Source organism: Misgurnus anguillicaudatus, chromosome 2 (assembly GCF_027580225.2).
Source record: "Misgurnus anguillicaudatus chromosome 2, ASM2758022v2, whole genome shotgun sequence".
In the NCBI taxonomy this organism is placed as follows: Eukaryota; Metazoa; Chordata; class Actinopteri; order Cypriniformes; family Cobitidae; genus Misgurnus; species Misgurnus anguillicaudatus.
This window is the reverse complement of record NC_073338.2, coordinates 12,347,445-12,419,533: the sequence shown is the minus strand read 5'-3', so window position 1 is coordinate 12,419,533 and position 72,089 is coordinate 12,347,445. Positions and strand designations below refer to the sequence as shown.

The 72,089-nt window shown below is 37.2% G+C and overlaps 1 protein-coding gene and 4 long non-coding RNA genes across 7 annotated transcripts; 2 read left to right on the top strand and 3 right to left on the bottom strand.

Annotated features, from left to right (window-relative positions):
- The first annotated feature begins 17,457 nt into the window (after positions 1-17,457).
- Positions 17,458-20,002, top strand: LOC129441735 (uncharacterized). Its single transcript, XM_055201418.2, has 4 exons — positions 17,458-17,942; positions 18,088-18,357; positions 18,525-18,632; positions 18,913-20,002. Exons 1-4 carry the CDS (start codon positions 17,813-17,815, stop codon positions 19,170-19,172), a joined length of 768 nt encoding a protein of 255 aa, XP_055057393.2. The 5' UTR covers positions 17,458-17,812; the 3' UTR covers positions 19,173-20,002.
- Positions 20,003-25,637: 5,635 nt separating this feature from the next.
- On the bottom strand, positions 25,638-29,732 carry LOC129452276 (uncharacterized). 3 transcript variants are annotated; one of them, XR_012371946.1, is made up of 8 exons: positions 29,369-29,732; positions 29,159-29,218; positions 28,942-29,022; positions 28,722-28,775; positions 28,434-28,520; positions 28,233-28,271; positions 26,311-26,398; positions 25,638-26,153 (listed from the first exon to the last, which is right to left on the bottom strand). It is a non-coding gene; the product is annotated as an uncharacterized lncRNA (long non-coding RNA). The 3 variants fall into 3 exon arrangements; XR_008647060.2 differs by lacking the exon at positions 28,233-28,271 and having other exon boundaries at positions 29,369-29,708; XR_012371947.1 differs by lacking the exons at positions 25,638-26,153; positions 26,311-26,398 and having other exon boundaries at positions 28,008-28,271; positions 29,369-29,707.
- Positions 29,733-31,885: 2,153 nt separating this feature from the next.
- LOC141368447 (uncharacterized) lies at positions 31,886-33,632 on the bottom strand. The gene is made up of 3 exons (XR_012371948.1): positions 33,383-33,632; positions 32,164-32,706; positions 31,886-32,060 (listed from the first exon to the last, which is right to left on the bottom strand). It is a non-coding gene; the product is annotated as an uncharacterized lncRNA (long non-coding RNA).
- A 2,593-nt stretch (positions 33,633-36,225) lies between these two features.
- On the bottom strand, positions 36,226-37,983 carry LOC129433750 (uncharacterized). Its single transcript, XR_012371945.1, has 2 exons — positions 37,605-37,983; positions 36,226-37,099 (listed from the first exon to the last, which is right to left on the bottom strand). It is a non-coding gene; the product is annotated as an uncharacterized lncRNA (long non-coding RNA).
- Positions 37,984-38,831: 848 nt separating this feature from the next.
- Positions 38,832-39,489, top strand: LOC141368406 (uncharacterized). Its single transcript, XR_012371944.1, has 3 exons — positions 38,832-38,936; positions 39,050-39,108; positions 39,213-39,489. It is a non-coding gene; the product is annotated as an uncharacterized lncRNA (long non-coding RNA).
- Positions 39,490-72,089: the final 32,600 nt, after the last annotated feature.

The following is a 72,089-nucleotide window of genomic DNA, read 5'->3' as shown; positions in this document are numbered from 1 at the left end:
TAAGTGTATGATTATTAATGATGGAGTATTTTAAGTTGATTCTGCCATGATAAGGAGAAAACACGTCAAAAGGCGGCTTCGTGTTTTTGGACCCCAGGGGGTTAAAGGAGGTTATGATAATAAAATTGGCAAAATATTTCTTTAAATCAGTTTAACTCATCTGTTACAGATGTGTATGTGAAGATGTTGTAATAAAGGTGTTGTGACATTTCTTCACATTTAACAGGTAAATAGATAATGTTTCATTTATTTGTCATGTTATGGATTTTACAAGAACAAACTGTATAACAATCACAAACGACACATTTTCAAGATTGTTACATATCTGAAATTAGGAGGGCTTAGAAAACTAATTGCAAAATTTAAACCAAATATGCTTTAAGGAGAACACAAAACAATGAATTAAAGTAAAGGCATAAATTATAGGAAATACAGGTTATTATTATATAATTATTATTTGGTAATATCTGCATTAACTAAGTTTGTTGAAGTTATCTCATTTTAGATTACTAAGAATAACTCAATTCAACCAACCCGAAATACCAAGGTTATACTAAGTCATAACTGTCATTGGCTGTAACTTAGTTTGTCCTGCAAGTTTAAAGAGTAACTAAACCCCTGGTCAGAGCCTGACTCCACCCACTGGCAATATTTGAAAGTTTATCATTGGTCATAGGTGCTCGGTTTACATGTACTTACAGTTAAATAGAACAACATGCCATCGTATATCATAGTTGTATTACAACTAAATGGTAGGAATTACTATGTTTTTCTAGCAGGATGACAAACTAAAGCAATTTTTTTAATTTACAAAAAACTGTGCAACTGTGTGAGACATCTGTACCCTTTAAATAATAAATGTAATTCGCAGATTGTAAATGACATTGCTGAAAAAAAACAGCATACCTGCAAGACCAGCATATGTTGTGTTTTGGTGCTGGTAATAACTCAGCCATCTGAAAGTAAAGGATTTGAAAATTTAGTCCATCACAAGATGGTGTTTTAGTATGTACTTCTGATGTTCCTTCTGTAAAGTTTATCACTTTATCCAAGATGGGTTGACAATTTAACACCTGCTGTAAAGATTTAAGATTCTTTAAATATATAAACATACAATATATCAAATGAAAGAACAGACCCTCTGCTTTCAAACAAAAAAACCCCGTTTCATCCTACTGTGACAGGTGGGAAAGTGATAAATTGTAATGCACTGGGCTTTAGTGCGAACAGCTTTAGCAAGTCATATGATCATGTTTAGCGAGTTACATGACGTTTCAGTAGCTCTCAGCTGACTGGATGTAAAGTATATTAGGCCACCCCGCATTTACTCTTTGAAATCTGATGGTGTGACTAATTTATCACGTTGAACTTGGCTGGTGGTGATTCGATACAAAGCAGGGTTTCACTTGTCTGCCGCTTGATCTGCATCTTTGGCTGTACATGGTGCATTGATATTCAGGTATTTTGTCCGTCTGTTTGGTGCAGCGTTTTCATAATGTGTTTAATATTGTAGTTTCCTTGTTTGCGCTGTGTCCACCCAAGATGGAATGCTAGCTTCATGAGTTTTGTTGAAGATTGTGTTAAAAGTAAGTGTTATATTTACTAAAGTGTTAATCATTAATTTTAAGATAAATAAGGGATATGCTGATTGTGTGTTGAATATGCATTTATTGTTTTTATAGTTGCTTATATATATTAAAGTGTAAACCATTAATTTTAAGATAAATAAGGTACATGCTGATGATGTGTTGAATATGCCTTTGTTGTATTTATAGTTGTCTATGTGGTAACGTTGATTTCCGTCAATATGGTATGAGATCAGTACAGACGTTATCAGGTATTAATTTATTAAAATTCTTAACCAGATATTATGTATTTCAAGTAATTGAATGGGTATGGGATTAATATGATATGGCTGTTCTTTTCTTTTGTTTCTTTGTCAGCTGGGGCTGGGAGAACACAGAGAGTAAAATATTCTGCTCGGGCTGGAACCTAGTCCGTGCTGTTGCCGTGAGGCTTGTACTAAGTGTGTGTGTGTATCGTGACATTACTAATAGTATTGCAGTTTGTAGTGGATTCATGGTTGATGTGCGGTGTAACTTTGAACTAATTACAGCACTTCTAATTATTGTATATAGCTTACTGCTGTGTGTATGTGGCTGGGTGATTCTCACGAAACCATTGGAACACCACGGCACTAATGATTTTAGCTATAAAATGTGTAATATAGTAATATTAAAAAGCATCAGAATTAACACAATACTGTGTTCTACCTTGCACAATGTGTGATTTTAACATAAGAATTTATAATTTGTCAATTGTATCTCATTTTCTGCTGAAATTCTCATTACCGCAATGCGTCCGGCTGTGTTTGAACATGTGTTATGTTGTAATTTAAACAAATTAAAACAAAAATACTTAGAAAAAAATAAAGTGATTTTTTGCTAGACTACTTTAGATGACAGAAAATAATTTACTGAATATTTATGTATAATAATAATAAAGAAATATTAGGAAAACGATGTGTCCATGCCTGATGTTCTCATCCTCTGCAACACTTTTTGAGAACAGTTTAAGCACACATACAGAATTTAAATAAAGTTTGATTTTGAGTGATCAAGCACATGGACCAGGTACTTCAAGATGCCTACCAGGTAAGATCATCTCTTTATATCTCTCCAGTTAAATTTGAAATATTCTCTTGTCAGAATGTTAACACGACATTTCGATTCTCATTACCGAAACAGGTAGTTTTATACATTTCAAAAATTCACAATTTTTTTATAAAAATGTTCTTTATTAAAGTCTAATTATATGCACTGAGTAAAAAATTAGCAAAGCCTTCATGGCTTCTCTATTATTAGCAAAACATACTTTGGTACCTCATCCTCCGCAACACCATTCTCATATTGTCACGACTGGTATAAATCACACAGAGGCAAGGATCCAATTGCGGATAACTTAAAGTTTAATAAAGACAAAATAATAGACAGAGAAAACCACTGGGCAAGCCAGGGAGCAAAAAATACGGGAAAACACTCGGGGACTCAATCCACTGCTCTGCCGGTCACAATAGTCCAAGAAACAGTCCAAAGCTCTCTGCCACTGAGAGGAGTAGATGATAGAAGTCACAGACGTGCACCGGAGATCGCGTGCCAGCTCAATGTAGGGGAACCACCGATTCGAATCGGGGAGATGGGTGATGACAACCCCGCAATACAGCCGGCTGAAGGCTGGACACCAAACGAGCCGACACAGTACAACTGGACAGCAGGAAATACCAGTACTCTGGACACCGCAGTAAAGATAGCTTACCAGTTTCACAATCAGACTTCTTTTAGGCTGTGAATCTGCGGCGCGCTGTTTTTTTCATGTGAAAAACATCCTATTCTATTCATTCTGATTTGTGAATTTATGGGATACCGGTCCCAACGACAAATATACGCGTTTTGTTTTATTTTTTTCCCTCTTTTACGTATAACCGCGTATAACTCCCGAAAACGAACACCCACGAAACTGAAAGTACCGTCATTTTGTCCAGCTTGATTTGTGAATTTTTTCACAGTATAGTTTTTTACTGTCATGTCACGTTAAGCCGTTTCAATGCGGAAGATAGAAAATAGACGTTTTTTTACAATTAATGGCTATTTTCAAAGAAAACGCAGGCAGAAATTATATCAATTTACTTGTTGTAGGCTGAGCCTGATTTGTGAAAACCTTCACAAACTAATTTACTCGCTATCTAACAGCTGAATTATTAGTTTGTTCTATAATGTGCTTAATTCCGCCAGTCAAATTGCGCTTTAAATATTATATTGGATCTGTGAAACATTTCACAGATCTAAAACACTCCAGTACTATTTGTGAAAACTGTATACTACAGAACAATGTTGATCTTTGCCTTTAAATGAACACGAGAGGCCTGCGATTCATAAAAATGAACTCCCACACCATCAAAATGGACTTAAAATATTATATTGGATCTGTGAAACTTTTCACAGATCTAAAACACTTCAGTACTATTTGTGAAAACTTTATACTACAGAACAATGTTGATCTTTGCCTTTAAATGTACACGAGAGGCCTGCGATTCATAAAAATGAACTCTCACACCATCAAAATGGACTTAAAATATTATTTTGGATCTGTGAAACATTTCACAGATCTAAAACACTTCAGTACTATTTGTGAAAACTTTATACTCCACAAAAATGAAGATACTTGCCTTTAAATGAACACAATAGGCCATGGCAAGATGCCATGGCAACTCTGGCCTGTTTGGCCGCCTTATTGCTGCCTGTATAAATGCACACATAAATTAGCCTCTACTCTCTATAACAACTATTTTTTTTCATTTGACTGCTAGAATTGTCTATGACCTTGTAACAATCAGCCCTATCGGTTGTGTCACAAAATATATATAAGGGGTCAGATTTTACTGTGTGAGATTAAAAGAGTTAAAATGATGAGACAAACAAGTGTAATCAACTTAAATAAGTGTATTTACAAACACAAGACTTAAAACAACACACTAAAAACTCAAGACTGTTAAAAGAAAGGAATATAAAAAAACCAAACGTAAAACAATCTAAAAGTCCAAGTGTGCTAAAAGTCCAAGTGTTCAAAGTGTCCTCTGGTGTATGTACAATAGAAGTGTAATCCACAAAACGTGTTTGGAAGGGTAAGTCCACAATGATAGGTAACTCCACAATCCTACAGAGGTTTAGCTTTAGCATATGCTAACAATGTGCTTCTGCTGCTTCCTTTTATACTGGCATTGTTTCCTGTCATGTGATTACTCACATGACAGGCAACCCAAACAAAATAAAAGACATAAACACATAAAATAGCAAAAGGAATAAAATTGAATAAAATGGCTAAGAAAACATGTAAAACCTATTTAAAACTCAAATATACATAAAACCACAATATAATGTATAAAATGAGCGGTACAACATGTTTCTTGTGTGACGGTGTCACAACCTGCATTTTGCTCCTTAGGAACTGAAGTTGAAAACACACACAGTTACTCAAATGTTGTATGTATGAATTCAAGGTCTCTTTGATACTTACTTAAACCAAGGGTTGTGCAACTCTGAACTAGTGATGGGAGAAACGAAGCTTTTCGAAGCTTCGAATAAATTGAACCAATTGCTTCGAAAATTGATTCAGTTTTTCGAAGCAGTTCGAAACAGCACACACGCTGGCGACGCCTGCTGGTCAAAATAGTGTAAAGCAGATATGGCCAAACATTTTAGACTTTTTTTTTTTACAAAATAATAGCAGATTTTTATTAAAATATGTTTAAAAAAATTATTTAACTTAATTAAGACATAGTTAAAAGTGTATTATGTGTTTTTAGTTTTATTTAGGGCAAACAAATCATTAAAACTAACTACCCTTTTAATTATGCACATTTTTGTCATTAAATCTGTCTATAAACAATAAATAGACAAAATGGCAGCGTTATTAGTCAGAAGGATAAATGTTTTATGAACTTTTATAATAAAACTGACCCGAGTTCACCGAAACATATTAGACACCGGTCATGTGATCAACTCCCCCTAGTGGTGAATCGTCGGATTTTTGAAACGTTTCGAAACAGTTATGACGTAATGAAGCCTCGTTTGCTAAAATCACGTGACTTGGGCCAGTTTGAAACACGCTCCGAACCACTGATTCGAAACAAAAGATTCGTAAATGTTTCGAAGCCTCATGAAGCAGTGCTTCGAAAACGACCATCACTACTCTGAACTGTATATCCTAATTATAAGAAAGGATGGGTTGTTGTCCCTATTTACAAAACTAAACATTCTCCAAACACTATATGATACATTTGTCAGAACAGATGTATGATGTTTGAGGTAAAGTTCAATCTCAAATGAAAAGTAACTTCCACTTATTTACAAATATAAGAACAACTTGAGAGAATAACAGTGTATTTTTTTCAAGTTCAATCTCAACAGAAAAGTAATTTCCACAAATTTACAAACATAAGAACAATTTAAGAGAATAACAGTGTTTTTTTCAAGTTCAATCTCAACAGAAAAGTAATTTCCACTCATTTACAAACATAAGAACAATTTAAGAAAATAACAGTGGGTTTTTTAAAATGTTCAATCTTAACAGAAAAGCAACTTCCACTTATTTACAACTATAAGAACAACTTGAGAAAACAATACGTCATGGTAATTACTTCCAGTAGATGTCTTTAATTTTGTACTGGCCAAAGGCTATGTGACTAAGCAGAATCCATGCTTTCATCCAGCTTTTGTTCTTATTGAATAGCTCTTTTATGCGTATGCCCAGACCACTATTGCGTCCAGCAGCATTGTAGAGCTTCATGATACTAATTGTGGAGTCATCCTCTTTGTCCAATTCCAAACTCTCTGCAAGTTCGTCTCTTATGTGTATTTTGGGCTGGAATGGTGTAGCCAATTCACGGAATAGGAGTGAGACTCGATTGAATGTCCCCAACATTGACATGTCTTGTTTGAGAGAGAACTTAATAATTTTTAATAGGATCTCTGATGGGATATATTGAACTCCAGTCTCATCCCCATACTGGATCTCAGGGTTTTCTAGAAGCCCAGGTCTAGGCTGAGCAAGAGGGCCAGGTCCAGGCTGAGTATTGGAGCCAGGTTCAGCTTCACAAAGAGAGCCAGCTTCAACATCAAACAAGGGGTCAGGTTCAACATCGAACGTTGAGACAGTTTAGCAAATCTAATTGTAGCAATTGCCATATTGTTATTGAGAAAACAACATAATTTGGGATGTGTATTAACCCTTTTGCCGCCATTGACGAGTTATATCGTCAATTATAAGTTAATATTTACCTGATAAAGATGCTTTTATATGGTAAGCTGTAATACCGCTGTTATCCACTAGATGGATAAAACCCAATTCATAAAAAACTGAATTATTTAATTAATTATAAACTGCATGTATGTTTTGGTAATCGTTCTGAATCTGATCTCTAACAAAATTCCTTTACAAAAATGAAAATTTTCAGCTTTTTGCTCAAAATGTTGTATTTTTTAATAAAAATATATAATAGGTTATATATTAAAAAATATAGGATAAAACATTTTTCCCGTTTTGTTTGTTTGTTGTTTGTTTGAAAGCAGAGGGTCGGTTCTTTCATTTGATATATTTGTATGTATATTTTTATAGAAGAGAATATTTCCTGAAAGGCATTTGTGAAACTTTTATGTAAATCACAAAAATGCTGCACTGTAAAACCTAACAGTTAACTTAACTCAAACCATTTAAGGAAACCGGTTGCCTTAAAGGTGCAGTGTGTAGATTTTAGTGGCATCTAGTGGTGAGGTTGCGAATTGCACCCCTCACTTTTGAAGCACATAAGCGTCACAGGACAAACATGTCATCGTCTAAGACAAAGTAGTGACAAACGTGCTCTATAGAACAGTTTGTCCATTTAGGGCTACTGTACGAACATGATGGCACAAAATGGCGGCTTCCATGTAAGGGGGACCCCTTACATGGAAGCCGCCATTTTGTTCCATCAGATAAAAATGGCTCATTATAAGGTAATGAAAACAATACAGTTCATTTTTTAAGATCTTTATACACCACTGATAATATAGTTGTGTATATTATATTGCATTGCTATCAAAGGTCCTTCTAAAATTTTACACACTGCACCTTTAAACCGTTTAAGTTTTAAAACACATACATTTGAGTACTGTGAACTTGAGTCATGTGCAATTATGCACTTATATTTCAGTAGTGTGAACTATATAAGTGCATGCATAACTGCTTATGACTCAGTTTGTTTAAGTTTACAGTACTCAGATGTACGTGTTTTAAAACTTTAACGGTTTAATGCAACCGGTGTCCTTAAATAGTTTGAGTTGAGTTAACTGTAGGTTTTACAGTGTGGTGGGCAACTTTTTTTACAACGCTGGCAGCCAAAGAGTTAATTGGTTGGTGAGAACTAAGTCCAGGGTAACTGTTGAACATCATATAGGATTGCATATAGGATTATTTAGCTTAGGCTACTGCTAATGTAACAACTTGAATAAAGCAATTCATACTTAAGGGGTTTAAGAAACATTGCTCATGTACTTGACTGATTAAAGTAACTATTTCTCTGTGACAATACACTCTGACATACAAAAGACTAATTATATCTAATTTTGACCAGGCTATACCTGGCTAAGTAGGATAAATAATGCTAATTAAGTAATTGGTTAGCGTATCGCTAGCAATAGTCAGTTAACATAGCTTACACAGTAAAATATTTGTAGGCCTATATCCTTTTCCTTACTCACTAAATAGCATTCAGGAACTTAATGAGCTGTGTTTACTAAAGACTATTAGCGAGCAATTTACCTTTCAACATGTTTGCCAAGTAAGTTTGCACTGCAGACAACTGAAGAGAGTCAAATGTCAGTCAAAATTTGTCAAACAAATTTGTCTATCCATGTCCACCTAGTGGTCAATTGCATTGTCTGCAAAATAAATGACTCTTCTGGAGAGGGAGAGCGTTATTTCCTATAATACAATATATTTGTAATTATGTCAAAGGTAGAGTTTTTACAGATGCTTTTTATATTTTTTCAGTAATTTTGTGTCAATTCCCAAGACGCTGAAAGACCTAGTTGCACAAATAACACACTGACACATAAGCACACACAACGAACACACACACACACACACACACACACACACACGCCTACAGGTATACACTCCCTCCACACACATCCTGGGAATTAGCCACATTGTTTATAAACCACAGTATTATATGCAAGTAAAAAAACACAACCATGTATTTACTGTATCCATGTATTTATTGCAGTTAATGAAACATTAATTTGTAATAAATCAGTAATTTAATAAGACAGAAGAATGAGGAAAATACATACAGCCCGGCCCTGTGTATTAACCTTGCTGAATAAATTGTGCAATATTAATATAAACTTTGAATAGAGCCAATAAATAAAGACAACGAGGGTGTTTATGGTAATGCTTTTAAGCTATTTGGAAGAGCGAAGTACTGTGCCATGGAAGTGTGACACTTTATATCCAGTAAATAAACATTAGATGAAGTGATATCAGCATGTTATATCCTTATTGGCTGCAGTTAATACATATTTATAGTATTTCCCAACCAAGCCGATAACATAATGAGCAGCCAATAATGTAATAACTTATTAAATTATTGACAAAACTTTATTAAATTATTGGCGCATAAATGTTATTACATTACTGACAAATTCTTACATTATTGGCTTTATTACAATAAAATTATTACGTTATTGGTTGTTATTACGTTATTGGACGTCTACATTATCGGCTGCTACACGCGCAGCCAGAAATTATGTCAATTTTATTTGTTGTAGAAAGAGCCTTATTTCTGAAAACCTTCACAAATTAATTTTCTCCCAATTGACGCTATTTTACAGCTGAATTGTTAGTTTGTTCTATAATGCGCTAAATCACGCCAGTCACATTGCGCTTTAAATGTTATTAAGGATCTGTGAAACATTTCACAGATCAAAAACACTACAAGATAAACTATAACACTTCGCTTTTACAGATTTGTTTTCCTCTTTTAGATGGCTTCATATCTAGGCCGGCTGTATAACCGTTTAATAATAGACTTTATACATAACTAAGTAATAGTAAATAAATGCGTTTTTGGATAACTGCTATAATAGGCCTAATTGTACTTTGATATGGTAAGTTAACTGGTCACGTTTGCAATTGTTATAGTGACTGCTAAGGAGAAAATAATCAATGTTTATTAGGTGTACATCTGTTGGAAGTTCGGTGTAACAAGAAAACGAGCGCCTGTACCCTGCGCCTCAAAGGACGATGAATGGACAATACATTCGGAAGACGTGAGAGTATCTAAGATGTAGCCTAGTGGGTAAAATAACATATTTGTTGTGCTTCTTTTTCTTCTCACTTCTTTCAGCTTTGTCACTTCTTGGTTTTGAATGACGTAAACACATAGAATATAATTTCTTTTTTATTTAAACATTCAAAATTACTTTTAGATTCACAGAAATGTTTCAAAAGAAACCAACGTCGGCTATCTCTTTTAGTCTTTTGTGGAGAAAATATTTCTATTTTTATGTTTAATTTAAAAAATGATATTTTGATGCTTATCGTGTAGTTTTCATTAAAATCACCAGTTAAAGCGCATCATTGTTCAAAGTACACACATAAATTATAACGATTAATGGTAACTTGTATTTGTTAAAATTTGAGCTACATTAGCCGACATTAACTAAAAATAAGTAATAGGCATTTATTCTGTAATTTTTTATTGCCGATACATTTAATCGTGCCAGTTTATTATGTGTTAAATGTTAAAAAAAAAATTCTTTGAAAAATCAAATAAAAATGTATTAGTAAATACAGAGAAAAACATGAACAAAGATTAATAAGTGCTGTTTTTAACATTAGCATTTTTAACATTAACAAAGATTAATACGTGCGGTAAAGTGATATACTTTGTTAATTATTATTAGCTAATGCATTTACCAATATTAACAAATACAACCTTATTGTAAAATCTTACCCGATTAACTAATATATATTGTTAGTAAGTTATAAAGTTACTATAAAGTTAATGAGTAATAAGTAGGGCTGTCAAAAGATTAATCATGATTAATCACGTCCAAAATAAAAAATGTTTGCATAATATATTTGTGTGTACTACTGTGTCTAATTATTATAAAAACTTACACAATCTTGTATTTATTTAAGAAAAATTGGTTATATATTTATATTTATATATAATATAACTTATATAAATGTATATACAGTATATAAATGCAAATATTTCTTAAATATATACATGAATGTGTGTGTTTTTATATATAAATAATAATTATACACAGTACACACAAATAGATTATGCAAAAAAAAACTTTTATTTTGGACGTGATTAATCATGATTAATCTTTTGACAGCCCTAGTAATAAATTATGCTTTAGATGGTAGTTCATTGTTTTGGTGTTTGTAAATACAATAAATTAGGATTGACAGGTGGTAAATTGCCGTGGTGCAAACGTCTATTTTCATTACACGGTCATATAGCAAATGACCACAACGCTCTTTACACTAATAGACAGAACAAAACCTTAAAACGCCAATATGAATATGCTTTCAGGAGAAGTAGGAATGTAATAAATGTAAATTAATCCAAAGCTGTATTACAATCGTCCAAAGCGGAGGGGGCGCTGCAGAACCCCGGTACCCTTGTCCCCATCACTATGGATAAAAGATATAATCATACCGCATGTCTGCACGTTAAATGTGGGCGACATTGTTCGAGCATCTTGAAAAATCAGAGGAACACCTGTGACGGTAAACCTTCAGATTGTTGTAAGCAAATTAAGTGTTATGATTGCATTAAACTGAGACACATGACCAAACCAAGGAAAAAAATTGGTATAAAGTATGGGGCTCCTGACCTTTGGAGTGAATGTGGAGGGGTCAAAAGACTTGTGGAGCAGTTTTTAAAAACTAAAAATACAGTGGAGAAAAAGATACCATGGAATTCCACCATATGGAGTGATGTAGCCAAAAATGTTTTTGGAAGTGATACACTTAAATACAGAAAATGGCTCTCAGTTGTATGGCACAGTAATCGAAAAAATCTGCAGTCAACAGTTCTTAAACATTTCCAACAAAAAGAGAAGGTCAATGATCTGGATAACAATTCAAACAATTCAAATACACTTACATTAGATCATGATCATATTTGCAATGACAAGGCTGAGGAAAGCAATGGGATGGAAAACTGCTTTGAAGAATTTGTTTCACCTGAAGAACAAGCACTGCAAAGTGTTGGCTGCTGTGGTGGGCCAGAGGATACAGTAAAAAAAAAAAGTAAATGGAGGCCAGTAACACCTGTAAAAAAAAAATTCAAAATTCACATCAGTAGTAAAGAATGGATAAAAATAGCCCCTAAAGAAGGAGAAATGAAACTCAAAAAACCTTGGACTCACATAGTTTACAAACAGTTCAAGAAGAAAAACACATCATGCCCTATAGCTTTCAAGTTCCAGAGAGTTTGCTCTCCTTGCAGTACAAAAAGTGCTCCATATCTAAGGTTAAAGGCAGTGTGCACATTTGCTGATTGCCATGCAAGATATGTTTTCACATGTAATAAACCACCACGTGTACAAAACAAAATCACTATCAGTGTCACCCAATTTGGCTGTGTCAGACATGCAAAAGGAGAATTAAAATTCCGCAGGGCAAGTTACACCCGGAGAGGCAAAATTGCAAAAGCACTGAAAGGTGGAATTTCAAATTACTACTACAAGAAACTACGTAATACTTCACCTGCAGAGCTTATAGCTGGCAACCTTTCCACATGCCTTACTAGAAATGTTCTTAAAACTATAGCATCCGAGTTCAGAAGAAGTCTTCGGTTCCATGACAATGTTGTCATGGAACTTATGATCACTCAGAAAATTCTCAGAGAATGTGACGCAGGTTTCTTCACAAGCCCTGGGTACATGCAGCATTTGCAAGTTGATCCATTTGCAGTGCAAATGTATACTGAAGAGGGAATGCAAATCCTTGTCTCACATCTCCGAAAAAATCGCAATACATCCCTCTATCTTGATGCAACTGGAGGCATTGTGAACAAGATACCCTATCAAGATAAGAGAGTACTTTACTATGCCCTTGTTCTTCCAGGGGATGGTGTTAACAAACCTCCACTTCCAATTTCAGAGCTGTTGACTAATGAGCATAATGTGCCAAACATTTCAAGTTGGCTTCTGAAGTTTGTACACAGAGTTTGCAGGTATACCTCAATCAGAGTACATCACATTGAGACAGATTTTAGTTGGGCCATAATCCAAAGTGTTCTACTATCATTCAACAAAGAAAATGTTGACACATACTTAGATAGGGCTCACAAAATCTGTCAATACAGACTTGAGAAAAAAGACATAATGAGGTTCACAGTGATGCATATCTGTGCAGCACACATGGTAAAGACCATATCACAGGCCATGAGTAAAGTGACAAAGGACAAAGGACTGCACAACTTTGCTGTGTATTGTTTTGCACTTCTGCAAAACTGTGTGTGTCTCGAAAAAGCAAAATCTATCTTTCTGCAAATGTGCTTTGTCTTTTTGTGTGAAAAAAGTACTCCTACAGTACAAGCTGGAATTGAAAACCTCACCAACCACATCAAGCAGATTGCTTTGGATGATGTTGATGAAATTTTCCTCAAGGCACAACTTCCAGAGGAAGATGACATTAAAGTGGCAAAAAGTACAATTATTGGACGTTCCAAGTTTACCAATGAGTTTGGTAAAGTGAAGGAGCAGGCTATGGACCTAATCAAAGAAGAAGAAAGCCTAAGCACTATGGAAGATAACTTTTACAATTGTGAAGGCATTATCACTGTGCTCACTGGACAGTATTTGGGCCTTTTCCCATTGTGGAGTGGAATATTCCTTGGCAACATGGAAAAGTATGCTTCCGAATGCAAAAATCAACCCAATAAAAACATCCAAGACTTTGAGAAAACCAGAGACACTAACAGTCATGTGGAATGTTGGTTTGGCATTTTAAAAAACGCAATACTACAAAGAAAAAGGAAACTGCGGCCTGCAGATTTTATCAGTAGACTTCATTCATCCTTAAAGGGACGATACAAGGAACACATGATTACACATGGACTGCCTCTTGAATCAAAATGTCCAACATCAAAAAGAAAACGAGAAGCAATAGAACTAAAAGAAGAGCAGTGGGCCAAAAGACTTACCACACCAAGCAAGTCTAAGTACTATAGTGTCCCAGTAATCATGCCAGTGCCAAAAAAACTGAAAACTGAAAATCCAGACAGAACACAGATTAAATCATGTGTCAAAACAACTAAAAAAAACATGAACATCCAACACAAACCCATTCTGACAAAGGCATCCAATGCAAGCAAGGTGACTATTCAGCAATCTGATAATAGAAGAAAGAAATGGTCAGAAATTGTAGCACTGAAAGATCCAGAAGAAAAGGTATTAATCTTTTTGTTACATAAAATTTACAATCTCTGCACAAAAAATTAAATATGAACATGGCTATTCTCACTTTATTGTAGAAGCATGCTCTCTGGGAGACCGAGATTAAAGAAGCTGTCATAGCCGTGCTTCCATCAAATGAAGAAACAACATCCTGTACATTTTTAAGAGTAACAGACTTCAAAACACTACGTCCCCAAACATGGCTTAATGGAGAAGTAAGATGCTTAGAATCATTATAAACAGGGTTTCCGCGGGGTCATAAAAAGTCTTAAAAAGTCTAAAATTCAGAAAGTTAAATTTAAGGCCTTAAAAAGTCTTTAAAATGCCCAGATTTTTATCCTAGGTCTTAAATTTAATTTACCCAAGTCTTAAATTTCTTACCTCCATTCATTCTCGAAAAGCGTTGTCCTTAAAAAAAATAAAATGGTAATTTAAAATGCTGTAGAACTAATCAGTGGCGAAGGCCAAAATTGTTTGATGGGTGGGCCTCTAAAAAGAAAAGTTCGGCACTTCGCACGTCACTGGATTGCACTTCAATCCAGTTTTTAATTATTATTTTTTAAAGACGATACACATGTAGGCTATAACAATCCACGCAAAACCCAGTTATATTGCCCACTTATGTCTATTTTTATTACCAAAAAATATCAGATTACTTGATCATTATTAATTACCAAAATAATTGTTAATGAAAACTGTAGATTGTTTAAAACATTTAAAAATTGTGATTTCAGTTAAATTAAAGGCTATTTTCTATTCTAAGGCTATTCTCGTCTTATTTTCGTGAACCCAGTCTCATGTCTAGTTTCATTTTCTGAAGTGTCTCGTCCCACCCCGAGGTCTTTGTTTTTTGTCATGAAAGCTAAAAGGTCTTAAAAAACACATGGGCGTTTGCACACTGGACTATAAAATTTTCATTGTCGTGATATAGGTCTTAAATTTCATTCATAATGGTCTTAAAAAGTCTTAAATTTGACTTTGTTACCCCTGCAGAAACCCTGTATAAAGAACTTACTGTTAATAGTTTTTGCTATTATTTATTCAGATATTTTTCTATTCATTTCTTATTTCTTTATACATAATCATTGCTTGAAAACACACAATCATTGTATTGCATTTTTGGTTTAATCACCAGGAAGCAACTATACTTTTTACAGTCATTTAATGCAATCAATGTGACAGACATTTATTTTCAGACAAACACACAAACGCACTAACCCACACAAACGCACGCACGCACGCACGCACACACACAAACACACACGCACGTACAGACGCACGCGCAATAAATCTAATATACTCTTAGACTTTCAAAGCATTAAAAACTCTTAATAGTTTGTATAATAACATTCTTTAAAACCACTACGAGTTATGTTACATTAACCAACACACATATTTTAAAAAGATACTGGGCTGCGTTCCCCGAAACCTTCTTAGCTCTACGTCGTTCTTAAGTTGTACCTTAAGCTGTACCTTATCGTTAATACGTGTTTCCCGAAACGTTCTTAGTTACGTATACCTTCTGTAAGTCATTCGTTCGGAAGGTTGGTCTGGAGCACTCTTAGCTTTACCTTATCCCTCTTGACTCCGCTAGGGGCCATCATTTTGATAAAAGCTTGTGTACATTGCAGTCTAGGCCTATATAATTAAATATCTGTAAAAAAAAAGTTACCATACACTCCGTGTTCAATTAGGCAAATATTATTTTTATTTAAAGAATAAAACATTCACATAACTAGACATTATTATTATTATTATTATTATATTTTTCAAAGGTACATCAGATGCAAACTGTTAGACATGTAGGCTTAAGAGACTTATTTAAAGAGAATGGAGGAGTTGGTGAAACTGTATGCCAGCTATACAGCGAATAGTCACACAATTTAGTGTATGTGCATTTCATCCGTGAAATATTTAGGCTACCGACTAGTATTTTAGCTGCAAATAAATAAAATAAGTAAAAATCGCATGCCACGAGAGCAAATTCAGCAGACTTTGCAGAGTCAATTTCAACGCAGCAGCCCCGAAATTTATCTCATGGCGGCTTTTATTTCTTTCTTTATATCTGCATAGTAGCTGTTGTAAATATGTTTTGCGTGTTGTGCTTTTATAAATTAGGTAAATAAATACACCGTGGTTGTGGACTAAATGAAGACACTATGGCAAATATATTATAATAAGGGATGCTCAAACTTTTTTAATCTGGGACCCACAGGTAGCCTATAATCTATTCCACCTAAGCTTTTTAAATAGGAATATAAAGAGAAAACGTTATACTATTTATTTAGTTATAGTATTTTTGTCTATGCCTTGTCATATTAAGTTTAATTAAAATACCTGTTATATTATACCCGATTATTTCAAAATCATAATTGTTGACTTCCCTAATTTTGATTTTTAATGTTAATTTGACATTACATCGAAGTTTTTAAATGTTTTATAACTTTGAGGCAACTACAGTGCATGCCATTCTTCATAAACATTCAAAAGAAACTGCTCCACTTGATTACTGCGTGTAGTCTCCAAATGTCAACAAATTTTCCACATTAAAACTCATCAAAGCTAAAATCTAAAGCAATCATAAAATATTTATACAATATATATATATATTTTATATTTTGAGGTTGACAGAAAGGCTCCAGAAATGCGGCCATTAAACTTTATTCGCACTGTATCAGCACAATAAACGCGTGAACTAATGAACAACAGTTTGTTTTTATATATTTATATAGTTTTTATAAGTGTAGCCTAATGCACAGCCAAGCAAGGTGCCTTGCACGACCCACCTTATCTCCCTGCCCGACGCACATTGGGCACCCGGTATAAATGATCATTTCAAAGGCGAACGCATTGGAGCAGTTTATGCATGGTACGTTTGGACATGAAGTATCCGGTTTTGCACGGGTTTGATATAAAATAAAATGTCAAAGGTTGGATTTAGTTGTTTGCAATTTGAATTATTTTTTACAAGATATAAATTTAATTTGAACTATTTCTGAAATTATTATTTAATAAAGAACACCGCTATCTCATAACGCAGCCAAGAATCTATTACATAAAGTGAACAATTGATTGTCAAACAATCGATCAAACCTATTTAGCACCATTGCCGTGGACAGCACCTGGTAACGTCGTACGTAAGAAAGTATACCTTAAGAAACCCGCTAAGGTACAGTTCGGGAAACACGCCTAGAAAAGGTATACCTGTAGTCAGGGCCGGAGTGGGGCCACTTTTCAGCCCGAGAGTTTCAGGCCCAAGACCGGCCCACTTTTTCCATAGTGTTATTCCAAATTAGCACTTTTTTCAAATTGGATAAATAAAGCAACAGTTCAGCTCTTACTATAGTTTTTATTAATATCATGGTTCAACAAATAAGGTAAAAGTTAAATAATATTTCACTTAAGATGAGAAGTTAACAAAAATATTCCTCTACACTCTAATGGTGCATTCCGACCAGACGCGTTGGGGGCGTTAAGCGCGGGTGATTTACATGTTAAGTCAATGCAAAGGCGCGAATAGACATCATGCGGCGCGGTTCGCGCTAATGGCGCGGTGCGAATTGAGCTTTTAGCGCGAATGGCGCGGCGCGAAATGAGCGTTTCGAGCGTTGACGTGCGAATGGCGCGGCGCGGATTGAGCGATTTGAGCGTTGACGCAGATTCGCAGGAAACGCTCGAGTTGAAAAATTTGAACTTTGGCGGACTTTCGCGCCGCGTTAACCAATCAGGAGCTTTCTCTAGTAGTGACGTACCTACAGGAAGCGAGCGGAGGCAGAAAGACGAGAACAACAATGGAGGAGAAACTTATAATCGCCGTTTGTGGACACCCAGACATTTACGACACCACTTCGTACTTTTATAGGGACAGGAATAAAAAGGATCTTGCTTGGAAGAAAGTGAGTGAGGAAGTCGGACAATCCGGTAAGTTGTAAAAAACGCACTTTACTCCATTTGAGCTGTGTGTATATATATGTATACCTATTGATACTTCACGCTAGCTAAAACGGCGCCAAATTCAATGTATTCTACAACTACTTTCCCCTGATGAGTTGATGTGTTTAACCAGCGGAAATGTGCCGAAAGAAGTGGAAGGGTCTGAGGGATACCTATTTAAAGGAGAGGAAAAAGGAGATGGAGAAGCGAAGTGGGTCAGCAGCAGGGTCAGGGAAGAAATGGAAATACTCTGCGGTCCTGTCTTTCCTCGACCCCTTCGTCTCCCCACGGGAGACAAGCGGGAATATGGAGAGGGGGGAAGAGGAGATTCAGGCCGCAGGGTACGACCACCCCGAGAGCCAGAGCGAGGCAGAAGCAGCAGCAGGGCAGTCAGAGACAGGAGGTGTGTTGCCAATTGAAGCAACACAACAGTGCATACATGTTGTTTTTTATGATGAGAAGTAGAAATTAATTGAAAGTGAACATTTATTTCTCTCTGGTGTAATGATTGCAATGTTGTATTACATATAATATTTATATTTGTATTAATATTTTATATATTCATGACAGAGCCGACTGGTTACGTTGATAGCAGTGAACCTGGGTCCCCTCTGCCAGAACCTGCTGCTGCTTCTGCTTCCCGTCCTGGCCCTTCAACACCTGCTGCTGTACCCAGAGGTGTGCACAGGCAATAATGATCATGTTTTCATGCATATTATATTCAGTGGTGTAGTGGTGCTTGGAGAGGTGGGTATACTCTTAATTTATGCCCCCAGTTTATTTTTTAAGTGGGCATACCCCATGCCATCTAATAAAGTGGTGGTTATAATGTTTATACCCTGCACTACACCACTGATTATATTTACATTTGGCACTCATAGCCTCACACAACACTTAGAAGTGAGTTTAATCCTTTTCTGCCTTCTTATTGTACAAAATGTGTTATCATTTGATACAGCACCGAGACGAGCTGGTCATAAGAGGCCTAGGGAGCAGCCATCGGAGGTGGAGCGGCAGCTCCTGGAAGCACTCCAGACGCGTCCTGCGCCACCTCCGCCTCCACCGCCACCACGCTCGGATGAAGAGCTCTTCCTTATGGGTCTGGTTCCTACCCTGCAGATGGTGCCGCCTCACAGAAGAGAATATGTAAAATTTCAAATGTACAAATTATTATACGAAAACATAACAGTAGTACTCAATTTAGAGCCTACAGATTAATTTTGAGGCAGCACTTTCTGCAGGATGGGAACCAGAATTGCTTCTCCTTTCTCCTCTCCTTTAATCTCTCAGTTCTTCCCATCTCTCAGTTCTTCCCAAGCAAGATTCTTTTTATTCCTGCATGAAAAATAGTTGTAAATGTTCTTTGTACATAGTTTTTATGTGATTTTTATTTATTTTGACGAATGAAATGTTTTATACAATCACCAAAGTGATGTGTTTTGGTGTCTAACTTTTTTTTTATGTCTGAATAAATTATTTTGAAATATGACTTAATGCCTGGTGTGATTCTAATGCACAACAAAGCAAGTGTTTTATCACATAAACTTGATTTCAATATGTGACACATTGATTTTGTATTGAATGCTATTTTTTCCATATCTAAATCTTGATTTTCTGAAACATTACTTTATGGACAGTGTTGTGGGATGGAAACAAAGAAATCACAGGAAAGTTTAATTACATTGAGGCTGGCTCCATTTATTATCAATACAAAAATAAATGACGGTATAAATTATTTTACAGTAATAACATGAACAAAGAAATTGCACATACCTATAGAATTATTAAACATCAAAAGAGGAATGACATTGTTCAGCTATGTTACTTATGAATGTGACAAACTTGCAGTCATACATTTCTGAATTAGATGAACAACCCCAAATATGGGCTTGTTTACCATGCATGGACTACTAATAATGTATGCTTTTATCACTGGTAACACTTTAAAATAATGTTATTTAGTTAACATTAGTTCATGTTAACTAATGTAGTTAACTAATGATGAACTGCACTTATACAGCATTTATTAATCTTTATTAATGTTAATTTCAACAGTTACTAATACTTTATTAAAATTTGATTAACGTTATTTAATGCACTGTGAAATAAGATGAACAAACAATGAACAGCTTTATTTCTATTAACTAACATTAACAAAGATTAATAAATACTGTAACAAATGTATTGCTCATGGTTTATTCATGTTAGTTAATACATTAACTAATGTTAACTTATGAACATTATTATAAAGTGTTACCTTATCACTTTACCTTATACTCCCGTGGAAAACCTACCATTTAAAAAAAGTTAATGACTCAGGGTCTAAAATTAAATGTGCATGTTGTGGTGGACCTGACAGCCTGGAACTAGGCCAGCAGGAGTAGAGCAGACGGATAGACCAGACACAGTGCAGCCATGACCTGCTAAAGAAAGGAGGCAAAACAAAACAACATACAAACCAATAATTTTACATAGAAAACATATTGCATTTAATTGTAAAACACACACATATATACATACATATATATATGTGTGTGTGTGTGTGTGATATATATATATATGTATGTATGTATGTGTGTTTTAAGATTAAATGCAATATGTTATATGTAAGATTACTGGTAATGGATGTAAAATTCTTTTATGATGCTCTTTATAGGTTGGTGGGTGGCTCTTAAAAGAGCCGTTGTGGGGAAGTCACAAGTAGGACTTCAAACACTACTCTGTTGGCTGCCATGGTACTGCTCCCTCCGCCGAGAAGTGTGCCATGAATACATCCCTCACCCGGACAGCCTCTCTGGAGGAGTTGTTTGCCGCAACCCGACCCAGACCTGGCAGCGGCTGTTCTCCAGCATTTCCTGCGCCCCTCATAGCAGGTGCCTCTCTCCCCTCTGAACATCTTATGAAGTTGTGGAGAACACATGTTGCCTTCACACACTTCTCTGCAACTTCAGGCTTTAGCTCAATGACCCGCCGGTACATCCTCCACTGTGAGGAGAGGATGCCAAAGGCGTTCTCAACCACCAGCCGGGCTCTGGAGAGACGGTAGTTGAATACACGCCTCTCTGGAGGAAGGGAGCGTCCAGGAAAGGGCCGCATTAGGTTCCTCCGCAGCGGAAACGCTTCATCAGCCACGAAGACATGGGGCTGGGGTCCTCTTTCTTCAGCTCCAGGAAGAGACTGGTCAGGAGGCAGATGAAGGGTGCCAGCCTGGAGAGCCTGTCCAAAGGCGGAGTTCGCCAGAATCCCACCGTCACTGGTCCTGCCGTACCCCCCAACATCGATCACTCGGAAGCGATACTTCGCATCCACAACTGCAAGGAGAACGATGGAGAAGGTTCCCTTGTAATTGTAGAACTGAGATCCTGAGTTGGGGGGTGCCTTCATCACCACATGCTTCCCATCCACCGCTCCACAGCACAGAGGGAAGTTCCACCGCTCCTGGAATCCCTCTGCGATGGACCTCCAGGTATCAGTGGTGGGCACAGCCATGTAGTCCTCCACAAGGCAGTCCCAGATGGCAGTCACTACCTGGGGGATGATCTGGCACACAGTGGAGACACCAACCCTGTAGCTGGACGCTATGGACCTGTATGAGTCTCCAGTGGCTAGAAACCTAGAAAACATAGTTATAAATATTATAATAATATTATATTAATATATTATTATTATTATTATTATATTACTATAAGCAAACTGCAATACAACCACTTTATTGAATTTAAAGGAAGCCTAAATCAAAATTTAACAAGGATTAAACTGTGACTGAAAAACCAGGACTAAATTAGGACAACACAGGACAAAAGTAGGACTCAACCAGGTCTAAAACACTATTATACTAGAACAAAATCAGGTCCACATAAAACTAAATCAGTACTTAAAATACAAAGACCTACTGAGCACCAACAGTGCCCTTACAAAAATTAACCATAGTTTTATTGTGGTAAAGTGTAGTAACCATGTTTTTTGGTGTATTTATTACTATAAGCAAACCCATGGTTTTACCACAGTAACCATAATTAAACTATGTTCAAAACCATGGTTATTTTGTGATTACCATGGTTTTACTACAGTTACCATGTTTTTGTGTTTTAACTGTAGTAAAGCCATGGTTGATTTGGTATCCGTAGTTGGAAAAACATTGATAGATAGCGTATATTAGCATACTGTATTTAATATATCCCTTACGAAAATTAATCATGGTTTAACAACAGTTAAAACAAAAAAATATGGTTATTGTAGTAAAACCGTGGTTTTGCTCATAGTAATCAATACACCAAAAAAAACATGGTTACTACACTTTTACCACAATAAAACCATGGTTATTTTTTGTAAGGGATATAATATACTGTATTTAAAATAACGATAAATTTACTAACCGAAGACAGATAGACAGGCGCTTCGCAGCTGGGTGTAGAGCGCCTGTAGTTGGTGTCCTGAAGGGTGATCCTCGCTCCAACGCGGGACAACAGGTCATCAAATTGGGCGCGAGACAGGCGGAAGTATCGCTGAAAGCGGCCGTCATCCAGGCGCAGCTCCTGGAGCAAATGATGGAACTCGCCAAACTGCGAACGTCTCCGGAGGGTCGGATGGACCCAATTACGGCGACGCTGACTCCTACGCCACTGTTCTGCTCTCCAGAGCAAATACAAACCGCCAACTCTCTCGATAAAAGCACACTCATCATCAGCCATCTTGCAAACATACAACCGCATAGCACTGGTCCCTCCTACAAGAAGCGGATTTTGCCTCGGACGCGCGTCAAATGCTTGCTTTTTCCGCGCGTCTACTCCGCTCTAGACGCGCGAATGCATTCAAAAGGTTCAATCGTTTAACTTCGCGCGAATAGCGCGTTTTTGCCGCCCCTAGCGCGTCTGGTGGGAACTCACAGTTAAAAAGGCTGGGTTATTTTTTACCCATAATGGGTAAATATTGGACAGAACAAATGCTGGGTTAAAATAACCCAATGTTGGGTTGTTGTTATGCAACCATGGATTATAATAACCCAACAGTTGGGTTAAAACAACCCAGCATTGGGTCAATTTTAACCCAGCAGCGTGTTCTGTCCAATATTTACCCATTTTGGGTCAAAAATAACCCAGCCCTGTTTAGAGTCTACTCCACAAGAAAAGGTTGATAAATTATTAGCATTGCTAATGCTATGAGGCTTATGATTAATCAGGTGCAAATAGAAATATAAAACCCAGTCCTAATTAAATCCAATATTGGGTAAATATAGCATAAAAAGTGATTTATAAGCTTTTTTAGTCTGCTCATTTTTTACTGGGAACACAAAAGGTGTTATAGGGTTCTGAACACAACCTGAGGGTTAAATAACTTTAATTCATATTGTTCATTGCCTCCTCGTTTTTAGCAGGGAACTGGCTTATCTGCTGCTCAGAAGCTGCTTGCATAATATTTGCAAAGTCTATGAATCGCATGTATACACAAAAGGCTAATATTCTTACAAAAAAATGTTGGCTTGTAAATAGTTTAAAAACGGTATTAGCCGAATAATTACGTTGCTAATGCTAACCATTACTAGGCGTATTTCTCTTTAAGTTACCTGTTGTCACTTTTGTTTGTCCTCTTGAAAATAAATCTGTAAGTATGTCACATTTGGCAGCATTATCCTAATGGATTTTTTCTTCAACCTGTTTTTTACGCCCTCCTCCTCTCAGACGCGTATTTTTACGGTAGGGCCGGCCCAGCCTACCGGAGAAAAGTTTTCTTGGACGCGCTATGGACCGAACCAACTCTATGGGAGGGGAGGGGAAAACTCCTTCACATGGTACAACCCATGCAGAGGCTGCGCGCTGCAGTATCAATGGGAAACGTGTAAAGTGTCATTTAAGAGAAGACAGACTCACTAACGTGACAAATTTAAAAAAAAAAAAAAAAACTCGACCGGCCCAAAAGTGAAGCGGCCCACCGGGAATTCTCCCGGTTCTCCCGATTACCCACTCCGGGCCTGCCTGTAGTTAAGGTTTAACTTAAGAGTCTTCGTAGCGCGCTAAGAGACAATGTTATCGGGAAACGCAGCCCAGATCATACATTTTGTATCCTCTACAAACACTCAAAGGTGCTAGCATCATTTGTATTTCTACATATTTTAACTATTTTAATTAAGAACAACTACTGCTTCACTCTTTAAAATACCTTTTTTAACAGTTGTACTACTTCAAATTAAAATATATGTATAAATAATATATGTTTTTTTTTTCAACCAATTCACAGACTATAGAATACTACCTCTCTCTGATGAGAAACCAACATGAAGCTGCAAAAAAATAATCATCATCAGTCATTTCACTGTTGATGTAATAATGAATGAAGAAGAAGAGGTGATAAAGAGACAGTTAATGTCAAAGGTAAGAACTTTGAAGTACATTTTTGATATCTAAAGTAGCAGCATGCTTATGTATAACCATTTGTATGTTTGGCACTTGCTGTACATATTACACATAACATTTCTGAATTAATATGTTGTTTATATATATATATATATATATATATATATATATATATACAGGGGTTAAATTGGGATTTGTTATGTGGGGGGGCTCTGCGGGGAGGGGTACTTCAAGGGGTAACATGTTTAATACTGATGATAGCAAAGTCACTGGTGTGTTTCAATGACATTCTGGACCTCTGATAGGATTTGATAAGTTTCAGCTTTAAAGCTGTGCCAGAGGTTGACCCCAAATATTTTATAAAGAGCGTCTGAATTTTAAATGATGCAAATCTATGAGTTTGACATCCTATATCCATTTGTTGCACATGTCATTATGCACAACTGATCAAACTTTAAAGGAAGTTAAAAGAATCAACCTCCTTGAATAATTCTAGGCATAAGATAGGCTAAAAAGACTCAAATAAAAAGAAAAGGTGCAACACACAGTACTGTATCATCAAAATGTCTTATAAATTAGCCATAGAGATTCCCTATGCTGGTCAGCAGCTAAAACAATCATATAGTTAGGTTTGATTTGTGTAATCAAAATACATTATTTTATTAAACTATAACCCAGACAGCAATTTAGCTCTTACCGACGTTGGGGCGCATGTCCTTGCCCGACATAAAGTGCCTCGGTGAGATGTCTTATGGAGATCGGTAGCTAATAGGCAAGACATCGGGAAGATGGTGACATTAGAATGATCGCCGACCGTGAGCCAACGTAAACCCGCCCTAATTATTATGACCTATATGCGGCGCGATCCGCTTCGCTCTCCCATTGAACACAGCTGATTTTCGGCTGCATCGCTGTAAACGTCAAGGCATGCTTATGAAGCAGCTGTTCCAGTGTAGGGAGCGAGGCGTCAGGATCCCACCGTTATATAATTGATTTGTTTAGGCCAGGGGTCTCCATGGTGCCAGCACATTCTATTAGTCTCAATTGTAATATTTTAATTATTACATACATATGTTTTATATTAACTTGGCTTGGTTTACGTATGTTAACATATTAAACAATACTAAAACATATCAAAAAGTAAAATAAAATAAAATCAGTAAGTAAAACAAAAAAGTTCTGAGTAGAATAAATAAAAAAGTAGCCCTCCAGATTGTTTTATACATATTGTTGTAGCCCTTGCTCACAATGTTGGAGACCCCTGCAGGCTAACTCATTTCATATTGTGTATCAAGTTTTCCAGGAGAAATAACAAAACAGAAGGGCATCTGGAAAAATTTTTTTACTTTGTTTTTGCAAAGGCAGTTTCATTTATTTTAACACTCCACAAATTACACTTTGGGGTGGTTTCCCGGACAGGGATTATCCTAAACCGGGACTAGGCCTTAGTTTAATTCTGAAATATAACTAGTTTTAATAACATGTCTTAATAAAAACATTACTTGTGTGCATTTTGAAGCATCACAAAAGACACTGATGTATTTTATGATATGTCAGTGCAAGTTGTTTTCAGTTTGGACAGCTCTTACATTTATTTTAGTCTAGAACTAGTCTAATCCCTGTCCTTGAAACCGTCCCATAGCAAACTGCAACAAAAATAAGAAATTCCCTCCAGAATAAGTCATACTCCAGAATCAGTGCAATCAATTATTTCACTTAAGATGCTTGCTTGTCCCGCCTTTGCCGCCCCCATTCCTGTCTCTGCTCAGACAGCCGCAGCCAGTTTCTCACAGTCATCTTTATATCAGCCTCAGTGGAACTTTGTAGACAGGATTTCTTAACACAGCACCTAAAAAAATGTAATAATGTAATAAGCAACAGAAAAAAATAAGACAGCACAAAAGTCTATATATCTTCGTGGATGGTTTCTAAAAAGACAATTCAGAAAAGTCAGAGCATTTTGCAAAAAATAAAATCATGTTGTTTCAACACATTGTAGGACTTACTCAGGAGTACCTGATGAAAAGGCTGTGATTTAAGGAGAGCACATCCCTTCATCACTGGGTGTGTCTTGCTGCCAATCATCTTGTGGCACTTGGAAATACAGAAAAAGGCCCGTTACACAAAGAACAGCATCACCCAGGTCCAACTAACAGAGCTAAATAAGTGACCCCACAGCAGTGGTTCTAAAACTTTTTCTGTCATTTTTGTCATTCCCCATTTTATGTAGGACTGTGCTGTGTGTGCGCTGTGTATTGTGTGTGTGTGCCTGTCTCAGTGTGTTCTTGATCTGCATGCTAAACAGCTTATGTTCAGGAGGGCCCAGCCCTTCATATTCATCTTCCTGCTGCCAATTAACGGTTGTCACTATGAAATGATAAAATTAGATTGTGAAACTGCTAAACAGTATGTAGGCTTTTTGCTCTCAAACTTTTCAAGTGCGCTTACAGCCACAAGTTTAAAGACCCAATAGACCCTTTTACTGTTTGTACACAATGGTGACGTGGCAACGTATGCACGAGCAGTTTGGCAACGGAAGTATGGCAAGAATCAGCAGTGAAGTAACACAGACAGAGAAAGTTATGTTAAAAAGTTGACTTATCAACTTTTTCAACACATCTACCAGATCCGTGTACTATAGTGGAGTGGATAGAAGACGTTAGCAGATGGCCAAATATAAAGTGGCCAGATACATATGAAGAGTTTGGTTCCAAAACCCAATAAATCCATTTTGACAAATTTTGTTAAAAACGTGTTTTCTATACCAAGAAAGTGACAAGATGAAAACCACTATTTTCTGTTACAAACTTTCACATAGCTTCTTTAGGTTATAAAAACATAAAAAAAATTCAAATCCATAACTTGATTTTCAAAGATTTATTATAAAAACATTATTTTTTCCACAAAATGCAATAAATTCATGACAAGTTTTTATTCAAAATGCTATAAATCTATTAAATCAATAGCCTTTATAAATGTGCATTCATCTTTGCCATGTTATTCATTTAGTTGACTAGTGGTATACACCAATTAAAAATATAAACATTAATGGCATTAATCAAAACACTTAATTTGTGATATTAAGAACACTGTCATTGATGCGGTTATACTTGACGTCGTCGCTTAACGTGTTTCACAGCGATCAGCTGTAAAATGTTTTGGTCCTGCTCGATTTTCGTTGACTTTGAGTAAAATTATGGAAAGTTTTTCATAAGATCCGCTGGGGTCAATGTGTTTGCATGACAGAAACTTGATGTTGTAGGCCCGGGCAAACAAGCACCCGTCTCCCGAGTGTCTCTTGCGTAAATTATTAGATGTTGATGGCTTACGTTTCTTTCCCGTCACAGAAAACCATCACAGGTTTATCAATGCTATTAAAGTATTATTTTGTTTTTGTTTGTTTGTTGATCACGAAGTACAAAGTAGATGAGGAAAACTAGTATTCCGTGTACTCAACGCGCCGCCATTGTTTGTTTACATTGCAATGGTGCGCTGCAAACTGTGGAGCGGATTTATGGCATTCTGTAGAAAAGGAGGAGTGGCGTTTATTGCATTTTGGGAAAAAAGGGAGAAAAGATGACAGAATAAAACGGCGTATATTGGATTTTGCTTAAAATTAAGAATTTACTTTTTAATATTGACCTGATATAATACTGATTCTGGCAGCAGCTCATTTTTTTCAAAAATGGCGTTTATTTGGGACCAAACTCTTTATATATACGTATATTAGTATATTATATTAGTACAACCAAACGCAACAACCAGACATTTTGATGCTGGGAAACCGTTTTAATAAACTTTCTGAGTTGCTAACACGTTAGAACAACTGGCGAACAACAACACTTCCGTTGCCGAAATGCGCGCACAAACTATTTGATCACGTGGGCTGTAAAAGGGTCTATGCATCACATATTTAACGGAAACTTACATTCAGTACGAAGAAGGTCCTCATTCACTGATGTAATCACTTAAATGGAAAAAACACAAATGGCCCAGATCCAGCTTGATTTTAAAATCTGGCCCTAATTCATTTGCTATTGAATTATTCTGAAATGTATTGTTTTACTACCTCAGTATGATGTTCTTAGTAAAAAGTGCAGATTCATACATTACATGTAAAATATCTTACTATCGTTAGTCCTCTGACGGAGCACTGGAAGAGGGTGACGTGGAGGCTGCTGCAAAGCACACAGGCCTTCGTTATTATTCGGTGTCACTAGAAAATACAGAAAAACGAAATTATTGGAGTGAACAGTAAGTCAAGTTTATCACAATTAGATAAACTAATGTGAGTGGGCTGAGTTATTGACACACATTTCTACACACACACACACACACACACACACACACACACACACACACACACACACACACACACGTGTCAGTGTTTTCATTGTCTGCGTTTTAAATGGCTTACAGTCAGGAAAGCCTTCAGTTCTCTGCGCCTCTTTCTGAATATTAACCGCAGTCTCTTGGAAAGACAGAAAACCTTGGTTTACTGATCACACTACTAATATAAACTCAAAAATCATATCTCTGGAACATCAAACTATGGTATGTGCTGTGGACCTGTGGAGTACATTGTGTCTGCTTGAATTTAGGGACCTGATGCATTTTACTATATAGGGTACACTTACCTTCACTCTACAATGATGTGGGATGGGCTGGAGGAGTTAAACAAGGGGTGGGAGGGTTAGCCAGCTTTCTTCTTACTGACACTTCAAGAAGATTAAAAAAGGTTACAACAGAAAGATGATCAAAAAGGCACATCAACCATAAGATTTGCACCTTAGATATCTACATCTGATATTCGCTGTATGAGAAGTGCAGCATTATACACATAAAATGTCTTACTAGGCTTGCTCCTTTGATGGAAACTTGGGTGGGCTAGAGAAGGCTGCTTCCTTTTTGTCACTGTCATGGCCATTTAAAAACAAGGATTAAAATTCGAAAAATGTTTAAACACAAAGATTACAAATTCTTATCAGGCATAATTACAAATATGAGCATGTAATTAAAGGGAGAGTTCACCCAAAAATGAAAATAATGTAATTAATGACTCACGAGTTTGGAACGACATGAGGGTAAGACCTCCGTTCATCTTCGAAACACAGTTTAAGATATTTTAGATTTAGTCTGAGAGCTTTCTGACCCTCCATTGAAAATCTATGCACAGTATACTGTCCAGGAACAGAGAGGTAATAAAAAAACATCATCAAAGTAGCCATTTGACATCAGTGGGTCAGCCAAAATGCGTTGAAGCATCGAAAATACATTTTGGTCCAAAAATAACAAAATTACGACATCATTCAGCATTGTCTTCTCTTCCGGTTCTGTTTTGAACGCGCACGTGACTAAAGTCACATGACTGCAGTGACGCAGCTGACGTACAACGTGGCTGATGTGTTATTAGGTGCGTCCCCACTTTTTTTTGTGCGCCCGAGCTTCGTTTACAGTCGGAGGGAGACGAATGCTGTAAATGTGAAAAAAATTCACAAACATATCTGAGGATAACACGCCATCTGCATCACAAGACTTTAGTCAGACACATGCGCTACACAACAGACATGGAAGAGAATGCTGAATAAATTTGTCATTTTTGGACCAAGATTTTGGATGCTTCAACACATTCCAACTGACCCATTGATGTCAAATGGCAACTTTGATTATGTTTTTTTATTATCTTTCTGGACATGGACAGTATACCGTGCATAGATTTTCAATGTAGGGTCAGAAAGCTCTCGGACTAAACATAAAACATCGGAGGTCTTACAAGTTTGGAACGACATGAGGGTGAGTCCTTAATCACATTATTTTTCATTTTTGGGTGAACTATCCCTTTAATTTTCTAATGGACATATGGAAACTTAAAGGAACACGCTGACTTTTTGGGATTTTAGCTCATTCACAGTAACCCCCAGAGTTAGATAAGTGCACACATACCCCCCCATCCCTGCGCGTGCCGCAACTCCGCCCGACGCACCCACCGCCAGCCCATCCAAGCACAAAGACCCGAAGCAAATGGCTCCAGCCAGCACGCCGCTCCCAACAAGCGACAAAACAACAGCAACATTTTCCTATTTATGTGTTGTGATTTGTTTAATCACACTGTGTACAAACAACAAGGTCATGACACAGCCATCTTTTAACAGTATACATACTGGGAACTATATTCCCAGAAGGCGAAGCACTTGCCACCCGGGGGGAGTAACTGCACAACTCTGACCGAACTCTCTGCTCCTCACCGGGGGTTTCTCAGGTGCTGCTAGCAAATCACTGCACCCAAGTAGCCGGGCTTTGCCTTCTGAGAATATAGTTCCCTGTATGTATATGATTAATAGATGGCTGTGTCTCACATGACCTTGTTATTTGTACATGTTGTGACTATACAAATCACAACATATAAATAGGAAAAAGTTGGCATTATTTTGTCACTTATTGGGAGCAGCATGCTAGCTGGAGCCATTTACTTCAAGTCATTGTGCAAAGCTAAGCTAGCGGTGGGTGCATCAGACAGAGTTACGGCACGCACAGAGATGAAAGGAGTATGTATGCACTTATCTAACTATGGGGATACAGTGAATAAGATAAAAAAAATAAGCCTTTAAAGGATTAGTCCATTTTCTTAAAAGAAAAATCCAGATAATTTACTCACCACCATGTCATCCAAAATGTTGATGTCTTTCTTTGTTCAGTCGAGAAGAAATTATGTTTTTTTAAGAAAAAACATTGCAGAATTTTTCTAATTTTAATGGAACTTTAATAGAAAGTAACTTTAATAGAGCCCAACATTTAATACTTAACTCAACACTTGACATTTTTTTTCAACGGAGTTTCAAAGGACTATAAACAATCCCAAACGAGGCATAAGGGTCTTATCTAGCGAAACGATTGTCATTTTTGACAATAAAAAACAAAGATACACTTTTAAAGCACAACTTCTCGTCGTGTAGATCCGGTCGTGATGCGCCAGCTGACCCCACTATGTCAACGCAATACGTCATCACGTCAAGAGGTCACAAAGGACGAACGCGAAACTCCGCCCCAGTGTTTACATGTGTTGAGAAAGAGGACCGTTCCTACGTTGTTGTATGCCAACTGATACTAATTAATATCTTTGTGGCAGTTTATTGTTTATAATGGTCCGCAAATGTGCGTTTTATACATGTAACACGTGACCTCCCTACGTCACTACGCATTTACGTTAGATCGGGCTGGACCGGACCTTGACGAAAAATTGTGGTTTAAAAGTATATATTTTTTATTTTTCTTGTCAAAAATGACAATCGTTTCGCTAGATAAGACCCTTATGCCTCGTTTGGGATTGTTTATAGTCCTTTGAAACTCCGTTGAAAAAAACCGTTACGTCTTGAGTTAAGTATTAAATGTTGGGTTCTATTAAAGTCCATTAAAATTAGAAAAATTCTGCAATGTTTTCTTCAAAAAACATAATTTCTTCTGGACTGAACAAAGAAAGACATCAATATTTTGGATGACATGGTGGTGAGTAGATTATCTGGATTTTTCTTTTAAGAAAATGGAATATTCCTTTAAGGTCAAAATAGTTAATTCAACTTGACAACTGTTATGTTGTTTCCAGCCATAGGTAGGAGGGAAGGGGGAGGAGGGTTTTTTGGAAGGTTTGTTGTGCGTTTTCTTCTTTTTCGCCTGTGATGTTTGTGGTGCATTTTGGGTGTCTGATGAAGGGCACGATGCAGGGGATGATGGTGGTGATGGTGATCTAAGTCAGGATGGTCTGTAAATGAAAAGTTTTTACAAAGATTAGTTTTCATATTGATCACATCGAACATAGAAAGTACAACGAGTAACATCAGAACAACATAGCCCCCCACTCTCACTTGTCTCATGTAGTATTCAACAAGAGTATTGTTTCCATCCTTTAGATGGGTTGGGTGATGTCCTCTTGAAAAACCTTTGGAGTATTTTGTATGAGTCTTTATAGACCCTTTTACTCTTTGTACACAATGATGATGTGGCAACGTAGGTGCACGCAGTTTGGCAACGGAAGTATGGTAAGAAGCAGCAGTGAAGTAACACAGACAAAGTTATTTTTAAAAGTTGACTTATCAACTTTTTCAACACATCTACCAGATCCGTGTACTATAGTGGAGTGGATAGAAGACATTAGCAGATGGCCAAATATAAAGTGGCCAGATACATATATACGTATATTAGTATATTATATTAGTGCAACCAAACGCAACAACCAGACATTTTGATGCTGGGAAACCGTTTTAATAAACTTTCTGAGTTGCTAACAGGTTAGAGAACCACTGGGGAACAACAACACTTCCGTGGCCAAAATGCGCGCGCAAGCTATTTGATCACGTGGGCTGTAAAAGGTTCTGGAGGCCACCAAGCCATGCCTTCATCGTATTTACCTGAGTGAAAAAAACAGAAAAGACATTTTATTTTGCCTAAATTACAAAGGTTAAATAAAGGCTCTATTTTATGAATAGGTGTGTGTCCAAAAACACTTACATCCTATCACTTTATTACTTAATAACCACTTTGTCTGACTGTCTACAGTGGCTGTGCACTTGTACTAAACTAGCTCTTTGATTGACAGGTCTACTTTTAACGTTACCATAAAAACGCACAACAAGAGCTGCCTTTAATTTTAAGCATGTCACTTAGACAAAATCATTAAAAATGCATTTAGAGTGTAAGGGGTCCATATTATAAAATGACAGATGTCATTTTTGTGTAGACAAAAGACAGTCCGTCAATTTATTACCGTTTACCTAACTGTTTACCGAACGATCCCCTCACGTCAAAAATACTGTCTAAAACAACTCACTGAAAAATATTTAATACGCGAACATATTAATAATAACTAACCAGGGGTGCGTTTCCCAAAACCATGTTGCTTATTTTCCATTGCCAACCAACTAGTTGCTAACACAACAGGTTAGCAACTATGGTTTTGGGAAACGCACCCCAAGTCAACAGTTATAACAACAAACCAAGTCTAAAAACATGTAACGTTGCCTCCGACGCCAATTTCTGTCATCCGTTTATCGAAAACATTTCCACAATCATATTTAATCAACATACCTTCGCGCTTACACTGCCGGCTTGATGTGGACCAACAACTGCGTAGATCTAGTGAAGAAAAAAAGAGGCGCGGTCGGCATAAAGGTTGCTCGCGGTTCCTCTGCCGATCTCCGGCTGCAGACTCATCGCGCCGATCGTTTACCCACCTACTTTTATTCTGTGTGCAGGGGAAAAACCCCAACCGACACTTTGCCGCTGGTGCCCTCCAATTGCCGACGTCGGTAAGACTGAACGTGCTGTCTGGGAATAGTTATATCCAGTGTCATCCTTAACATAATGTAATTAGATGAGTGACATACATACTTTAATCCTTTACACGTTTCTAGTCTTATGAAGTTTTCTCGACGTGGGCACCATTCTTACCTCTCTCTCTCTGTCTCTCTTTCTCTCTCTCTCTCTCTCTCTCTCTCTCTGTTTCTCTCTCTCTCTCTCTCGTCAAATGATCCTGTGTGAGAGCGCGTTCTTGAAGTTCTGAGTTTTTTCGCTTAAGTTGCATAACTTGCGCGAAGACGCATTTAAAGGGAAAAGCGCGTGTTTTCGCGGCAATTGCGGCGCCCAATTCGCGTCATTGCCATCGCCCCGTGCGAGGACGCGCCTGGTTGCGTCTTTGCATTGACTTTGTATGTAATCTGCTCGCGCAAATCGTTGAACTTGCGTTGGTGAGTATGCCCCATAATGAATGAAAACGCATTATTCCCTTCGCGTCAGTGCACGCGCACCAGCGCAGCGAGTACACACGCACAAGCGCAGCGGGTACACTGGCAAGAGCAGAGCGCGACCTTCAGCCTATGTGCCGGAGCTTAGCCCCGGACGGCCCCGGCCCAATTTAAACCCTGTATATATATATATATATATATATATATATGTGTATATTATATATATGTATGTATGTATGTATTAGTTATTTCTTAAAACATGTTTATTTTTTATAGGTGAAGATTGATAACTTTGATGCAGCACTAGGTGTCCTAAACCTACGGTGGCCGTCAGGGGTCACTGCCTTGCAAGGAAAGAAAACACATGCAAATAGAAAAAACACCAGCAAATCAAGAAAACATCTTCATCAGTTTGACAACACATGCGCTGCAGATATCGCAACACATCCAAATACAGAAACGCGTTGCAAATATCACAACACGAAAAAAAACAGAAACGCGTTCCAAATCTCACAACACATCCAAATACAGAAACGCGTTGCAAATTCTTACAACACGACCAAAAACAGAAACGCGTTCCAAATCTCACAACACAACGGAAGTGTTTCAGGGGGATCACAAAAAGTGATGCACCGGTCTGAGAAGTGTTTTCGGAGCTTTTGTGAGTTTACATCGATCAAATGTAAGTTTTTCTTGTTTATTTTAATATCCTAATTGCATATTTTTTTAGCCTTTCCATTATTATTAGCCTATAGACTCAAATAACTTGAAATACATAATAAACTGTGAAACGTTGTGTTAGCTGGCTTAGTTACACAAATGTCACTAGATAGTGTTCTAGGAGGACAATAAATACCACATTCTTCATTAAAACAAGTAAAAATAACGTGTGTGTGTGTGTGTGTACACGTGTGTTTCTATGGGAGGTTTTTGTGCTAATAATAGCTTATTGAACGTCTAACCAAACGTCTTGTGTGTGTGTTTTATTTTCAGGCAGCAAACATACTGTTTATAACTATATACAATAGTGTTAATTCAAGTTGTTTTTCATATTTTATTTACACATTTATCAGTTTTATATCATCTCTTTTATTATGTCTCAAACTTGTTTATTTTATATTGTGTGCTATGTGATTTTACGAATAGTTAACATAATTATTCTGTGTTTTGTCTTTTTGTTCTTCTGGGAAAGCTAGAGGACCTGTTTTAACATTGAGGGAATCCTGACCAGATGCATAGTGTGATATGGTAGCATGATTTAAATGAACTGCAAGAGCCTGTAGAGAGGGATAAAGTCTACTGAGAGGAACACAGTACAGAAAGGAGCCGGTTCCATTGTTAAAATGCCCACTTATACCAAACTGTTTCCACCTACATCCTCTGGCAATACATACAGAAGTGTAAGCTACAGGACGTAAAGATTGAGGAACCGTTTTATCCAGCAGCCCTCAGTGTTCAATATGTCAAAAACATTAATTGACCCCAATATCACTGTCATTATTTTAATCTCTACACAAACATTAGTTTAATACTGCAGGTTTTGATACACATAGTCATAGCCTAGTGGTTAGAGGGTTGGACTTGTAACCCGAAAGTTGCCAGTTCCAGTTTCCGTCTCTGCCGGCAGGTTGCGACTGTGATGTCCTTGAACAAGGCACATTAAACCCAATTGCTCCCCGGGCACTGAAGGAATAGCTGCCCACTGCTCCATGTGTGTTCACCATTTACTGGGATGGGTTAAATGCAGAGGTCACATTTTTGAGTATGCGCTGCATACTTGGCAAGCATGTCACACTTACACTGCACAGACAACATTATATTGTATAACAGGTTTCTTTCTAGTTTATTATTTTAATGACAACCACAGTTTAATGTAATGTGGCAATAAAAAGGAAGAATGTCATTGTACAGGTATCTGTACATACATATGAAAATAAAGGCTTTAAACTTAAAATGCATTTTTCATTTGCATATTTAAGAGAGAATATTTAAAATAATTTCTTTGATTCCTTTAAAAACACTCTTTCATTTTAGGGAAGAAAAGGAAACAGCAAGATTTATAATCTTAAAATGTAAGTAATTTGATAAAAATAGAAAATAACCTACCAAGGATGATAGAAAAGAAACGGTTTTGTAACTGTATTTGCATATAGCCATGGTATTTGTAGTAAACAAATAGGCAATCAATCAGCTTTACTGCAAGTTTATTAACAGCATTGTCCTTTACGAGAAGTTCTAAGCAGGAACTAAAAAGAAGTATCAACATTGTAAGATGTTATAGTATTATTCATTCAAATAAAAGTCATACAGTACATGTCAAAGCGATAAGATTGATGTTCTGGTTGTAGTTAGCTTCACTACATTTAAGGTTTAGCTGGTTGAGGTGGCTAAATATGGAGCAGATTCCAGTAAGAAAATCAGGAGAGGAATCTTTGAACAAGATGTTTAATGTCAATCCAATTTATGCATCTTCATATGCAGCTGATATGATATGAAATACAATGCAGTGGTCTACAAAGAATCAAGAGAAATAATTACAAATAATCACCATTCTCAGATTAACATTAACATTGTAAATCTGTATGACCAGATTATCACCTACCAGCATCCAAAACTGTCAGAAGTTGAGCTACAAAACATAAGCTGTTACTAATGAAAAATACAAATTATGGCCCTGATGCTTAACTTTAACTTAAAATTGTGTTACAATTAGAAAACGTGTTATTTGTTATATGTTATGTTGTTTTAAGCTAGTAAACAAATGTTTTTTTTTAATGCAATTTAATTTTTATTTAGTTTGCAGTAGAAATCTTGCTCTGGAATAGATACAATGATAGACCAGTCTGACACAAGCCCCAAGCTCAAATTTAAAGCTACCTAACAAAACTCTGGTTAATTTTGGTGCGTTAGTTTGTCAAATGTGAAAAGGAAGGCAGTGGTGTTCCTCTCAGTAGACTTTATCCCTCTCTACAGGCTCTTGCAGTTCATTTCTATCATGCTACCATATCACACTGCATCTGCTCAGGATGCTCTCAATGTAATAGCAGGTCCTTTAGCTTTCCTAGAAGAATAAAAAATACAAAATACAGAATAATTATGTTAACTATTCGTAAAATCACATAGCACACAATATAAAATAAACAAGTTTGAGACATAATAAAAGAGATGATATAAAACTGATAAATGTGTAAATAAAATATGAAAAACAACTTGAATTAACACTATTGTATATAGTTATAAACAGTATGTTTGCTGCCTGAAAATAAAACACACACACAAGACGTTTGGTTAGACGTTCAATAAGCTATTATTAGCACAAAAACCTCCCATAGAAACACACGTGTACACACACACACACGTTATTTTTACTTGTTTTAATGAAGAATGTGGTATTTATTGTCCTCTTAGAACACTATCTAGTGACATTTGTGTAACTAAGCCAGCTAACACAACGTTTCACAGTTTATTATGTATTTCGTCAAGTTATTTGAGTCTATAGGCTAATAATAATAGAAAGGCTAAAAAAATATGCAATTAGGATATTAAAATAAACAAGAAAAACTTACATTTGATCGATGTAAACTCACAGAAGCTCCACGGACGAGTTGAATGTAAACCGAAAACACTTCTCAGACCGGTGCATCACTTTTTGTGACCCCCCTGAAACACTTCCGTTGTGTTGTGAGATTTGGAACGCGTTTCTGTTTTTGGTCGTGTTGTAAGAATTTGCAACGCGTTTCTGTATTTGGATGTGTTGTGAGATTTGGAACGCGTTTCTGTTTTTTTTCGTGTTGTGATATTTGCAACGCGTTTCTGTATTTGGATGTGTTGCGATATCTGCAGCGCATGTGTTGTCAAACTGATGATGATGTTTTCTTGATTTGCTGGTGTTTTTTCTATTTGCATGTGTTTTCTTTCATTGCAAGGCAGTGACCCCTGACGGCCACCGTATAAACCTAAATGAAAACCACTGGATCTTGATAGTGAGCTTTCCTGAAACACATGCACCACTTTTATCATTAGTACAGAGGTTGTTGTTTTTTTGTTAGGCAATGTTATCAGTGATTAACTATTTACAAATGTAACAAAACACAAGAAGCTCATTCATAATAACATTTATTGTTATAACAGCATGTGTAACAGAAACAGCACACTTCACAATAAACATAACATAATAATACATTCTCAGTCTATATTCTACACTCAGCAACAATAGTTCAAGCAACAAAATTAGTCTTCATTCAATAAGGTTCATTTCACATGACAACAACTAGAACAATTGTTTATAACTTGACTACAAATTTTCTGTGCATAAAAACATCACTTGCAGGTTTTTATAATGAACAATATTGTAACTGTATGACAAATTCTCTGTTTTTATCTTTTTGTCAGTTTCTGAATGCAACTTCAAAAAAAGTCTATGTTTTAGACCCCTTTGGGAGAGATGAGGAGGAACAAGCAAAAAAAGCAGGAGAAAAATTTGGGTAGTTTTACATTACTGTGTTTCTTGCATTTGACAGAACCACAAAAGCTCAAAAGATTTTGTTTGTTATTATATTTTAGGAGGTACTTCCAAATACGCACCAACATTCTTGGCCGAAAAGAATGGAGCAACCTGAGATGGAGTCCAATGAAAATTAAACACACAAAACAAATGGATGGAAGTAGTTTTGGGGTTTTTGTTATGAAGGTATTAAAACAACATAAATGAACATACTTTTGAAAGCTTAAAATGTATTGCCTATGGTATAATGTGATTTTCTGTTGTTATTCTCAGTTTGGAGAAGAAATACTCTCTAAATTCCCCAATGTCCCCTGCAATCTAACCATAGACAAAAGCACCGAGGCAATAAATGACATCAGGACACAGATGGCAACTGCTATTTTAGCCTCATCAGGTAATAAAACTAACTTTGTGGAAATAAATAAAGATTGCCAATACTAAAACAATTTTTTCTTCATTAATTAATGTAAAAGTTCATTTTAAAACCCATCACTGGTTATGTTACAGAACCGCAAAGTTTTTGCCCATTATGTGGCTGTAAAGAGATACCAGGAAATGTACTGTGGGTGAGTATTAATACTTACATTTACTTCTCCATTTAGTGTTTCTTTAACAACTACTTTTGATCATGATGTTGAAAAATATTTTTTTTAATTGCAATCTAATTTAGATTCAATGTGATGGTTGCTTGCTGTGGAGTCATGACAAATGCACAGGTCTGACCCAAGAGGAGGTGGACTCAATAGCCACAGAAAGCAGTCCATGGTTTTGCTGTTTTTGCAAAAGATAAATATGTTAAAGTTAATTGCGTTAGGATGTGTAATATGTATATATCATAAATTAAAATGTACACATTTTCTTTTATTCAGCTTGGTTATAATTTTAGAAAAATTAACAGATTTCAAACAATAACAAAAAATTGTTACAACCAAACCTAATCAAATCTGTAAACAAAATAAATAAATCAATGTGTGGATAATAAATAAATTGGTTTTAAGGAAATGTGTGAAATGTCACAGTCACAGTAAATCGCTTACCTTGAGCATTGAAGGAATGGTAACGCAAAATCTGCAGGTCTCAAAGGCAAAGATCAACATTGTTCTGGAGTATACAGTTTTCACAAATAGTTCTGGAGTGTTTTAGATCTGTGAAAAGTTTCACAGATCCAATATAATTTTTTAAGTCCATTTTGATGGTGTGGGAGTTCATTTTTATGAATCGCAGGCCTCTCGTGTTCATTTAAAGGCAAAGATCAACATTGTTCTGTAGTATACAGTTTTCACAAATAGTACTGGAGTGTTTTAGATCTGTGAAAAGTTTCACAGATCCAATATAATATTTTAAGTCCATTTTGATGGTGTGGGAGTTCATTTTTATGAATCGCAGGCCTCTCGTGTTCATTTAAAGGCAAAGATCAACATTGTTCTGTAGTATACAGTTTTCACAAATAGTACTGGAGTGTTTTAGATCTGTGAAATGTTTCACAGATCCAATAGACCCTTTGCAAACACGTGACCTAGACCACGTGACGACGCCATGCTGGACGGCAAAATCACTGACGCACTAGGTTGATTAGTAATAGACGAGCGGGATTTTTGATTAGTTTTAAACAGTTTAAATATATATTACACTAAAATACATGGCTTCTTATATTAAGGAAGTTGTTGTGCCGTTATCGGTCGAGGTAGGGCATTTGGTAGGTCCTCACAAAAGCGCTATTTAGAGAAGTTAGAGATAGCGGGACTGGATACTGACCCTTACCTTCTTCCTCCTTCAATTTTCACGGACCTCATTAAACGCCGAGTCTGCCCGACTTCAGCCCGCATGATTTGTACCACTATGTGGTAAACGGGATACCCCCATACACTAGTGCTGATCTTAAGGCTTTTAAAAGTCTGCAGAGCTGCCAACTTCTGAGTTCAGCTTGGAGTGAGATTTTTTTGGGGGGTGGGGGTTTGTGGTAATAATTTTTTATATAAGTCCTAACCATTTGCCAATTGATAATAGTGTGGATTTTAGCTATTTCTGTGTTAAATAGTTGGGAAAGACTGCGTTAAAATGGTTCACAATACAAATCGAATCATATTTTAGAAATTAAATTGAAATAAAAGCTTTTACTGAGTTTAAATGCCTGGGATTAGAGTCTTTACTATTATTTTATACACTTCTATTATGCTTTCCTTCTGATAAAAGTGCCAAAAAAGTTCAGTTAAAATCTAATGAATAGGCTACTGGTCTCTGTAAAATGTATAACTGCAGATAACAGCAGCTTTGATTCAGTTTATCCACTGAGAAAGAGAAGCGTAAAGTGATGATTTGTGATTGGTGATAGAGGGACTGTCACAATCAAATAAACCAAATGAGTAGTTTAATATTAAACTAAAGCAACAGATAATGAGTATGTCAAGACCATATAATTATATTTCGTATATATTATTGTTTATAGATGTCAAATATCAATTGACTTTTTTCTCTTTTATTAAAACCTGTCACCGCAAACATCACGCCGGCTTGTACTGCTTGCAAACATGCACACGCGAGTGATAGTTGATTAAAATTGCTGTTTTCTGAGGGTATCTGCGTGCGTGGAATCCGGGCAGGTCTCTGCTTTTCATCCAGACCTTGACGCTTTGTGTGTTCGAGTGGTGCGGAGCTGACTGATCGGCGTATGACATCAGAGTAACGCGAGAGCAAAGGTAAAGGCGGACCCTTTTGTAAAATTTCGACTTGCTCTCGCGGTACTCTGATGTCCTCGCTGCCGAACTTCCTGCGCAGCGCCACATAAAGTGAAATGCTCTTTGACTCTTTGCAGCAAAGTACCAGCAACATGAGAAGGTGGCACGCAAAAGACAGTGAAGGTACGCTAAAATATAAAAGTGTCAGTACTGCGAGCACTGGTTTAGCTACTTACATCGTGAAAATGGATGTGTTGCGTGAGAATGGGGTCAATTGCGTGGGTCTCACGGTGAATGCGTAAGAGTTGGCAGCTATGAAATGTATGGTGTCACTGCAGCATTAAACAATAACATTCATGTAAAAATAATGTATTTATGCCACTTTTCTGTAATGGTAGGTGCATCATAGCAACACGAAATAACCATTTAATGACCCTAACAAACACAAACACGTACTTTTTCGGCTTGCCGTCCGTCTACAACATGGCACTTCCGCCGTCCATCATGGCGTCCATAATTCGCGCGAGTAGAGCGTGACGTCACGTGCAAAGGGTCTATATCAGGGGTCCCCAACCTTTTTTACACTGCGGACCGGTTCCAGCTTTAAAAAAAATCCGCGGACCGGGGGGGTGAGGTTGGGGGGGAGGGTGTTGGTCGCTGTTCAAACAAAGTGCTGAAAATTCTCTTTTTGAAATGTATAACGTTTTAAACGGAATAAACATAACCTTGCATTAGGAAAATGAATAATTGCTTTATTTATAGTATATTTTCTATAGATGTGTAAAACCATATTTTGGCGGATTGTTTTTTTACTTTCATTGTTTCACTAGTTTACCTGTCCATTTAGTCTTAATAATCAATGGTAAATGAACTTGGCTTGCTGTTCTCGGAGGCAGTTCGAATCTTGGTCGGGCTCGAGCCCCAAGTCCAAGTAACAGAACAAAAAAAAAAATGCAGTGAAGGAGGAGAGATGCCAGAAGAATTGCGGCTGGGCGCAGAGGCTCACGTTTACCATATGATTTTAATGATGATTGACAGTTTAGGTTCCTTTTCAAACCTACGTTAAAAGCACAGCCGTTAAAATATGATTAATAGTTTATTATGATCATGGTGCCACGATCGCTGGATAATTCTGAAGTTGTTTTAAAGAAGAATAAAATAATTACTTTTCAGTCATTTGCGATGCCCATGTCACACAGTTGAACGTCTCCGCGTATTTACATGATTTGCGAGGTACATTTGCAAATTATTCATAAAGTTATAACTCTGCAATTCTTTGATCGATTGTGTTTTAGAAGTACTGTATGCTCAAAACTCTTATGACAGCAATGTGATCGCTGATGCGCTGGTAGAGAGAGAGAGACCAAGAACAAGAGAGACCGCGACTCTGTACAACAGTGGAAATGATCGATGTTATTTGAAGTACAAAATACCCGATTAAGCTATTACGTGGCTATTATAAATAAAATTCCTGTGTCGTGAGCAATTGGGTCCCCCCGGGCAATTCGGTCTCCCCCATAGATATGTATAAAGGCTAGATGGCTCGTCCGCGCTGCTGGCCAATGGAGTGCAGCGTCCGCATTTTGGCGGCCATCTTGCGGCGGGGCGCTCGCTCACTCGTGGCATTGAGATTTAGTGATGCAGGTGCTTTTGGATGACCATGGCTTGCTTAGTTTTTTACCGATTTTCAAACGGTTTGGTTTGTTATAAACGTCAAAGATGTACCTATGACACTGCATACCTATACTAAAAATAAAAAATAAATTCATGAAACATGTTAAAGCATCCAGAATTATAGCCACGTTAATAACGTTTGTAAAAATCCAAACCGTTTGAAAATCGATAGAAAATTGAGCCAGTTATGGTCATTTAAAAGTACCTGCACCATTAAACTCAATGCTACGAGTGAGCGAGCGCCCTGTCGTAAGATGGCCGCCAGGTGATGCCGTTAGGGATTCCGCCTTGAGCCATCTGGCCTTTATACATATCTATGGTCTCCCCTAGGACCCCGCGCGACTCCATTGGCTGAAAAAACTCCTCATGGGTAGTTTTCTTAGCGCCTTATTACAATTCCTACAAAATCGCGTTATGATTTATGTAGTTAGAACGTTGTTAAAATTACAATTGATGTCTTTTAAATGATATGTTTCATATAGTAGTATAAATGAGGTTATAGATGGGAGATCTACACATTGCTTGTGTCATTTTATTACTTATACTGTACCATTTACACTTTTGACTGTCTACTTATACAATTACTTACTCATTAATTACTTATACAAAACATGATTACTACATAGTTGAATCACACATTTAAATTATAATTATAAGCCATGATTGATTACTACACTTACTATTAAAAATATATATTCCGTAAGGTATGTTAATAATTTACAAAAAATAAAAGTATTGTTTTTGTAAAGCAGATGATGACACAAAAGTACTGACGTGTCTGCATCATGAATATTAGTTTATTATATTGTTTTTTTAGTTAACTTTTATTTTTTAAAAATGTAATGTTTCTATTTTGTACAACATAATTAGCTTGCTAGCCGCGTATGCAGACGAGATATTGCAATGACACATTTTTGAGCAGGCATTAGTGCTAGATACCAATCGGGGTCCTAGGGGAGACCGAATTGCTCGGGGAAACTGGATTGCTCATGACACCGGGACGTTCTTGCGACCCGGTGGCAACTTGTCCACGACCCGGTACTGGGTCGCGACCCGGTGGTTGGGGACCTCTGGTCTATATAATATTTAAAGCGCAATTTGACTGGCGGAATTAAGCACATTATAGAACAAACTAATAATTCAGCTGTTAGATAGCGAGTAAATTAGTTTGTGAAGGTTTTCACAAATCAGGCTCAGCCTACAACAAGTAAATTGATATAATTTCTGCCTGCGTTTTCTTTGAAAATAGCCATTAATTGTAAAAAACGTCTATTTTCTATCTTCCGCATTGAAACGGCTTAACGTGATTTGACAGTAAAAAACTATACTGTGAAAAAATTCACAAATCAAGCTGGACAAAATGACGGTACTTTCAGTTTCGTGGGTGTTCGTTTTCGGGAGTTATACGCGGTTATACGTAAAAGAGGGAAAAAAATAAAACAAAACGCGTATATTTGTCGTTGGGACCGGTATCCCATAAATTCACAAATCAGAATGAATAGAATAGGATGTTTTTCACATGAAAAAAACAGCGCGCCGCAGATTCACAGCCTAAAAGAAGTCTGATTGTGAAACTGGTAAGCTATCTTTACTGCGGTACTCTGGACAGCGCACAGCATGCAGTCCGGTAGATACAGCAGAGCGGCGTAGAGGAGCTCACACAGTGCAACAGAGCCACGGCCACACACGAGAGACAACAGGGTAAAAGACCGGCAGGGCAGAGAGAGATATAATAATCCACTGAAGCGGAGAGGAGCGGAGGTGCTGATGTCCTAATGAGAGGTGAATGATAGAAAGCAGACAGAGCAGGCAGAGCAAAAATGACAAAAAATCCAAAAAGGTCAAAAAATATATAAATCCAACACAGGCGGTAAACACGACAAGACTGAATGAACATAACAATGACGAACTCGCAAGGAGCAACTAAACACAGAGAGCTTAAATACCAAACGAATGGGGAGACAAATGAGAAACAGGTGATGTCACAGGTGAAAGAAATCAGTGCTGATGAGATGACTCCGGTGGCAGACGCGCATGTGAGAGCTGTCAAAACACAAAACACACACACAGAACAAAGGAAAAGAAACAGAACAGTCGAAAAGACCAAAGTCATGACACATATACCGCAATGATTTAACAGCAGTTGCGGTAAAGAGAACATCTGTTTCGGAAATGAGAATTTAAGCACATTGTTTATTACTTTTAAATATCTATAATGAATTTAATAAAGTTAAAATGTAATAACTGTTGATGTTTTGCCTTACGATTTTCCATTCCAGATAGTCAGCAAATGAAAGAAAAAAAGCTTTGGCAAAGGCCAGGTTGACAAAGTTCAGGGGGAAAGTATATAGCAACCCAGAATTGCTCGAGGAGTACAGAAGAAAGGAGAGAGAGAGGTTAGCTTTGGAGATGTTGCAGCAGGTGTAATTAGCAAAAAACACCCTACAGTGTTAGGAAATGTACATGAGAGTACACATGCACTCACACACAAACACACACACACACGCACAAAGCAACAAGTCTATACTATATGATGATGTGTACATGTTTTTTTCTCTCCATAATGTGAGACATGCTAACTTAATGTTATGCTTTCTTTCTACTTCCAGGTATCAAAAATGAAAACAAAATGGCAAAATAAAGAAAACTGAAGAACTGACTAAGAAGCAACATGAAAAAAAGACAGTGGCGGGAAAGCTCAAAGCGTTATTATAAAAGAAAGAAAGAAACGGCTTAAAGCTGTACTAGACAAAACACCATCTAGTGAGGAAGATGTTTCACTTCAGCTTATTCAAGTTATTAAAGAAGCAAATGAAGTTCAAGAAAATCTTCAAGAAGCAGCACCAAAAGAACAGCCATTCTTGTCTCAGCAGGTAAATGTCCCTGAAAAATCCAGTTTTCAATAGGGCTGCCAAACGATTAGTCGTGATTAATCATTTGCAGAATAAACGTTTTTGTTTACATAATATATGTGGATGTACTGTGTATAGTAATTATGTATACATTAATACACACATTATACTTTTAACGTAATTAAGTTCAACTAACACAACATACACTATTCTCAAAAGTTCTAAAGCTCTTTTTAGTTTTTGAGTTTCCAACTTATAGAAATATATTTTACAGTGTAGTGACATCAACTTAACTCCCCCCAAAAATGAGATACAGAAACCAAGAGAAATAAAAACATCTACCCCAAAAGACTCACCCAAAACGAAGAAAAGAAAAATAACACTATCCATACTGAGGGCAAAGTTGCGCAGCACAGAAGAGAAGCTTCTGGAAAGAAATAAAGAGATTATCAAGGAAAAGACTAGGAAGACTTGAGAAGAGGGAGAGAAAGCAGGAACTTGTGAACATGGAATGCAGAGAGGACAAAACAAAAGCTAGAAAGAGAGATCAGAGAATGTTACCCAACAGCCAGAGAAGATTTATGCGCAGAATTGTTAGCGACTTCTTTCACCAAGATGAAGTTTCGACTGTAATTAATGGCAAATCTGGTGAAATTTGAAAAAAGGGCCAGATATTTCGCAAGAGAGCCTTGACAAACAACATGGCAAATCTACATAGAAGATTTCAGACTGAGAATCCCAGGCACAAACTTTCTATGTCTCAGTTCTGTAAACTTAAGCCATTTTGGGTCATCCAACGTAGAGTAACAGACAGAGAAACATGTGCTTGTAAAACACATGAAAATTTTGGCTTGAAGATAAAAAAGCTGCATCAGCTAGGAATCATAGCTACATCCTCTCCAAGAGAGATTGTGCAGGCCAGTGTGTGTTGCGACAACGACATGTCCTGCATGTACAGGACATGCAGCAATTGCAAAAATAAGAAATTTCCCACACAGGAAACACAGGATCCTTCACTGAAAGAAAACATCATAGTATGGGAAGAGTGGGTTACAAAATCTGTACCAAAAAAAGGTACAGTTGTGCCCACTGAAGAAAAGGAAGTGAGGAAGGCTTTCCTTGAGAAGAGACATACCTCCATTGAAAAGCTTGTAGGACTGACACAGGACCATCTCTCAAACTTCTCAAGACACATATTCAACATCAAGCATCAATATGAAAGACTGAGGAAATTGAGAGAGTCCCTTACTCAGAATGAAGTAGTAGTTCATGTTGACTACAGTGAGAACTACGCTTGTAAATACAGCAAAGAAATAAAAGAAACTCAATTTGGAGGTGGCAACCAGCAGGTAACCCACCATACTTGAGTTATTTATCTCAGTGGGGGGAAGGTGAAGTCCTTTGCATCACTTTCGGACTGTCTTCAGCACAATGCCATAGCCACATGGGCTCACCTTGATCCGGTACTGAGGAGCATACGAGAGGAGCATCCAAATGCAAGGGACATCCACTTTATTTCAGATGGGCCCACATCTCAATACCGGAACAAAACCAACTTTTATCTAGCCTCAACAGTGCCATTCATGAGAGGATTTAATTGTGTAACATGGAACTTCACAGAAGCATCCCATGGAAAGGGTGCTCCTGATGGAGTGGGTGGTGCCTTAAAAAATCTGGCTGACAGAATTGTGTCCTATGGTACCAGCATACCGGATGCCAACACTCTTTTTGAACAGCTAAATCTCAATTCATCTGTAAGGCTCTTTAAAATTACGGAGGAAGATGTCAAAACAAGTGCCAAATTAGTACCACCAGACCTGAAGACAGTGCCTGGTACAATGAGAAATCATCAGGTAAGTAAACATATTGAAAAACATGAGTGTGTCCATATGTAATATATTTTATAGTTAATATATTTAAATCAAAATTACTGTTTGTTTCTCTTTAAGCTGACATCAACAAAGGCAGGCCTTATCTACACCAGAGAAGTGTCCTGCTTTTGTGATTTTGCCTGTGGATGTTTCAGTCCAAAAGAGTTTGACTTCAGAGACAATGTGGAGCCAGAAAAGGAGAACACAGAGTCAGTTTTGGAAGCAGGAACGTGGGTCCTTGTACAGTATGATGGAGACCTGTTTCCTGGCACAATCACACAGGTATGAATTATTTGGTGCTATGGATATTTGTTGTTGTTGAGTTAAAATCCTTACATTAATTTATGTATTATGTATTTTTACTCTCTAGATTGTAGATGGTCAGTATGAAGTTGACACAATGAGTTGTGCTGGACCGAACAAATTTTTCATTCCATCCATAAGATATGAGGGAGAAAAAGTGTGGTACTACTTTGATGACATAAAAGCAGTCATTCCAGAGCCACAACCTGCCACATTCTCAGCTCGACACTTCTGTGTGTTGCCCGAGATCTGGGCAAAGTACACAAAGAAACATGTGTAAAACATTCAATTGGTAAAGATGGTAAGAGCAAGAGATGTTGGGGTGGTGATAGAACCGCACCATATATTGTTCGTTTGCAAGTTACCTCCAAGGTTATCCCAATACAGTAAACTAGAGTGGCATTTAACCTACTGAAGTATAGTTAACTGATTTTCTTCTATTACAATTTCCTGTTTGCACCAAATCCAATGAATTAAATACCTTGCCAATATAATTAATTCCTATTTGTTTTTTTTTGTTTTGAAACAACCAGTATTCTACATTTAAAGAAAAATGTTTATTCCTGTTGTAATTTGTTTTCTCAAACACTACACAATAAAGTTTTGAACTTGAATGCATGATTGTGCAAATATTATCTGGTTTTCTACTTTAAAATTAGTTTGTAATTTCAGGCTATTATACTATGTATTCTCATTACCGAAATAATTAACATCATTTCCGAAACCTATGTATCATTACCGCAACACATTCTTATTAAATGATAATTTAATTAATAGAAGCATAATACTTCGATTTTAAATGCATGTGCAGAAACGCCAAAATATGTTCTTTCAGGTTTGTCATGTCATTTTGAAAATATGTCAGGTTTCTTTGAAATATAAAAAAAATAGTTGTAAATTGTGGAAGGTGTTGCGGTATATGAGCTAAAAAAAACAAACACATTTTTAAATTAATGTTCCCATATACTCCAGACTTTGTTTCTAATGTCTAGTGGGAAAAAAGTAAATTTAAGCAATTTTTACATTTTCATGCTTGACATTTTTCAAACCAAGTTTTCGTAAGAATCACCCGGTTAGGCCTGTTATATCTGCTTGGGGTAGGTTATGCTATATAGCCGCTAAGTCCTCTGTGTGATCCCGTTCTCAGTTGGCACCTTTTCACCCCTCGCCTTTAATGAGGTGATATTGATTTGTTTTTTTTTGGTTTGTTGTTAAGACCTAACATAGCAGCCTGCCTGCCGTGTGTGCACATTTATTTGATGTCGATTTATAGTGCCTCTGGAAAAAGTTAAGAACTTGGGTGACTTGATCACTCCTATGTCAAATTAAAGTATTTATACATAAACTCTATATTTCTACTAGGGCTGCACGATTAATCGTATTTTTATCATGATAACGATATGCGTGCCCCACGATTAATTATTGACAATCGTCGCGATTAATGTGCAAAGACCAAGCACAAAGAATCAAGGAATGTGTTTGTTATGGGCAGAGTCAGAGTAAACGGAGTGTTTCTTTGCAAGCGCAGTCTGTGTTATGGTAGAAATACGTTAGCATCACAAGATTTACAGTCATTTTTGAACAAACATAATGGCAGAGCAACAAGAAGAAAGTGCAGAAATATGTATGTTTAATTCCCAAAAAGGGTCGTATAGGCCTACTCCATTGTTTGGATATTTCGGATTTGAGGAAAGTGATGTTGATAAGGTAAGTCACGAGTCTTGTGCAAACTGTGCTGCTGTTCCGTCCAAACGTGAAATATCAAGAGTTTCAAATGCTGAAGACACAAGCCGCAACCATAAAAAAATCCCCGACCATCCACGACACAGACAACAATAACGGATCGCGTATCATGTAAGTTAGCCAAGGACATGTGTCCAATAAGCACCGTAAACAGCAAGGGGTTTAAAAAAAATTATTGCCACATAAAAGGCATATCATAGGTATTTTTTATTAAAAAATGTTTTGTTTTTAGTTCAGTTTAATTCTAATTTGATATAAATATATATTGCATTTCAGCCTTTTTACTCCCCTCGGGTCGGGTATCGGACCAATTTTAACATCACAGGCCTCTGGATTTTTTAGGTTTCTCCACCTTTTTATATTTTAATGTAATTAAAAGAAACGTTGAGACATTGATAAATTGTAAAATAAAGACATTTAACCTATCGCACAAGTCCACTACGCACATTCACAATGCACCTGTTGCAACAGTGTTTAGCGTCTCCGCCAGCAGCAGGACATTCAGTGCATCGGGGAAAATGGAGAACTGAATTAAAACCTTTAATACTGCGCATAATCTATAAAAGACTGATGCATAGCGAATGTGTAAGGTAACGCAACCTGCATGTTTATTTCGTTTCATGTTTATTTCGTTTTGTTTTGATTCATTATTTTTCATTATTTTTCTGCACCTCGTCGTGACTGCGAGCAACAGAGCAGCCTCCCTCCGCTTTTTTAAAAATAGTGTGTTGATAATAAACATTTAAACTAACATTGTTATATGCTGAAAATATATATTTTATATAGATGTTATTGTGGGCAAGTGAAGTGTTGAATTGAGAGGCTCATTTGATCAAACAAGTCGTCAACATGACGTTAGCTGTCGGACACCGCTTGGTCATTATCAAAAACCTTAAATTAACAAACAAAAAAGGCTCTAAAATAAATAAAAGATAATATATAATATAAGATTTTTATTTTGACAGTTAAAACTGAACTGCTTTAATTGCTGCAATATAGTACAGCTGTGTAAGGAGTTATTTTTGTTATTTCTGCGGATTTCTTTTGCAAAATCTATGCGGAATTTTGCTGAATTATTTTAAATGTTTTAAAAAGATCTAAGAGAATGGGAGCTGTGAATTTTACAAAACAATAAAATATTTTATAATATAGGCTTATAAAATGTATATAATATTTTATACATGGCTGTAAAGTGTAATAAAAATACTGAAGTAAATAAAAATTCTTGACTTAAAGAATGATCGTATTTTTAATCGTGATCAAAAGTTTGAGCAAAACAATCATGATGTGTCTGTGTCTACTCTCTCATTCATTCAGTTGAATATCTGATAGTGGGAATCCTTGGTTTATACATTGGTTCATTAACTGTGCCCCCCCCCCCAGTGGTGATACCAGTGAGGTAGGGTTACACTACCTTGAGTAGTTATTTTGTAATCAGCTTTTGAATATGGGTAGGTTTCTGCAAAAACACCACATTTTGAGCAAAAAGCAGAGATAATTCCATTTTTGTGACAGACTTTTCATAGAGTTCCCATTCAGAGCGATCTTTAAAAAAGACACGGACATGCAGCTGCTTTCCAAAGGGCAATACTTCCGAGTTTAAAAAGTTGCGGAAAGACGGAAATGCTTGTCATTGGCGGGGAAGCGTTTTCTCTTGATTGACGAGATATCTCGTCAATGGCGGCGACAGAGTTAAACACATTAAAATGACTCCTATAGAAAGCCTTTCATCTCCATGAAGTGGACAGTGGACCATTGTCTGCAATTGCACAATAAAGTGGATTTGACTTACAAGTGTTGATGCCAACTCCTGCAGTACTTTCCTCTGCCTGGTAGCTGTGATGCTTAAAGACCTGACTAAGGGGCTGGACACACCAAAACTTTTAAACGCGGCTGAAAACTCCTTGAGGACGCCGAATGCAAGCTGTTTTTCAGCTGAGTGCCAGCTTTCTTCAGCTGAGCGCTTCGGTAGCTCTGATACTTTAGCTACGAGCCGGTTGATTGCTGAGGTAATGTCCCGCCCCTCCTCCACTGTGATTGGTCGGCCGCGTGAGAACTGAAATTGACGAGCGGAGCTTTTTTTCCAAAGTTGAACATTTCTCAACTCTCTGCGCCGGTTTTCAGCGCTGAAAAAAACCGCTAGCTGCTGGCTTATTTGAAAAACGCTGTGCTTCAATTAAAAACAATTGAAAACATGCGCCGGCCGCGGGCGTAAAAGCGTTGGTGTGCACGCCCCCTAACAGTGCTGGCACACTCAGAGAGCCAATTAAGTACCGTAACTCACAAAGATGATCATTAAAGCTATGGTCTACGATTTCAAAGATTGTTCATTATTAATAAGCTTGTTTAGATGCTGGTTATGGTTCTACAGTAAAATACTAACAATATGAAGAGAAAAAAGAATGAAAAAAATCCATTCCCTCTATTGGGTGTACAGCGGCAGAGACAGCTTACATTGGTCGACTGCTCTCATCCAATCCCCGCTCCACTTGAAACTCCACCTTGCGCTCGCATCTCCACCCCACCCCGCAACATGAAATTTCTGACAGTGTATGGTAGCTAGCAAAGTAGCAACAGCTCACAAATGGAGAAAAAACAAACCGACAGCAGCAAGCGGCCCTTGCTTGGAAGAAAGAGAAAGTCTGTAGAAGAAAGAGCAGCAATAAAAACAGAGACTCAATCGCCGGACTCAAAATCGAATTAATATAGGGTCCGCCATTGACCGTTGAGGAAGCTTCAGGGAGATATGGGACTGAAAACCGACGCTGACACTGTGGACTTTTTTTGTTGAGCAGGTACGCATTTATTTATACTTTTATGGTGTGCTGTGTTACTTAAATATCTTTATATCAGTCTGACAACATGCTCATGGCTGAATTTTTGTTGAGCATGTAGGCTACACATTTATTTATACTTTTATGGTGTGAGGTGTTACGTAAATATCTTTATATCAGTCTGACAACATGCTAATGCTGCCGGTCGGCATTGGAATGTTAGCCGTTTAGCATCGCGTATCACGGGTCAAAGTAATTATATTTATTAAAGTGCTTGAATTTCAATAGGCCTAGCGGGTTTCTGTTCGAGCCGATCGGAATTTGAACCAGATGCGCTGTGTGCTGCTAAAACAATTACTCAAAACCTTAGCAATACTAACTAATAATTATTGTGCAATTAATTTGCGCTAGGTAGCACTTTTGACCAGGGGAAACGAGGCTCAGGAGGAGAAAGGTATGCCAAACGTTGTTGTGAAAGTAAATAACGTCAATCAGTCATAACTGTAAGTGTTCATTCCTTCAAGGCTTTATGTGTTTACTGCTCGGTAAATCTCTGTTCCGATGTTTACTACCAGTGATCACAGCTTGACTGATTGACGTCGTTCAGGTCGTTTCCCGGTGGGAGGGATCATGTAGCACAGAGGGGCGGGATGAGTTTTTTAAAACGTACTAACCGTCTCAGGCTTTCTCGGACGATTTTCAACATCATAGACCACAGCTTTAATAGCTGAGCTAGATACAAGATATATGGTCTCAGCTTTAATAATAGTAAAGCTAGGTTTACTTCAACTGGTCTTGGTCTTCATTGGCAGAGCCCAGACTTGTTCATTCATTACTGGTTGATTCCTCAAATTCTGATGTATTAGCAGTTTCTAATGACAAGCCTGAAATTGCCAACTCTAGGCTTGAAGTCTTCCAATCTGAAATTTCAGTATTTTGTATTTGTGGGTTTTAAAATGGTTATAAATGAGTAAACTAAAAACATACAATTCATTGTCTTATAGTTTCTAAGATGAACATTAATGTGTTAAAAGTATTGCAGCTACAAACATGACATATGCATATAAGGTAACCCTTTACTTGAAGGGGTGTTCATAAGACTGACACGACACCTTCATAATCATGACATGACATGTGCCATGAACATGAAGGAGATTTTATGCATGTTTATGACAACTGTCATTAGGTGTCATTTGTTAAATTATGTAATTTTAATGTCAACAAGTGTTAAAACTCTGTCATATAGTTTTATAACAACATCATGAATATTTTCCTTGACCTCATCTAAAGTGGTAAAAATATAATTTGTCATTAACCCTTATGCATTGTTCAAATTTACTACCTTTTGTGTTGTTAGTGGATGAAAACATTAACTAAATTAAACGACTATAAAAATGTATCACATTAATTTTTTTCAATTTTTTTTTTAGATAAATCTGTTAATCAACCTCAGTACTGATCAAAACAATCAAATCTTCACAAAATTCCATGATTTTAACTCTTTAATTGCCAAGTTTATTATGTGTATAATGGACTATTATAAAAGTCCATTATACACATGAGGTATTATAAAATTTCTTATAATTTTCATAATCGTAAGTTATTTGGTTGTGTTATGTTTATTTGGTAAATTATTTTGTTCATTGGCTCACCTCAGGCAAGATCACATCAGTAATAAATTAAAACAATAAGCCCCAAGAAGCAGTGGGTTACCAGTGCATTTTATAACAGCTAAGGGGCGTTGTTGTTAAAACCCCCTTAGCTGTTATAAAATGCACTGTAACCCCACTGCTTCGCGGGACTAATTGCTTTTATAAAACGGTTACTTCATATACATAGCAGGATTTCATAAAATAAAACACAAATAAGTTGTAATTATATTAGTACAAATATTAGTCTTCCGTCAGAATCAAGTGTGGCTGAAACAGAGCGCACTTCACAACCAACACAGACGCAGACACAATGAAAATATGATTTAAGACTGTGGTGTTTATTTTATAAATCAACATTCATCAAATTGTATTTATACATTAACATTTATATCGTGCAACTGTTGAAGTAATGATCAAATATGCTTGGAAGCATGCTTAACTCTTTCCCCGTCAGCGGTTTTTTTTTTTTTAAGTTGCCACCCAGTTTTATTTTAATGCCGTACAGAAAACGTATATTGTTTTAATAAAAATAAAATATAAAATGAAAGAACAGACAATACACTTTAAAACAACAACAACAACAAAAAACCTTTTCATTCTACCTTCATTTGTTCTCTTATCAGTTATCACCTCTCAAATTTTAGGAGATAATTCCATTTTTGTGAAGAACTTTTGTAAGAGATCAGATTCAGAGCCATCAAAACTTACACGTCACGCTAAATCCACCACAACGCTGTTGTGTCGAGTGAATGCGTCAGGGTTTAACTTGGGTAAGATTGCCATCTAGTGGATAATAGCAGAAATATCAATTTAAGACAAAATATCAATTTAAGACAAAACAACTCAGAGAACGTTTTCTCTTTATTGACGAAATGACTCAACAATATCTATGACATTTATCTGGATATCGCCATAATTGTGCAAATGTAGAAAAATAATAAAATGAGTAAAGACTGTGGTGTTTATTTTCATAAATCAATACGCAGCAACAGTGGCGCAGTGATACTTATGTAATGCGGTCTGAACCGTGGGGTTACCAGGGTATTTTATTACGGCTTAGAACGCATTTCAACCAATCAGGATGAAGAACCAGAACCGTTTTATAAGGCTCTTTTTCAGCTACATTTTCAGGCATTGGCAGAAATTTTTCCAGTCGCTGGATAAGTTGTTCTGTATAGAGTGTAAGCAGGGAAATAAACATTGAAAATAATTAGCTGACAGAGAACACTAACAATATAAGACTAAAATGTGTTCCCAGCATGCGAACAAGCAAGATGACATTACATCCATTCTATTCTCACTTTTGCCCACCTCTAACAAAATCTTGTCATGTCACTTTGCCTGTCATGTATATTTTTTAAACTTAAACTATGATTTTAGTTGTCAGATTCATTGCTTTTCGTCTTTTGCAGATCACGACAATCCAGTTAGGCTACCTTTATATCATCCAATATACTGAAATATTTACAGCAATATTTTCTGATATCTGGATCAAGGACTCCATTTTGGAGATACATCCTGTTGGAGAGAAGATGCCCACTTTGCCGCTTTTTGATCAAGTCCTGTAATAATACATGTATATTTAATATGGATTTAACCAGGCTGAAGTGAATGTATATTATTAAATTGAATTTATGCAATAAAAATTAGTGTCTTACATTTATCTCTCCATCAGTAAGAATTTCTTCTGCTTCAACACACTCCAGGATTCCTTTTCTGTATATGAGACAGCAACCACACCTGTATGTTTGAACAATATTTACCACTAATTTCTTCTCAATTTGTTAACAAAAAATTTTAAGATTATTTTATTTTTATAATGAATTATTAATGTATTTCAGAAGAAATGTTCCATGATTGTAATTGTATATATCTGAATGTTGTGTTTGGGAGGTAAAGTCTATTTCAAATGTTAATTAAGTCGTTTGTCTGACAGTGATCTTGATGCAATTGAGAGCTGGTGGTTGGAAAAGGTTTTTTACACCTACCTGGTATAAAGACAATTTGTAGTATAAACATTGAATAAAACATTATACGTTTGTACAACATTACTCTTACAATTCAGGAGTCTTGTTGCAGCCACAAAAAAGTCCTTGGCTGTCCAGTCCCCTTCAACTCCAGCACACTGAAAATGGAGCCAGTTTTCACAAGCTGTGCACTGCACCCATATTGTCTGATGTGGTCATGGAAAACCTTGTTGGAAAACCGAAGTGAGGCAACTTTAAAAAGCTGAGAACAAACTGCGTTCTGTATATATTCTAGCATTCCTGTTAAAAAATTATCTCATAATTGCTATTCACTTTTCGGTTGTTTAAATACTCAACTGGATCATTTTCAATATTCAGTAAACCTTTGTTTGATTCAGTAAACTTGTGTCTCTCAGTCTGGTGCGTGTGTAAATTAAATCATCTTGTAATTTTTTTGTGTGTGTAAAGTGATGTAAAAATAAACTGATTCGTTAGTTCTACTGTACATACCTTATTTTTCCAGTTGCTCACTGGAACAAACATGCTTTTATCTTTCATGCCATGCACTGGCTGCTGGAGTCTGTTGACTTTGACTCTCCTTGCTGAAGTCTTAGTTCTTCCTTTTCCTTTTTTTTAGCTTTTCTGCACTTGTAGGTGGGAAGTCCTGTGAAACCAATACATCTGCTGTAAAACAGTGTTTCTGCAAAGCCTCTGCAGTGACCTCATGACAAAAGATTTTTTTGCAAAAGATTTGTTTTCAGCCGCCTAGTGGTAACAAGTAGACTTAAAAACAAAAGGTCACATATGCACTGAAGGAGACAAGAGTTAGTTTACCTTACTTAAAGTTGCCATGAAGGATACGAAAGTGAATCACTGTGTTTAACACTGTACGGCATGTAACAGTTATCCACCATTACTTGACTTCACACGTCCTTGTTTGTGAACAATATGTGGAATCATATTACAGCACACACTTAAAAGATCCTGCAGTGCAACCTTACTGATAGTTGCCATGAAGGATACGAAAGTGAATCACTGTGTATAACACTGTACGGCATGTAACAGTTATTCGCCATTACGTGAATTCACACGTCCTCGTTTGTAAACAATGCGAAAGTTTTTCAATCCGAAGCATGCAGTCTGCTGAGGTCGCTTGTGTAGGCTGAACTGCACAAGCCATATATTACATGATAGCAAATATAAATGAGGATAAATGACTTACAGTTACTTCAGGAATAGCCTATCCTCCTCCATTGCGTCTTCCATTGTTCGGTAACGCTTTAGATTACAGCCCGGAAAGTACTGTGTAAGTACAGCGAATTTACAGCGTATGTTTCTGTAATTATTCTGTAATTAAGTTTACTTATGAAGTACGTACGTGTAATTATAAGGGAACAATGTATAATATTTGGGGAATAAAGGGGTAACAACCAGGAAAAATACAAATAATATATGCAGTAAAGTATTGCGTAAGTACAGCGAATTTACAGCATACATTTCTGTAATTATAGTGTACTTATAAAGTACATACGTGTCATTTTAAAGGTGCAGTGTGTAATTTTAGAAGGATCTCTTGAAAGAAATGCAAAATAATATATAAAACTATATGATCAGGGGTGTATAAAGACCTTTTAAAATGAACCGTTATGTTTTTATAACCTTAGAGTGAGACGTTTTTATCTACATTTTGTCCTATTTTCTTACCATTGTCGCTTTGGTTTAGGGTTAGATTTTCATAAAATTACATCCCTACCCAAACCCAACTCTAACCCCAATGTCAGGTGACAATTGATTAAAGTTTAGAAAATATAAAAGAATACATCAGAAAAAATTGTATAAACCAATACTTTCAGTGACAAAGTAACGCAAGCACCAAATCTAACCCTAAACCGAAGCGACAATGGTTTGAAAATAGGAAAAAGCAGTTGAGTAACCAATCCGTGAGAATGCCACGGAAAAGAAAGTCCGTGGCAGGGCCACGGAAATATGCGGAGATCCGTGAGAATGTCACGGAAAAATGAGCAAAAAATTCCGTGACTATCCCACGGAACTTTGTGAGATCATGTTGGACTATGATTGAATGAAGACCCACAGTTTGCAGAATCAATGTATGACACCAGTGCAATCACCACACACCAGCTATATGTGGAGAGGAGTGTGATCGAGCCAATTCAGTGAATGTGTGTGTTCTCGCTAAATTACTCTCAAACATAAGATTGTTTTGCATGTTTAGGCTATGCCATATCACGTAGGCCTAATTGAATAGTTAATCCGAAGTTATGAATTCCTTACTGTATAATAATTTGTAATTTCGCACGTTTTTAGCATATAAGTCATACATACCATGTAATATTGAAATAGTTAGCCCTTAGTTATAAAATACTTTAATGCATATATTATTTGTATTTTTCCTGGTTGTTACCCCTTTCTTCCCCAAATATTATAAATTGTTCCCTTATAATTACATGTACGTACTTCATAAGTATACTATAATTACAGAAACATACGCTGTAAATTTGCTGTACTTACACAGTACTTTACTGCATATATTTTTTGTATTTTTCCTGGTTGTTACCCCTTTATTCCCCAAATATTATAAAATGTTCCCTTATAATTACACGTACATACTTCATAATTATACTATAATTACAGAAACATACGCTGTAAATTCGCTGTACTTATGCAGTACTTCCGGGCTGTAATCTAAAGCGTTACCCATTGTTCTTCTTCTTGGGTAACGTTAAAGATAAACGCTTCTCTTCCTCACGTGTGTGTATAAAGTTTATCATCCAAACATGCTTGAGACTTCAGACAAACATGCAAGTCTTTAAATCTGATAAAACTTTACGCTTTGTTATTGTTTGAACTGTTCGTCTGTTCATTACTATGTAAACAGCGGGTACCGAGACTGGGCGTGAAGTCAGCCAGGAAAAACTGTACTCTCTTTACTTCAATGCAGATTATATAAACAGGCAATATTTGTTTTCAATTATAATTAGCTTGTTTAAAAGTAGACATTTCAGGCTTTGAATATGTGTACCATGTTTGTGTGACGAGAATTCGCGTAGTTTTAATATGATTTTTGTAATGTGTTTTGAGCGACAGCAGGCGGAGAAATGTCTGAATGCGCACTCTGTTTATTTTCTTAATTTGACAAAAACACAAAGATCTGTTGTTATTGTAAATGTACACAAATGAAAGAAGACCCTTCACAGTTTTAAAAGATGTCAAACACGTAAGTGTATGATTATTAATGATAGGAGTTTTTATAAGTTGATTCTGCCATGAAAACACGTCAAAACGCGGCGCCGCATTTTTGGACCCCTGGGGTTAACCCCACGAACTATACACACATAGGAACCCCGCGTAGGGGATACAATGTGGGTGCCTAGCTAAACAGGTTTACAGAGAGTACATCTAGTGAGTTCGAGTTTGATCCACATACACACGTAGGTCATGAACAGGAAATAACAAAGCCATGGCTGGGTCTGCCTCCTCCAAAGGGAATGTCCTGTAGGCTTTCAACACCACGAATAGGTCCCAAGGAGGAATAAAGGGGGAGCACGGCAGTTCACAGTTTATGGGCTTTGGTGTTAAGTTCTTGTACATTTGGAGTGGGCAAACCTACTATTTTGGAAGCAATATTTGTTATCTCAGTGAGCTTGTTATGTTTTTTTACAGTCAGCATATTGAAGAAGCAGGTGGAACAGTACAAAATGATTGGTTGAACAATGCTAATGTACAGTAATAGTAATAGGCGGGGGGCAACATGGAGTCCCCTTAGTTAATTCTCTGGGGTTTTCTTCCAGAAGAACACCAGTCGACAAACAGATTCCATTTTAGCTCAAAAGCCTGTCTTGTAGAGGGTGTTCGTTCTGCAGCAATAGTGTTAGATACAGCTTGCGGCAAATCGCTTAGAACCTCCGTGCTCCCCACCAGAGACCACACATGAGGCTACAGAGGTCGGGACGCGGGTGCCATAATGTGCCCCCTTCTTGACAAAGAAGGTCCTTCATCATGGGAAACCGCCAGGGAGGGCCTGTCGCAAGGAGCATGCGTTCTGGAAACCAACTTCTGGTTGTCCAATACGGCCCAACTAATAGATTGCTCTGCCTGTCCATCCTGACTTTGCACATGTCTGTGCGAGAAGGCTCACTGGGGGAAAAATGTATTTGCACAAACCCCGCGGCCAGCTGTGTGCTAGTGCATCCACACTGAGTGTGCCCTCGGTCAATGAATAAAACAGGCGACAATGGGTTGTCTCTAAAGATGCCCACAGATCTATCTGTGCTTTGCCGAAACATTTCCAAATCAGCTGAATCGACAGGAGGTGGAGTCGCCATTCGCTAATGCATGCCAAGAGACCTATTTTAGAGGTACATTGGCCCAGAGAATGAACGGTCTATTCACGGAGCAAAGGTGCAACAGCACACAGCTGTAATGATAATACGTTCCTGCTGCAAAGCCACGCTCTCCTCGGGACTCCGTCATGAAGCTGAAACGGCCTGATATGTAGCAGCCAGAGCTGTGTCACGGCCGCTGCTGTTGCCAAAGTGGCCTACCTGAAAAAGGGAGATGTAAATAAACATAAGTTTCTGCCTCCTCAGCACGAGCTGACCGATCAATCAATCAACCCACCAAGAGAGGCGGGACTTAAAGGGATAGGTCGGCCAAAAACATGGGTTTAATATAGTTTTTGGCCGAACTATCCCTTTAAGGTAGAACAGCCAATCATCAGCCGGTAACACTCAAAGCCGGCGTCATGTTTGAGAGGGGAGGGGGAGAGGAGGCAGCGCAGCAGAGAGCAGACACAGAGCTGCCAGAGAAACGGAGGAGAGACTTTAATAAGGCGATCTTGCAAAACTGCATAAAAAGTGTGGGTGTTGAACCCTCTCACTGGGAAAAGTGTGGGTGTTAAAACACCCACATCCCCCACGGGTGCGACGCCTCTGCTGGCCATTAATTCAGTGAATTCATTAATTTGAATTTGATTGTGCGGGTAAAAATTGGCTTGGGCGGGTGTGCAAAAATTGGGCTGGTTTGGGATCAGTTGGGCGGGTTTGAAATGTGCATTTTATAGGCTAATTATTTAACAAAAACCCAAGTGTGCATGTATTTCATGACGTTACTAAACACGCCCACTGCATGTGTTTGTGTTGACGCCACGCCGATGATGAGTCTGCGTTTAGCCAATCACAAGTGATAGCAGCCTGCCAGCTCTCTCAGCGGGAAATCAAGATGTTACAGATAGGAGTGGGCGAGTGACCCGGGCCTGAACCAAATGGATAATGCCTTTTAAATTGGAAAATAGCACTGCAAATTCTGCAACACGGACTCCGGATTGCAACGTATTGCTTGTCACACATCGGCCGTGTCTCAATGCGAATGCTGCAGCCTCCGGAGGTCGCATTTCTAGGCTCCATATACAGTACGTCATCAAGACTGTCTTGTTTCAGAATATTAGTTATAAAGTTGACTTTTATTCTTAGTTAATAGTAAATTGTTGTAATATGCTTATACCTTGCAAATGTAATGGTCAGTTAACTAAAATAAACCAGGCTTGATGACGTATGCACCCTGCACATGCGAACTCCGCAGGCTGCAACTGGAGTTAGAAACGGACACGTGTTTGAGCCGTGGATGAATTATCGGAGCATTTCAGGTGAACAGAACCAAATGTTCGGCTGTCATTTAGTCAATTGTGGAACCATGAACTTCAGACAGACTGTACATACCGTAAAACTTCAAATAATAGCCCGGGCTTTTATTTTCCCAAACCTATCATCACACTAGGCGTCTAAAAGAGACAGGCTTTTAATTTAATTGTTCCAGCACAGCAGGAGGTTACCACATATTACGTTTTATTTTTAATTTGAATGTGTTTAACAAATTAGTTTGTGTAATAACAACAGTCTTAAATTAATGGCAGTATAAATAAAGCAAACAATGATATGTTTTTTTATTGGTTGTTGCGTGAAATCTTACCCAGATACAACAGTGCTATTTTCTGATTGGCTATTGTGTAGCCTCTTTCTTTTTTTTGTATTGGCTCGCTCGACTAGAACTCTAGGCAAGACGGGCTTGATAGAGAGAGGGAGAGCAGTGCGGCCAGATACATTTTGGGCGCTGCAGCATATTAAATACGATAAATAGTGTTTCCGCGTGAGAAATACAATGTGTGGCGGGAGTGCATGTATGACAAAAGACTGAAAGCCCGGCTATTATCAGCGGCCCCAAAACACTACCGGCCCACCGGGAAACGTCCTGACTCTCCCGATTGCCACTTCGCTACTGTCATCATCACCTCAATCCTGGCGACGAAGCTTGTTGTGTTGTCATAGTGATGAGTAAAGGAACGACTGCGTCTGCCACGTGACATCTACCGGTAAGCAAAAAAAAAAAACTTTAGCGTGTTCAATCTGCACCATAGAACTGTCTTAAACAGACTATCTGACGGGTTTTAGAAGATTAAGTACAACCCGAAACTAAAAAACAGACCAGGCCTTTATTTGAGACAGGCGTTTATTTACCCAAACCTGTTGTCACACCAGGCGTCTAAAAGAGACAGGCGTCTATTTGGGACTCGGCTATTATTTGAAGTTTTACGGTAGTTCTAAAAAGTTCAGATGTTCACAGTGTTCTTCAGCTTCCTTGCAAGTTAACCCACAACCAACAGCCTATTATTATTGTTCTGCATTTACTGCTTAAGGTAAGCCTATTTACGATCTCTCTCTCACACACACCTATTTATCAAGAGTAAAAAATACATTATTAATAATATAAATAGATAAAAACGTTATTAACGAATTTGGAATTTGAATAATCATAAAACACTTAAATATAAGCTGTAAAAGTGCATTGTGCGTGTGGGCGAGGGAGCATAATGTAGCTGTTGTGAACAGTTATGTCATTTTGCTAGTGTGGTTCTGTTCTGGTGTCGCTAGCTATAGTATGTTGCATTAATTGTGTAAGTTAAAATAACTAAATGCTAATCAAATTAAACCAAAATGTTGATTTAAATATTTTTGGCGTTTTTTTGTGCGTTTGGGCGGGTTTTAGAACACTTTTGGGCTGGAAACCATCAACTCTATCTGGCAACACTGATTGTAAAGCAGCCTTCCCCATCACTGTTCCTGGTGACACATCAACGATGCCTATTTTGGATGTCTCCCACATTTGACCCATTATTTCCTGTCTTGAAGTCCCTACTAGTCACCTGATGAGTCAATTCAGGTGTGTCTGAATAGGGAGAGTTAGAAAACATGTAGCGTTGGCGTGTCTTCAGTAAAGCGGTTGAGAAACTATTTTCATCATGCTTATGTTAGATAATATGGTTAGGTACAAACTAGGGGCCCTGAGAATGTGCCAGGGGGGCCCCCCTGGTTTTTATTTATTATATATTCTGTGTAATTAATCTCAGACACTAAGGCTACTAATCAATAGCACTACATTGTACAATTTTATATGTTTGGTTTAATTCAAATTTAATGTTTTGGAATGTCTTATGTCACAAATCTTCTTTTAGGGGGGCCACTAAGGGATGCACCGTACACAAGGGGGGTAGCAAGCGGAAAAGGTTTGAGAACCAGTGCTTTAGGCACATTTACATTAGTATAAATTTTACCTCCATGTACATGATTACTATGCACCATAAAGGGAACTTCTTTCACTTAAAATACCTGTTGTATAATGCTGCCTTCTGAATCTACACTGAGGAAAATAAGTATTTGAACACCCTGCTATTTTGCAAGTTCTCCCTCTTAGAAATCATGCATGGGTCTGAAATTTGTCATCGTAGGTGCATGTCCACTGTGAGAGACATAATCTTAAAAAAACAAACAGAAATCACAATATATGATTTTTGTAACTATTTATTTGTATGATACAGCTGCAAATAAGTATAACATAAAATTAGGACTGCACTTTTTTTAGAACGAACACTCTCTTGGACTTAGAACTGACAAATTTTAAGAAATAAATGTAAAAATAGATATATAAGCAGATTTAGCACATTTATGGAAATTACTTTTTACATGAAGTGTTGATTTAATATTCTGGAAATACATTTTTGTTTAGGGATAGTATTTTTTAAGAATTTCAAGAAGTTGAACAGTAATGCGAAAGTGAATGAGAAGTAACAACACACCTGTGACATTACAACATCGCACTCAGATTCTGATTCACTGTCCTTAAGGTCCTCCTTATCAACAACATAAAGCAATTAAGCACAGTACAAAGTAAATGTGTAAATGAAAATCTTTATTTTTTTAACAGTGGAAATGTCTCTCTTAGAAGGTCTTCAAATTGTTTCGCAGGAAGATTAAGCGATGTTCTCAATTTCCTCAAAGGAAGAGCTACAGAAGTACAAAATTTTTTAAATTCAAGTGACTGCAATGTGCCATTATAAAGTAAACCAACTGCATAAAAAGTTGCCATGTGAAATTACCAATACGACTGTTGAACACAGACATGTTTGGATCCAACATTAGACTCACTTGTCTGTCATCTGAAATTGATCTATTCTACAATACAAAATTAATTACATTTATTAACATAGCTGTAGTGGTAGTGTGTAGCTGTGGTCATTATATTTAGCATGACATTTTACAATACTGTTTAAATATTAACTTAAAATGCCTTACTGGGTAGATGTTGACAGACCAGAAGATGTTGATGGTTCCGAAGAATCATCTGCATGGTCAGCACTATGCAAAATTAAACACATGTTAATTAATAACCAAATACAAAATCAATTTGCATAAGTGCAATGGCAAAGGAAACATCTGTCATAAAAATGAAATGTGCATTCTGAATGTCTTTGTATTATTTTATAGTGGAGGTCTTAAAAACATTTTTGCATGAAGATTCCGAATACGAACACTGTTTGTGACAAGTAAGGAACTCTGTGGAGTTTGTATGTTTCCCCTGTGTCAGCACAGGTTTCACTTACAGTCAAAAGACTTTTAGATTGTCTGAATGAATTGTACTTGCTAAAATTCACTGTAGGTGTTAGTTTGAATGTGTCTGCCTGGCTGTGAGTCTAAGTCCTGCAATGGACTGGCCCTCTGTCCCAAGATGCTGGGATAGGCTTCAGCCCTCCCGGTTTTTAACAGAAAACGACTACATGTGCGGATGGATTCCCGGACAGGGTTTAAATTAAACCAAACTATACTTTGGTAAATTTAGAACATTTAAGTTGTTTTTTACCAATATTATTGGTTTGTATCTTGAGACAAAACAATGGCACTGACATTTCTTTCTTAAAATTGAAAGATTTCATTGCATTGCAAATCAAAGACATTTTCAAAAAAAAGCAAAAGAAGTTTTTTAAATATTGTGTTAACAAACCCTAACCCTTCAACTTACTTTTGTTGACATGTACTGAGATGCTTTTGAAGCTCACAAAGTGGCACCTTGAGGGAGCATCTGTGGCAGGTCTCCATTGCCAAAAACTACACATATAGATTTAAGTGAAATCAAAGTTGTAATTTCTATAAAAAATATGTAAGTTCAGACAAATTACACTTCTTTTTACATTACCTTTTTATCAACCTGATGATTGCATGGCATTAATCGATGCTGCAGAGGTACAATGTATGCCATCGCCCTATTTAGACCACTCTCATGGCGAAGGTAGTCTATGGTGTAGCCACCTAATGGCACTGGTATATCAATTAAGTCTTTATTTCTGCTGGCTCTCATTATTTTAAACCCTCCACTTTCTTTTAGTGCAGGGAAGTATTCATATAAAGACGAACAAAACTCTTTGAAAGAGCATTTGCTATCTCGAAATTTTACATTCCTCTTTCCGAGCCCAGCAGAATGTAGAGCCACTGTTTCCTCCGGCCTTGGAACAGATGAAGTGTTGGGCTCAGACACACAGAAAAAATCATGGGACCAGGGAGATGTAAAGGGTTTGGGTCTGGTTCTGGCTCTTTCACTGGAGCCATACCCAGATAGCAAGCACATGTGGGCCACTTCAGGCAAAGATGCAGCACTGCTGGTCTTCTTATGGCCCGAATAAAAGGGATGTGAACCTAAAGTGGCTCACATGTAAAATAGAAAAAATGGGCAACACATATCAAATCACATGTGGGCCTTTTAAGGCAAAGATGCGGTGCCCACGGCAACATGTCATCTGAATATGAACCAAAAGTGGCCCATCTGACAAATAGTGAATATGGCCCAAATATCAAACAACAAATATGGGCCACCTTTGGCAAAAATGCTGCACAACAGACACGGCCTAATCTTGGAATAAACCAAATGTGGCTCTCACATGTTGCAGCAGATGTGGCCCAGCTCTTTACAAACGTGTCTGGGCCAGTTTTGGCAAAGATATGGCACGGTAAGAACCGGCTCATGTGGGTTTGTGTCTAAAGTGGCCAGTGTTGGGCAAGTTACTTCCAAAGTGTAATACATTATATATTACAAATTACTGTCATTTGAAAGTAATTAGTTACATTACAATATTACTGACTCTGAACTGTAATGAGTTACACTACTTTTGCATTACTTTTGAGTTACTTTCATCAAAAGAACAGAAGTATGACTAGGCATTATAAAATGTTAAAATGTAGTTTGTTGCTGCTTATAAATCTAGAAGTTATGTGTTGGCCCTCGAGCTTTGAATAGGCAAAGTGAAGATTTATGGCAAAATACAGTAACAATCACTGTCAGAATCAAAAACATAGACAAATGATCTGATAAAAGTCTGGTAAATTATGGTACACATACCAAACACAATAGAGCCCACTATAATGCAACCTATAGCCAACCTCTTTTCATTTCTATTCTTAAGTGATCACTCTTAATTCAGATTCACAGCACAAACCTGGCATGCACTGGATTGACACAACTTATCAAAAAGTGCTATTGGAGGATTAGGCCTCAAGGAATACAGCTCATTTCAGTACAATATAAGGATAACATGTAGGCTAACATAAAATTGCTTAATAAAACACAGACAAACAGAGGAACACTGCTTTTGCCAAACAATGAATATAGGCTCCCATACAAAGGCTGGTAAAACTTTAAACAGTGATGTTTAAATGTACTAAATTATATTTAGATAACCATGTTTAAGTCTTCACTAATGTTATGTTGTAGTTTAGGTTGCCGTTTGTAATAAAACTGTAGATAGCATAGGAATAGCGTAGCACTGTAATCATAGCAAAGCTTACCTTGTCATTGCTGGTGTGATATGGATTTTACTGGCAACATTTGTAAAAGTCTCTTTACTTCTGAGGTTCAAGCAGCACAGGAGACCGATAGAAACTTTCTGTTGCTTTTACTTAGTGCTCTTATTTGCAAAATTATGCGTGTGCGGCGCTACCGGACCTGATTGCGACCACTTTAGTCAATGCTTACGGCCGCGGACTTCCACATGTCTATATTTGACGCGCACCGTGTCCAAATCGCATTTCAAATACAAAGTTAAAGTAAAAATTAACATGTTGCATACAGCACGTGGAAACAGACATACGCTGCGTCTCAAACCGCCTACTTCCATACTATATAGTAGGCAAAGAGTACGAGAAGTAGTGATTTTCGCCCACTATATAGTATAGAAGTATGCGGTTTGGGACGCAGCCATAACTATTACACGCAGCTTTTTCATGTGTGGATGCTGGTCGCGCGCATTGGTCAAAAATAAAAAAATTAAAATAACACAGTCTAATTTTGAAACGCGCTCGTTACTAAGACTGTAACGAGTAAAATATTACCAAAATTGTATTAGTAATGCGTTATATTACTGCGTTACAGCAAAAACTAATATATTACTGTAATATATTATATTTTGTAATGCGTTACTCCCAACATTGAAAGTGGCCCACATATGTTGCAGCAAATGTGGCCCAGTTCTTTTAAAACATATCCGGCCCGGTTTTGGCAAACATGTGGCACAGTAAGCATCAGCTCATGTGGGTGTGAGTCTGAAGTGGCCCATATATGATGTTGTAAATGTGGCCCAGCTGTATAAAGATGCATCAGGGCCAGTTTTGGCAAAGATATGGCACAGTAAGCACCAACTCATGTGGGTTTGTGTCTAAAGTGGCCCACATATGTTGCAGCAAATGTGGCCCAGTTATTTTAAAACATATTCGTTTTAAACATGTTCACACAATGTTTAAAACAACAACTGTTTATTATATTGACTTGTTTAATTGTTATGTAAATGAAAGAGAAACATTGCATTTTATTTTTTTAGAAAACATTTCTGAATGTTCAGTAAAAATATTGCTGTAGAAAACCCAATTCACTTATTAGGTTTAGATGTTGATGCTTTGTTTAATTTAAAGTCACCATTATTGTGATTGGTGTTTGTTTTAGTTGGACAATTGACTTCTTCCTCATTTTTTCCTGGTTACCTTTCTTAGTGTGTAAAAACGCATTTGTTATGATAGTGTAATGTCAACAGTGCCATTCTGTGGTGGTTAGTATATAATGGTAAAAATCATCAACATCCATGTAGGGGATTTACTCATCAAAAGTTTGTTTTCTGTCAATGTTGTATATGAGATCCAGCACTTTCACAGAAGTTTGTCATTAAGGAGTTTTAGAAATTTTGGCAAAAAAACTGTTGTACATTTGGGACGTACAAACATCAATAATCAGACTATGAATCTCAACCATGGTGACAAAGAAAATTGTAAAAAATTCATTATTTAGCCATGTCGCAGTGCATGCTGGGAGTCCCGGATGAGATTTGTAATTTGTTAATACCCAGCATGCATTGCAGCATGAAGTTTTTCATTTAATTGTCACCATGGTTGAGATTCATACTCTGTTCGTGGCATCATTCTGGCTTCCTCGTGGGCGAGACGTGTCAAACAGGAGTGGACCACACAAGTGCCATCAATCCATGCCAGGTGTGGACCAGATAATGGTGTTGGGTCTGGGCTGAATCTGGGTCAAAATTTAAATTAACTATTACCCAGATTTGGGCCAGATCTGCATTATTTGCTTTGTGTTTGGCTGACATGTGGCGTTTCTATGGTTTGCTTTTGGTAAAGATCTGGAAAAAAAGAGGTGGACCGCTCAAGTGCCATCATTCCATGCCAAAGGTGGGCCAGATGAAGGTGTCAGATGTGAACCAGATCTGGGCCACAGCAATTTTGCTATCTGGGTATGGCCTAAAAAGAAAAGATAGAGTGGACTGAACTCTGTCACTTGGGTTTTGAGTGGGTGTCGAAGGACCCTAATTGGGAAACCCTGGCAGCATCCTGGACGCTTAGTATTCCAGCTTACAACTAACAATACTTCCCAATGTGATGTTGAGATTGAACCGGTTTTATAGTGACAAACAGGAAGTGAATGGTGAAGTGTGACATAACTTCAAAATAAAAGACCTAGACAACAGAACACAAGACAAAACCATTACTAGGGCAAGAGAGCACTATCTGCTGTTGTCTGCAGGTATAAAGTCAGAGATTTGTTTATTTGGCCACAGAAAGCCATTGAGAAGAAAACCCAGAGAGGAATTTGTTTCAATAAACATATGTGACTCTTTCCCCAGTGAGGGGAAACAATGAAAGGCTTATAAGTAACACTCATATTTATGAAGTCATATTGACTTTATTAAATTTAACCTCACATAAAAACCGGATGTATAGTAATCATTGACATTTTAGCCATAAAGAAATATTATTGCGTAGTTTCCTTTCCTGTAATGTTGTTGCGTATTGATTCAACCAAGTAAAGTAGTTACACTCCAACTGTAAAGTGATCTAACCAGTTGTCATGTGAAAGTGACATGAAAGACTAAAAATGCAATGTTTGCAAATACTTTTACTCCTACATTAGATCATTTGTTGTCCTAAAAATATATTAAAACTTGTGTTGTAAGATTTAACTTTGTTTTTCATTAACATGATTAGGTCACATGACGTAAACTATGGATCAAATGCATTGGTCCTATTTCAGCCTGTGCATTAGCTTAAATTCATTAACTCAGTTTTTTCATACAGAGATATGCAACTATATAAAACACTATCACAAAAGCTTATATAGCAGGTGGAAAACCAATCAAAAAGCAAAAATTAAAAACCAATCAAAAAGCAAAAAATAAAATACATTATGTCTTTTGCTAAATATGTAAATATTGTCAAGGTAGGACAGATGAACCCAAGCGCAGACAATTAAGGGGTTAACAAAAGACTTTAATTTTGACACAACAGGGAAAAGCAAAAGGCTACGTGGCGGCAAACAACATGACATGAGATATAAAGACTAAAGACAGATAGAAGAACATTTAACTTGACTAGACTAGATTTAAAGACTTGATTGACTCAACATTTACACAATACAAGATGAACCTGCACAGGAATATGAACACAAGGGTATTAAATAAGACAAACTAAACAAGATAACGAGAAAGGACAGGTGACGAGAGTAAACTAATAATGAATAATTAACAGGAAGAACAAGGAGGCAGGGACTAGAGACGAGACACCGGAGACACATGACCAGATACAAGGCCATGAGCCTCCACATAGAACATGAGGCTGTCAGAACCCTGCCATAAGGAACTAGATACAGACATGAAACAAGACTTTTGGCAGGATCCTGACAATTATGTGGATAGACTTTTGTAATAAACAGAATACTTCATAAATCTTTGTTTAAGCAGCGTTCTCTTTATTGGAATGGGACAATGCCATTGCACAATGCATAATTCGGCAAGACATAATTGACAAGAACCTGACTAGATTAAACCAGTGACTGCACACCAGACATCCCTCCAAAGACGCTCAATCCTCTGGTTATGAACACTTTTGCCAGTAATAAAACTGTTCTTTTCTAGGAAGAAAAAGTTATATTTATCAACAGTGAAATTTTCAATAACTGGGAGCATTGTTGTAAAACCAACATACACACTTGTAATACTTGATATAGTTTAACAAAAAGTGAATTGCTAGCACAGACATTACAATTGACCGATCACCAGTGATGGTACTAACGGCGTCATAAATAAACGGCATTATTTTTTTTCAGTAATGAGTAATCAAATAAATTACTGTTTCCCCCGTTATAACGGTGTTGCCGTTATTGACAATAAATGCTGCGCGTCACTATAATTAATCTCACTAAAACGATTTTCATCAGAGTAGGTTCTCTCATCCAGACAGGCAATGTTTTTCTCTAGTGTGTTGGGGGCTGAGAAACACATAACTGATGATGATTGGTGTGTGTGTGTTAGAGGGGGTGGGACAACCACATAACCAATGATGATTGGCTTACTTTCCATCATTAGCCAACCAGAGGCAGGCAGAGTTCATGCGCAAACACAAGCACAGTCCGAGAAGTTCAGTGCAGTGTTGCCAACGTGGTGACTTTTTTTACTAGGTTTAGCAACTTTCTAAACCGCTTTAGCAACTTTATTTACAATAAGCGACTAGGACAAATCTATCTTTTCTAGAGTGGTTGGAGACTGACGCGAGAGCATGTATAGCTCTCTCTTCTCAACGAGCAGCGGCTGATGCTGCTAGACACTCACAGGCAGCCTGGTCCTCACGCTGCAGTCCGTCCGAGTCCCTCACACCCGCAACTACAGCACGATGACAGGTACAACAAACTCAAAAAGGTAGCAGTCACAACACAAAGTATAATATGCACTACTTTTCCATCGTTAAGGTGAAAGCCATACCGCCTACAATTTGGAAGAAGCACTGCGCGAGGCAATTAATGACTTGAGACTAGAGGAGAAACAATTTGCCTGTGTAACTTCCGACAATTGGGCGAATATTGTTGCAGCCACCCGACAATTGAAATGGCCATGGTTAAGTTGCTTTGGGCACAACTTAAACCTGGCAATAAACAAATTGCTTGTGCAACAGAAGGCCAGCACAGACCAAGCTTTCGGGGTTTGCCGGGCAGTCAACACTGTGTTTTCGCACAAGTGGAAATGAAACTCCCTGAACAATCACTGATCACGATAATTTAAAACAGTTATCTAACAACACTCTTAGAAAGGATGTGTTAATTTTAACACATTATGTGTCATTTTGTGTTGATAAAAATAAGGGATAACACA

What these genes read in the sequence shown, in the direction of transcription:
- LOC129441735 (XM_055201418.2), top strand. Translation starts at nt 17,813, where the DNA reads ATGGAGGAGAAACTTATAATCGCCGTTTGTGGACACCCAGACATTTAC. An exon ending in AGGGCAGTCAGAGACAGGAG is followed by an intron (nt 18,358 to 18,524) that starts GTGTGTTGCCAA and finishes TATTCATGACAG; the next exon opens with AGCCGACTGGTTACGTTGAT. An exon ending in ACCTGCTGCTGTACCCAGAG is followed by an intron (nt 18,633 to 18,912) that starts GTGTGCACAGGC and finishes CATTTGATACAG; the next exon opens with CACCGAGACGAGCTGGTCAT.